A 60,948-nucleotide genomic window follows, 5' to 3' on the forward strand; every position below is an offset into this window, starting at 1 on the left:
TGCAAAAATATTAACATGGTCACGTTCACTTTTCTTAAAAATATTACAGATATTTAAAAACTTATTTTTGTAACTAATTATTTGTATATCTACGTTTTACACTCATTGCATATATGTACGTAACTACGACCTACTAAATCATAATTTACTATCATATAATTTTTCCCATATTTTTAAAATTCAATGCAACTATAGTCTATAGTATATAAAAAAGAGCTGATAAAATGTATTATTTTAAGTTCGGCAATTTTAAAGAGCACGCATATTATAGTCTTTTTTTAAAATTTATTCATTTCAAATATGTAATAACTTTAAATGTTGTTTTTGTTATTTTATTCGCCTAAACATTCCTTTAAATACGCAATTCAGTGACAAGTGTAGATAATTGAATAGCACTTATATTATTAATTTATACTTAGGGAAAGTCAATAATCGCGAAAATTTTCACTCGTGAGTATGGTTGAAACGATTTTGGTAATTTCATTCAACTATTATTTTTCAATAAATCAACAATTTCAGAATATTGCTCTTAGGAAAGTATCTAATGCTCCACCCTTTAATTCTAATTACACTTTACATAATGGCCTGTCAATTAAAACCGTGACAGAAGAACCTACACGCTTCTACAAAATCTTTCATGCCCGTCTATAAACACACCAAAACCCACTCATTAAAAACAAACCCAAACATTACCTGGCAACCCCAGTCGTCGTCTAAAAAGGAGCTGGTGCCGTGACTTGTTAGGGAACTAATCTGAGGGCAGGAAAAAAAAAGTATCCATAATATATGGTTAGATTCATACAACACCCAGTCAAGTGCCATTAGTGGGTGGCTTCTTATCAAGTACTCATGTACTATATAGCCTTTATCAAATATGCTTATTGTGCATCAACTGTACAGATTGTATATATTATATAATGTAAAATAAAAAAAAATAAAAAAGTTGCATAAAAACTATAATAATATACATGCGCGAGGTGCATACGTGCTGCCTATTTCTAAGTAAAGAAAGACGAGAGTCCTTGAAACCAGGATTCTGATTCTCATTGGACTTTTGAATGTAAAATGAAAAAGATGAATTCTTATTAATACGTGCACTACCCAAGATACCCACCACTAAACAGTAGGTTGTAACTATTATTATTACTATTGTAAGTTACAACAACTTGTAGGTAACTAATAGTATGCTATTAAAGTATAGGAGTTATTTATAGGTATAGACACTATTTTTACGACTATTAAGAAAAATGTAACACTTTCATTTTTAAAGATAATTACGAGCGGTCTACAACTACTATACTGTCAGTACCTTTTTTGACTGTTGTGTTACGAATTGTTCAAAATAGTCATATTCCTAGCAGGTGTTTCTCATACTTGCGATCATTTATAATATATTATGCAATGGTATGATAATATAAATCAATTTTTTTAAATCAAAATTAATTTGCATTAACTTAAATCACAAATTGTGTACCTAAACATAATTAGGTAAGTTTACTTAATTTCAGCCAATGATGTTTCTAAAACAGTTTTAATTGTATATATGCCACAAAACTACAAAAGTGTATATATAAGCTGTTTGAAAAAGGTTATTATGGAATTCGGGCTATTATAATATAACTAATAGGTATCATCTTATTATATAAAGTGCAACATTTTAACTTCGGTTTTTTTTTCAAAATTGAGTGTCTGCGACCTTCATGGTTTTGGCGTATTTTTTTTAAAGCACGGTAAACGTGTTTATCGATAGAATTTCACAACTGGTGCAGGCACATCTCATAGTATACAAACCCCAGATCAAGGTGATTCAGTTACACTATACGCATGCCGTATGGACAAATTATTTCGCAGTTACCTACTTGTTGCATTTTACCGTTTTTGTATACCACGATGAATAGATGTGGGTACAAAAAATAATATGCTAAATACAAAAATTAAAACAATACGTATATATATCATACCATTTTATTCTTTTTTATTTCATACTTTAAATAAACATATTGAACTAGCACGAATACATACAATATGTTAATACATTATTTGTTCAGTCTTGGATAGTACATTCAATCTACTAAAATTAACGTAAAAAAAATGTTGATTTACAAATCAATCCCATGGGTTTTACCATATTATGTACTTTTTATTTGTGTAACAATCAATCACAAATCATAAATAATTAAATATATATCTTAATAACAAAAATATAAAACACACATCAACTTAAATTAAACGAACGTCTAATTGAAGCACATTGAGACGATGAACCAGCAGATCCGTATAAATACTATTGCCATAATTGTTTTTAATAGTAAGTGTGCTTTGCGTAATCTAAAAACAAAACACAAACCATAAAAATATTTATTGATATTTTATTAAGAATCAAACTAAGAAATATATTTCGGTAATACCTATGTATATTATGCTACATAAATAAAGTAGGTATAAACTGTGGATAAGGTTACTAAGTTGTTGACATTTCTAATGCAAGTTCTAATAAAATCTTCCTATTTTATAGAATAATAATGTCATAGATAAAAGATAAGTGTTTTTGCTATTAAAATATTTTACTAATGATCAAAGATTTAGTACGAACACAGTAAAAACAGAAATAACCGAATAAACAATAACTGATTAGCTACTTTAAGTTCTAGGCAATTGATGTTTCATTCATAAGTCACACAGTAATTATTGCCAATTGGTCAAAAAGTATAGTTTTAGGTAATAGGTAGGTACTTAAGTACTACTGTAATTACTATACAATTTAAAAACATTAAAGATTTACGCGTTACGACTTAATTTGTTTAAGAATTAACTTCAGTAAAAATTGCCGCATCATTCAAGATAAACGTATTTATAAACATATTTTAGGTATACAATTTTTATTATTTGATCAGCGCAATAATTTATTATTAGAATAATTACCATATAAATCAACTTACTTTTCCCATTTGATTCTTGCATTTTTGATTGTATGTATGTCATCTTTCACCAAGTACAAACGCAGACCGATAGCACAAGCTCGAGCGTAATAGTCCCAAGACATTTCTTTTATGTCGAAAAAGAATATCTTTTTGTCCAATTCTGACATTTCCTTCCACAATGTACTGGTGTTATTGTCATTGAATTCCCATTGATTATTTGCAAAGAAGGATAGTGCTGCGTTGGCTTTTTTCATTTTTTTATAGATGTTAGTAAGCCTGTAAATATAAGTTAAACACATTATAATATAATCAATGATATGTGAATATTTTCAACAAACGAATTTTGTTTTATTCTTACATTGGCTTCCTGCCGGTTATTTGGCACAAAAAGTCCAAAAAGTAACCGGGTATCGTGTGAAATAATAAGAACAATAAAGAATATAGATATGGATTGTTGGTGGGCATAAACGAGTAGTACCAAACTGCATTGATGGTAGGCCAGCTAGGAAGTCCGTATTTCTTGATGACGTCGAAGAAATTTTCTAAGCTAATTGGATTCTGCTTAGAGCTGACGTAATTAAAAATAGGTGGATTTGATTCACTTAAAAAAAAAAAAATATATTAAAAAATAAATTGATTTAATTTGCAAAATAAAATAAAGATTCGTTTGACCTTCAACCACACGTGAATAAAAAAATTATGCATTTTCAAAAAGCTCAAAACTCAACCAAATATAAATTCGATTATTTCCATTGCATTAATTTATTGCAAGTGTCTACAGTCTACATCACTAACCAAATAATCTTTTTCATACATTTTACTTTGGCTATTAGGATAAGAATTCATTTTTGTACGGGTATTGATTGGTGACGATATCAAATCTTATTTTCAAGTATGATAGACAAAATATTATTAAATACTATATTTTAAGTAAATAAAGAGTATAATAATTAAGTCTTGGTTGTCAGTCAATGCTAAGTGCTGACAGCATCCTTCGCTATACGATATTTATTGGGAACTTACATTGTTGGTATATTTTGGCCGACTTTATAAGCCGAGCATATCAGTGCATTAACAACCAAGTCTACTGGAACTAAGTCGACGACCTTGGTAACATCACAGTGATGTGTGTGAAGCACTCCGGCACCGACTCCCACAATCATACCAATGGGACCATAAACGTTATCGATCCAACCACGAACAGGTTCATTATATGTCGAAATAACTGCAATAAAGTAATAATGTTTGAAGTATAAAATTTGTAAAAACAAAATATATAATAATTACAAATTGTTAGTACACAATACTAACCGACTGATGGTCTGAATATGCCAAGTGGTAGCCCGACAGCCTCGTGTTTGGCTAAATCCTCGGCTAAAGCTTTCGTGAACGTGTACGTGTTTGGCCAACCAGCAGTCAAGCTAAAAATGTAAACATTTTTATTAAAAAAATTCAAATTTTAAACAGTGTACTGTTGTGTAAAACTAATAATAGTTTACGTACCTGGGTGTGATATCTTCTAACTTTTTATCGTTGTTGGCCGTAGTCACCAATGATATCACTCCATTGTAACTATACGGAGCTTCGTAAAATTTTTCTTCGATTTTACTATGCACGCAATTGGCATACGCAGTCGACACGTACATACAAGCCTGTAAACAAATTTATTTAAATTCAAAAAATTAAATTGATTGCATTTTAATTTTAATATATTAAGTTAAAACAAATTAATATTTTAACGGTTAAAACATTATAATATTAGAATAAGTAGGTGCCTAAAACCTATCAGTAAATTACAATATCAAGCCTCGTTGTTAAATATAACGAGAATATTACTATATTAGATATATATACATGGTATGTAATATTGTTAACAAGTAAATATCGGCATATAGAATAATAATAAGTGTAATTTAAAACATTTTTTTTTTATACAAACAATAATGAATTCTGAGAAAATAGAGATGCATAATAAATGATTAGTAAAATAATTAATAAATTGCGGTCTCGAAGCATAAATAGAATATAGATCGATAATAACAGTAATAATAGACAATGAATATTGTATTTAGTTACACTTGAAATCTTGAATGCATATTAAACTGCAATAATGTATTCACACATTGACATTTGAAAATATCAATAGGTGCCTACACACACTTTTGCACTCGTTTTTAGTATATAACTAGTACGTATGTACAACTATATTATAATATTTTTAACAAGTGACGTGTTTTTTTTTTTTTAATAAATATGCACAATATAGTCATATTTACAACAGGTACACGTCTTGATAAAATTACCAGTTTAAATAAAAATCTGGTAACATAAATTCATAGAGCAGGAACTAAAACCAGTCTCGATCATGCGGTGTATTACATTTTTCTAAGAGGTAAAAACTGCCTACGATATGGTACAACTTGCTATTCAGTGTCACAGCACGGCCTTCGGTGCAAAACATGACTGTACAACTAGATTTTGAAGTTGACCCTCCGAACAAGTTACATTTTTTATGGATATTCGTTCACGTACAAGTGCATTTTAGTAGATAAAACGAATAATCGCATAATCAAAAATGGTAAGAAATAACATATATATATTTTGAGCTATATATTATAGGTATACCTAATACTAAATTTTAACGCAAATACCCTATAGAGAAATTTGTTCCGACGCGTCACGTTAGGTACAGTCAAAATAATATGTTCACTACTTAATTGGGGTTGGGCTGCATATTGCGTATGAAATATATGGGTAGAGTCTATGCTCTGCAGCGTTCTTCACTTAGTTACATGATCGTCATCGTTAGGTACGTAATTGCACGAAAGTAGTTTTGGGTGTATTGTGAGGGTATTTTTAAGACCTGACTCGTTTACGAGGTTGAGTACCTTGAAGGCTCGAAATAAATTATTGACTATTGTTCGTACAATAAGTAAAATAAGTAAATTTGATAACTAATATAAGGTACATAACATGAAATGGCATGAGGAGGGAGGCCCACCAGTCTCTAACTTGAGGTAATATTAATTACATGACGTAAAAGTGCACGGTTCTGAAAATTGGCATTTGAAGGTGTCCGAGATGGTGAGTTTAGTAAAACATGAGGTAGTCAATAGATGGCAGTTTAAAAAATGTATAAATCACGGGCCGAGTATATCAACAGCCAAAACCTCTCGGTGCGTCACCTGCACGTTCCAATTACAACGAACCGTCGCGTCATTGTACAATATTTTTTTGCTTTTTTTAACATCCCGTAACTCGCCATTTATGCATTGTATTTTAATGATATTGACCCCTTTGAGCGTCTGAATAATAATGTCGTCTAATACGTTTTTAATTATTAACAAGTGTTCAAATTATTGTTACCTTAAGATTAGTCATTTCTTTAGCCAGGTTGATGATTTCCCTTGTACCAAGAACATTGATGTTGATCGCGGTGCGTATGTGTTCGTCGAACCTGATCGTAGCTGCTGCGTGGAATACGATATTAACATTTTCAGCCAATGTCTGTCTGTCACGGGGAGATATGCCTAATCCTGGCAAAGATGCATCGCCAGCGATCGCAGATATCTTGTGATAGAACTTCGGCCTCTCGTGTTTCAATCGCATGAATAACTAAAGTATCAACACGAAAACAATATGGTTTAAAATAAAATGTACAGTATAGTTACTTTTGTTTCCAAATGTATTAAGTAGATTATCGATAAAACAAGTTTTAGTGATTTACGAATACACTTTACACTGCTAAAAGTGATTATTTATAATATGTTATTAACATATTATTATTGTGACGACATATTTTCTTGTAATCATTAAAGTGCAATAATATTTAATATAATATATGAACGAAACAATAAGAGTCATCCGATGAATTATTAATTATTAATTTTGTCGTTTCTACATGAAAAAAATAAAATTAAACTACTGCGACATCGATGTGTGTGTACAATAATAACGAAATATCAGTGACCCCGTTAGAAAAAAATCTATATGCATTGTAAGTGCTCACTTCTTTGAGTCACGTATTTTATTACAACTGATGTATCCATAAATAATATTATGGTATGTTAATATCATAAAATGTGTCTGCAGTATATTTCGAAAAATAAAATAAAATGTTTAAAATATAGTTCTTAGCCATTTTGATGACAGCATGCGTCGTTTTTTTTCAAAATAACAATTTAACATTTTCTGAAAATTAATACAAGAAGTGCCTAAATGTCTTGCAATGTATTGCTAATTTCACAATGGATAGCTCAACATTTGTTACCTAACAAAAGAGTTGTGTTTTAGCACGGATAAAGTTGGTTTTTACTAACCATCAAACACCTTGAAATAAAGTACCTATTTTTCCTTTGATTCATAAGCTCTTTACTATCAGAAGTCTCAAGGAAGTTAGTACCTAAAACAAAACCAGTCTGTCTCTGTAATTTACGGAAACAACTGTTTTATGGTGTTTACAAAGAAAAAACTAGTTTATATAAATGTTTAATGTCCTAAATAGTGTAAATTCTTCGTTTTTAAAATCACATTAGTACTTCCTATTTGAACGTAATCCCTTAAATTGTAGTAAACATAAAATTAATATACACTTACACATATTTTTAAAAATACAATTTTTCAACAATATGAACTTGAATATCAATGCTTATAACAAGCATTTGTAGAAAATTAAAATTATTTTTTTAATTCATTCTAACATAAATTAGTACCTAATTTCCATTGGATGAGATACACTTTCTTGTTTAAAAAAAAGTGTGACCATAAACTTTTTTTTTGTAACTTGTCAAATAGATACCTGTTATAAATTCATATAATCATTTATTTTAATTAAACAGACATAACCATATTATATATGCAAATTTAGTTATTGTTTCTTACCGAAAACTATTATGTATCATCAAACGTATATTGATATTTACATTACTCTTAATTTACTATACTAAAGGTATCTATTATTTATTCAATAAAACACTTATTACAATAATAAATGTAGACGCACGGTGATTAGAATATAATAGATGTTTCGACAATTTATTTTCTATGATCGTTTAATGTTTCATTTTTAGGGTTTATTATATTAATTGTTAAACTCGAGTTTTGAGTTTAAAAAGTAATATTCAATTTCGAATTAATTATTTGTATCATCTATATAGTTAGTATTATTATTCATAACGGTTATAAATTTACTAATCCGGTTGTCGATACCTACATATATTTTTAAAATTTTTAATATAGATATAATTAATATAATTAATATTTTGTACTATTCATACTTAGTGTTTAAATATTTTAAGTTTCATAATTTAAAATTAACCCCAGTAACTATGCTCGATTAATCTAAAAAGGTATTTTTAATTAAAAACGTGATCAACAAAATGGTCTTACCCTATCTTCAAATATGGCATCGATACGTTCATTAACATCCTTGCCTTTCTTATTCCTAATCAACAAATAGATATGCTTGAGATTCGGGCAGGATCTACTGAGCTTTTCGATGAGCATCTTTCCCATAAATCCAGTGCCACCGGTGATGAAAATAGAGGCATCTCTATAGAACTCCTGCACGTCTGATCTCGGCAGCTTATCGGTTTCCTCTAAGGTCGAAGGATTGTCAAAACTCAGTTCGCCTACCAGTTCCAACGGGTTCAACGGAAAATCATCTGTCACAATGTCCTTTATAATTTCGTCATAAGATTTTTTGGATTTCTTGAATTCGTTTTTTCGATGTAGATCTAACGCCATTTTTTCTGTATGGGTATAAGCAAATTTGGTTTTTTTTTTTAATATTATGATGATTAAGTGATTTCACGTTTTCATCCAACTCTAACAGTATGTTAATAAAATGTTCTTAAACGATTCACTAAAAAAATTTAAGTAACCGAACTTTGAGTAAAAAAAATTTTTATAATAAAAAAAAACTCAACTACGATATACTCGCGATAAAAAAAAAATATCACACTGCACAACCGTAAAGGTCTGAGCACTTGTGTATACTTTCGACTACGAGTTACGTCTGAAAACAATTCTCGCGTGCTCGTCTACATATTATTTATTTTTGGCCTTGAGTTCCGCGCCAATGTTCTTATTGGAGATCGTTGGCCGTGGGACGACTTCCTAATCCTAACATTCATTACAACTGGCTTACTCGGCCAAGGTAATGTTAAGTATGATTTCGGATATTTTTTTCCGAGATCACAAACGCAAAACCGACCATTAATACACTGCAGTGGTAGGTGGGTGTGTTATTGTCACTTATCAATATTTGTCATGATTATTTTTATACCACAGTTCACTTTATATACGCAGTTAACAATTATTTAAGTAATTTTTCAAAATCAAATAAAAAATAATAACCTACATAGATTAATTAATGATAAATATTAAATAAACAACACATTTTGATTTCTTTCATCATTTGAATAGGTACATATATTATATATAAATATATATATAATTCATATAAATAAATAGAAATTATTTTTAGTAAATGCAATATAACAAAATAAATATATACCTATATAATATTTATAATTATAATTTCCTAATTTGTATAGTTGAGATAAATACTGAAAACGATGGACTTATACTTTACTTATGTGCTTTGAATTATATTACAAAATCCAAATTCGTATTTTCAGTTCCTATACATATACTTCTAATTTGTTTTTCGATGAAAAATATCTTACACAAAAATTTAAATCATCAAAATAAATAAATGCATAATGACTGACTAAAGATTATCGACCAAATTTTAAAAATTCGAAATTTGAAATTAAATAAGTCGGGGAAGTCGCTCTGCTGTAACGCTCTGATGACTGTCTACATTGAATAGGTCATTGCAACGGATGTGTTCAATTTGAATTCGATTATAAATTATGTTTTCGAAAAACTATTCTAAGAGTCAGCAGTGTCAGACTCATAATTAATCATTTTATATATAATTTATTTATTTTTCTACTAATTATACAAAAGGTTAGGTACTTAAAGTACAATATTGCAAAATCGTATATAATATAATATATTATACTAAACTTAAATTTTTATTGTTGTTTACAATATGTTATTTTCTAAATTTATTGTACCCCACTATTTGTTGTATTAAAATAGCTGTATGGCGTTATTTTGAATAAATATGAAATATTATTGTTATACATTTTTAACTTATAAGTCAATACCAAAGTAGGTACTGTAAAATTGTATGAATAAGTTCATGGTTACCTATACGATAATATTTTTTATAATCAGAACAAAATAACTAATATAGTTTTTTTTTTCATACAAATATTTTAACTTCAAATAATTTTCAAAAAAAATTGTTCTCAGATATTTTTAAATTATTAGATTTCAATTAGAATTAATAATCTTGTACTAAATTATCAAGCCTAAGCTATAACTACAAAATAGTTTGGACGTTTCAATATAATGATCTACACTCTAAAGTGTTTTAATATTCAACGTAATTATAAATTATAATGTAAACAATTGTAACCCCAGTGGCCCAGTTAATAACTAAGTAGTTGATGCAATAAAAATAAACACAAGATTTTTCCTCTACAAGGAAAATCTATGTATCATAAATATGTTAATAAGTAACCTCGACAAAGAAAACCTCATAAGAAATTGGTCAAAAACAAAAAACATGTACTCGCCACAAAAACATATTATTTGTGTAAATTAAAGGTCTTTTAATTGTAAATAAATATAATGTTATTTTAGTACATAATCTGTGATGGAAAGACCATTAAATCAATGGAACAAAATAGAGGGAAAAAAGACAATCATAAATCTTCTCATTAATAAAACTTCAACAAAAATACGGATTTAATTTAATTTTATTTTCTTTGTTACATCCTATAAATTTCAGAATTATTAACTTTTCTATTAAATATTATTAATTTATTTATATATACCTATTATAAAAAACAAACTGTGGCAAAGGAGTGCAAAGTTGCATAATAAATTACTTTGCAAGTATTTAAGCAGTGCTAAATTTATTATGCCATAGAGAGTGTGAACAAATTAAGTTTTGTCTCGAAATAAGTTGTGTACAATAAATACTCCAAAATTGCATGAATGCTTAAAATAAATGATTTTAGAAACTTTCCAGTAGTTAAGCAAAAAAATTGCAAATACCTTTGACAAGTTGAATTAAAATCAAATAGGTATGTGATAAATAAAAACATCTCAAGTTGTATTTTCCAGTGAAAATACATCAAACCATGAATTTGAATATTTAGAATTCGCAATATAAAATACATTTTTGAAAACATTCACTCAGTCTTAAATTGCATTACAATGGAATTTTCAAAACGTCCAATAAGTATAAATTATAGTTTACCGACCTCTTTAAGAGTATATACAACAGTATTGATGTGGGGCCGGGGAAATATTTCTTCACCATAAATAAAATACATACTGGAAATTATCAAACAAATAAATTCAAATAAATACAAAAAAAAAATATACACATGGTCGAAAATTTTAAATTCCGAACATAAATAAGGAGTTCAGGAATTAAGTATGTTAGGAATTTAAAAAAAATTAATTAATAAAAAAATTGTTATTTCATTATAGGTAATGATTACGTATTTCACATAACATTAGTAGTTTTATATATAATTAGGGCTAAGATAAATATGCAATTAAAAATATGATGAAATATGCATTCAGTAAGTTTATTAAAAATATGCAATACAGACAAATATTTTTAAATAAACACTTAGAATACAAAAACATTTTTACAATGTTCTATTTTCTAAAAAAATACTACTCTAAATAAATATGTTACAACACGCCAAAAAAATATGATAAAAAGGACACTATACTTATTAGTAGATTACAAAAACATTTTTAAAAAGTTCTAAAATCTAAAAAAGTATTGTTCTAAAATTATAAACGCTATTTAAATGGTTATAACTTGTGATGAATCAATTACATGATGTTTTGATTTTTCAAAACTTCTTTTAGACCTTAATAATATTATGTTCTTATGTTTACTAAAACTCTGTCCGTCATCATATACAGTGCCGGATTAAGGGGGAGCTAAGTGGGCTATAGCCCAGGCCCCCCCTCAAAAAAAAAAATAATTTAAGCTTGCAGCTTTTCTACAGCTAAAGATATATAATTAGAAAAATATCATATACATATATGACGTAATTTTCACGTATCTAAATTTTGTTACTTCCCGAATAGATAGTTAGATTTAGGATATTCTCATCCAGATTATTGCCATTTAAAACTACGCATGACGTATCAAAATTTACATAAACATAGATTTTAGTCCTGAATTTTTTCTAACACATTTTATAATATTTGGGTATTTTCGTATACCTAGTGATAAAGTGTTATGTGACAAAATATACTTATTTAAATCGTGTATTTTCCGCAATTTTGGAGTTAGTATATTATGCAGTAAATAATATACATTTTACTCAATAGATATGTAAAAATACTCAACAAAAATAAAACACTATCGAATATTTATCTCAACGTCAGCCTGCTGACTCGTGAACGTTACTGACATGAGCAGTAATTAGGAATTTCAAAAAAAACACACCAAGGCCTATAAATCCTAGGCCTGCATATAATAGGTACATGGCGGAAATATATGTATTTCAATATTTTATATAGTAGGTACTACACGTCTATACCTACTCTATATTATAAATTTAAGTAGGTACCTATATCACACGAGATATTATAGTCAATAGATTTAGTCGCAGATCTCACCATCACGTCTGTTAAACCGGGTCCGCGTGACGATTATAATAATATTATGGAAAACGATAATGTTTCAACCGTAATACCAAGTATAAAGAGAGTATATAAATAAGAGATGATCGATATGATAGTTGCTGGCCACAATGTCATGATACATGAACAGCTTCTGTGGCGTGGATATGATTTCTAAAAGGAGATCAAAAAAATAAAATAACATGGCTAAATGGGAAGTGAAAATGATAAAGGAATTTATTTCATTTTATTTTTATAATTTGTACTAATTTTTAAAATGGGGTAAATTGACTTTTACTGTTTCATTTCTTAGGTACCTACTCAAAAATAATCTTATTAAAATTGACTCATGATAATATTATTACAATTATATAATATTTTAATTTATAGAAGAATATCACAAAAAATTAACGATTTAATCATATGGAAACCTCATATTATTATTATTATATTATAGTATTGTATTCAATAGTTATAATAGTTATTATCAAGGCTGGGCATTAACGAGTTAAAAAGTTCATTTTATTTTAATTTTTTAACTTAACTAGTTACTTTTGGCTTTTTATTAACTTAACTGTTAACTTATTAAATTTCTTTCTTAATTAACGTGAATTTAACGAGTTAATTTTCCATTTTAAGAAGTAAGTTAAGTTAATTTATTTTGTTTTTAATTTTATAAATTTTCACTATTTCAGTCTTTTTCGTTTTTATGTCAAAAAATATGTATCGTAAATTGTTTAAAGTTACAAATTTATATCATTCGAATCCAACTTATATGGAAATACTGTATGAAGTATTAACACTATATCCTATAATTAAGTTTTGGGTTGGAAAAAAATTAAGTAAGCTAGCGTTGTATAAACAAATTAACTTTTTTTAACTTAATAAAAAGTTAACAAAAAGTGTGTATTAACTTTTAACTTAACTGAGCTAACCTATAGTTAAATTAACTTTTTGTTATTGGTGCATATTAACTTAACTTAACTGAGTTAAAAAAAATCATTAACTTGCCCAGCCTTGGTTATTATTGCCTTATTCAGGTGTCAGAACCTACTCACCTAACTACAGACCTATCTCGTCATTCCACAGAGTCCATATCGAGTCTTTATATTATATAATATATAATAATATATTTAAAACGTATTTACGATTCCATAATCAACACAAACATAATATTGTTATTAGACATTTTGTTTACCAGGAATACATATTATTTAGCTTCGTTATATTGTCAGTAAACAAGTTAAATAAATATAAATATTAAATTAACTTCTTTGGCTTAGTTAAACATAATATATATGCATTGTATAAGCGTGTATGCCTGATGCCATAGACCGTAAGGGCTTGATGCAATGTTGCCGTTAATGTTTACCAGGCCGTGAACTGTTAAGGTTTATATAATATCTGACCTATATAAAAACTATGTGTGCTTAGGTAAACATAGTTCGTATATATTGAACATTTAGGTAAAATGAAGAAATTGTCATCAAAAACAAAGAAAAGCATTATCAATATCGAAGCGTTTTAAATGTTTCCCAAACATACATAGATTTTAGACATGCTAATTAATTTTTTAACATTTGTTCATTATTAAATGTTTTGTTAAAAATTATATAAAATAACTAGTTGATTCCGTGCACTTCGTTTACCGTTAAATGAACCAACTCTATACGACTCAAACTTTGTTCAATTCGTTATTTAATATTCGATGTATGATGTTCAAAATGTTTCTTAACTTTTCTGTTACCTGGAATAAAAATTCTGATTCGCAGCAGTATATTATCAGGTAGGCAATCTACCTGCGGTAGATCGCGGACCCCGTGCTGTTTGTACGTAACTTTATAATTTAACTCTAAAGTATCAAAGTTATACCAAGTATGTCGCGACTAATTGTGAATGCCGAGTCTATCGACCAATATTTCCTCCTCGTCCACGAAGCCGTGGCATTGTTTTATGTACGTAACTTATATGTGAATATAATACGCTCAATGTTTACGTAATTGCGATACATATAATATCAAAACACAGCGTACAAAAAAATTAAATGCATTGAATGAATTATACACTGATTTCACGACAACCAATAATTATTATTATAATAGCTTTAAAACCCATGGCAACCATTTATATACAAAAATTTCCACCGAAAACTCTAAATCCCCGTTTGAGCACATCCCCTGATTGGACCTAGGGGGATGATTTGTGAATCTAAACCATCCGGGGCGTCACCCTAATGCATACGCAAAAAATCATTCAAACCGATCCAACCGTTTAGGAGAAGTTCAATCACAACACGCGTACTGTACAGTAGAATTATAGTACAGTAGAATTATATATATATAAAGATGAAGTTAAATTAAGAATAATAAATTTAATTATCTATTATACAAATATAATTATCTATTTTATATTTAATTATAAATGTATATACATTGAATGGTTTTGCCTTAATTATCTTAACTAACTGAACCTTTTAATAATTCGCCTTTTTTTACAAATTACTAAAAAATATCATACATTTGTGTAACGCGTAAGGAATGGATTGCGAAAAAAATTTAATCGTACGTATCTACTTGTATTTCAGTTGAATTTTAGTAAATTTTGTTATTACTATTAAGATATTATGTACCTATCTATAAAAGTGCTCCGTAAAAAAACAATATTTAATCATTAATTATCTATGCTTAATGTCAGGAACCGATATTATACTAACAATAATAAACTATCACTATACAATTTTAATAAGAATTACCTACTAATTAATACTTTAAACGAGTTTAAACTAAATGTTTTAGTATTGTATAAGTACCTAGTATTTAAAATAATATACGATATTAATAAAATATCAAGCAAAAACATTCTACAATGCACTTACAATAAGAAAAATAAAATTAGTAAATAAAATTGACCATCCTTCTACACGCCGTCCAGTCTTGTATACTTGTACCCCCCAGGGGCCCCCTCCCACCATATTACCTATTGTATACATTTATTGCAGATTGTATATATTCTTGTTTTCTAATAAAAAAAAAAATTTAATTAAATTTAATATTATATTGTAAGTTATTATTATTGACGATAGGATCAACGTTTAATGCACTTTTAACATAAATATGTTTTTAAACTTACTGGATACAGATATTTTTGTTATCAAACCGACGCGCGACGTCACGTACCTAACGCTTTGCTTATACCCATAGAAACGAATAAAATGTAAAAGTTACCTAATTCTCGCACTAGGTATATGATTAAGAAGTAACATAACTGCCCGAAAGACTATAATTTAGTCATTCTACATGATACTTCATCCATTCATACTTTTTATTCATAATATTCTACTCATATAAATATTATAGATCATTTTTAACTCAACATATTGTACGTCATTAAAGACTGTATTAAAATTAATCAATTTTTAATTATATTTATTTTTGATTACAGAAGTTTAGTATAAAGATTTGATAGAGTAATAAATTAAAATATTTGTATAGTAAATTGAGTAAATTGACTACGAATTTATGTTTTAGATAAATCTTAATTTGATTTATAAAGGCCTTTATTGTACGATTAGGAAGAGTATTGGGGCTAAGACCTCTCAGATCATATGAATATCTTTAAAAGTTTAAAGAATAAATCCTCACATTTTTTTTTTTTTTAATCAATATTGTCACAAATTGACAAAATACAACATTTTATCAATTTTTCTTTATATTGTACACGCGTTTTGGTAGGTAGGTACCACGTAGATTATACCTACAGGCTACAGTTTATTTTATATTTTAGAATAATATACGAGCTTGTAATTTTGACTTGAAGACAGGTTATGTCACATTTCCCACACATATTGACGGTGGTGTACTGATGTACGATACTGTATATAATGTCCATACAGCGGACAGGGGAACTTTTATCAGTTATTTAGGTACTTTTTTTTAATTATGGTATTGTTATATGATACAGCCACATGGTTTTGCGGGAGCAGATCTCCGTGGTTCACATTTGGTTAATATTATGGTAGGACTAAATCTCGATATAACTGAGCCATCATGAATGGCCTTGAAAAACATTGTAATTTGTAACAAACATCATTAATTGTCTTATCCAAACTATTATTTCCTTGATCCATTTGTAATTTGTTATTTTAGTAGGTAGTAATAAAATAATAACTTACGTCTACTACTTTAGCCATAAATTGTGTAACGTGTTTTCTTGTTAACTCCATCATATTATATAATAACGATATAGTGTACACGATAAGAAGTCGAAATAATAATTTGATTTTTCAACTTCAGTATCTTGGTCGATGGAAAAGTGAATCTAGTTGGTGCATTCGGGAGATCAAAATTTAAAATTCTCAGTAACTTTCAAAAGCGCCAGGAAAAACAAAAATAAAATAAAGAAAAACAGGAATTTTTTAAGCAAAATGTCGACCAAACCTTTTTTGGTTTTTGGTGTAACTCTGAAAAAATGACCGTGGATACATGCAATTTTCACTGAATGTTTATACTAGCAATTTCTATACGCTATACATTTTTCAAAATATTTTGACTTGTTTTGAGCTATCTACGAACATTTTCAGTTTCCAATTGTTTTGGTTTTTTTTTCTATAAATGTTAATAACATTATATTCGTTGGGTCAAAAAGTTTGACAATTTAATTCAAGTCTTAGTTACAAACTAAAAGTTACAATGGCAGTTGAAAAATATTAAAAATTTCTATAAGAATTTAAAGTTTGAATTTTGACAAAATATGTAACGTAAATGTGCAAACTATTTTGAACTAGAATTTCAAAAAAAAAAATTTTAATCAGTATTCATCATAAGTAAATACCGGATTTTGTATAAAATACATGCTGATATTTTCAACATCATATACATGTAGTCAATGAGTGTCCATAAATCATTACTTGTAATGATTGATTAAATATCAAAATTGTATATTAAGTACTGCATATTTTTACATATTCCGACATTAGTGCATGGTCTGTATATTTTTGCATATTTAAAAAAAGCATACAAATATACATCTAATAACGGTCCAAAAAGGTATTGATAAAAAAAAAAAAGATTATAAAATAGGTACGCGTTTATACCTATATCAAATATTTTACGTTTCAATGAATTGTAGTACTTATTAAAATGTTATTTACTCGTTTGCAATGTACAAAATAATTAAAAGTTTAATTACAATTAAACAAATTACCTACATTTTTGTACTGCATATCTCATATCTGTGCAGTATCAAATTTTAATAAATTTAATAAATAACTAACACTGCAAAATTAGAATAAAATATAAAATTCAATACAAATTTCAATTTTATTGTGTATGTTTTGTATATTTTTTCCTTGCATATTTTGTAAATTTGTAAATCCTCCCTCCCCTCCCCAAAAAAAAAATTTTAATGATAACTATGTTATCAATAATACATTTTTTTTTCAGATAAAATTCGTCAAAAAAGAATTATAACTTCTCCCGAAAAAAAAAATTCTGGATACGCTACTATACTACACTTAGCTATTATAGGGGGAAAATAATTGTTTTGATTAAGTTTCTCAGTTTACAATATCTATTCTATTGTTAAAACAAGATTTAAGGTGAAACTAAAAAATATTTTTAAAAATATCGATGAATTTTTTCATTAGGAATTAGCGTTTACAGATGTAAATTTTGCATTATAAGTTCTTTTCCACTAGTCTATGTTTTATAGTGAGAAGATTGAATATAATATAATCTCTACAGACATGTTGTTTGGCGTATACTGTCATTGGCCGGTGTTTGACGTATAATTTTTTTGACGTTAATATTATGGTTTAAATTTACCTCGTAGTCGAAAATTGGTCTTCGTTGAATATTTTTTTTGTCATTTAAAATGCTAAAAACAACTCAACAACGGTATACATGTGTTACTATTTCGAATCAGTATAATTTTTCAGATCAAAAATGTTTTAATTATTGAGTGATCTGAGAAGGAATTAAGTTTTGGTGTCATAAATGTTGTTTTCACCTAAAGGTCGATGATAAATATGAAATAGTAACACGCTCAATTCGTCAATATTATATTTCAATCTAATATTATTCCCCTTAAGTTATAGGTGTCAGTCGTGGACGCTCGTGGTGCACATTAAGTAGTCGGTGTCCGGGCGCACGTTCTAGTGAGTTGTATACTAATTTTACGTTCCCGGCCATTACAAAATATATATATTGCAATACAATGATTTAATTTTTAATTAAAAATTATTTATTTGCTTAAAATTATTTGCAGTGATAATATATTATTAAAAAAAAAATATATAACCAATAATATTTTACATATTTTTTACAGATGCACACATAAAAAGAAAATTTATATTTAAATTTGAATATTTAAAAAATATAATTAACACCTAATAATAACATTAATCAAATAAATTAGGTGTACCTACATTATTATCAAAATTGTAGTTTTTTTTTTTAATTCATTGCTGTGAAGTTCGTAATTTATTGTCAATTATTTCATCTCTGTCTAAAAATTGAATGATATATCTTCTTAAATGAATCCGCAAATTTAAGGATCCAGATATTGTTGGGTTATTGAATACCTAAGTTTGGCTTTTTTTTATTGTAATTTACTCGTTTACTCGTAACTTGTGTGCATGGAAATATAAGAACATATCTATTTGAATTCTATGAACGATGTGTCGAATAATCCACACTTCAATATCATTACAATGTTCAAAGTTTGCATGTCTTATAGATGTACATATTATTATATTAAGGGGCCTCGCTATGGCATTGATTTAAGGAGAATCATTTAGGCAATTTCTGATCTTGTCGTCGCCACCCGAGATCTATGTATTAGCCATTATTAGTGTGTGTGGCGTCCATGCGGGTCAATTGTAGCGGTAGTCGGTACGGAGGGCTATCGCACGAACTCGCATGCACATGTCAGTAAGTAATATTGTGATCATGAAAAAATGATTATTTTTCACTCAATCATACGACTCTAATATTCCAACAATACGTAGCAACGGTTACCTCGATTTGCATTCTGACTAAATAATTATTTTTTCCACAACATGTACGAGGGATCGATCGAGGCACATTTTTAAAATTGTATTTAGTTAATTAAATATTTAAGTTGGAAATTCTGAATTTATTTTGAATTTTTTCCAATTTTTATTGCAATTTAAATTACAAAAATTAAAAATTTGGCTCAAACGTTCTCTTGTATATATTACGGACAATCCGAATATTTTTTCAGAATTAAAATCGTGATAATTGTCGACACGTATCGTTGGAATTAGAAACAGTAGTTTTAAACAAAAAAAATACGTGAGGTCCCTTAAGTATTTGCGTAATATTTTTGTTGTTGTGAAAGTACTTGATGTGAAGTCCTATTGAGTTTTAATACTCAATTTAAATATATATTATACCCAGTACATTATATAATATAATAGTATGCATGTAATTTTGTTTATGATATTATTTAAGTTAAAAACATAATCATAGTTCGATTGACACAGAAATATTATGAAAGTAATTACCTGTTTTATCAAGTGTGTGACAGCATATTGATTAATTTTAAGTATGGGTTTATAGTATGAACACGTTTTACTGGTTAGATTTTATTACTGTTCGTGAAACGTTTAAAGTTGAGAGCTGAAATTGTTGAGAGACCTTAGAATACTCGTATTTCTCTGTCGGAAATGTCTGTGCGTGTCCACAGGACGCATTTACTCTAACAATATAATTATAACACATTTTGCACAAATTTATATTTATAAGCTAAAGTATGAATTATAAATAGGTAGAATCATTGGCGCAAGTCACAGGGGCGCTAAATGTGCTTAGCACCCTGAATTTAAACTCGAGCACCCTGTATCTCGTGATTATCTTAAATAACAATTAAAAATATTCAATACGTCATGTCACTATCATGGGTCAAAATAGACTAGCAAACGTTTAAATTATCCTCATAAAAAGAGATATGGGTAGATAGTCCTTAATAAGTGTCCACTGTAATTGCATTTTTCTAGTATAATTACAGTGGAACTTCCATATGATAAACTTATAATTAACAAAACGTTTAACTAATATTTTTGAGAGCCAAACCAAATTAGAATCAAATGTATTTTGTTTTGTTTTATGAAATTTTCTAAAATACTATTTATTTTGCCCATGAGAACACGAGACCTCGTAATAAAGAAGTTTCACAATAGGTACATAATATTATTATATAATTTAAAAACATATAATTTTATTTGCAGAAATTGTAATAATTATGGTTGTGAATTTAATGTAGTGAAAACCCTAAGAAGATGCATTTCAAATTTTCACTTTAAAATTCACTAAGCAAATATCCTGAAAAATGAATTAAATATATAAAACGTATACAAATCTATCAAGCTGTATTAAGAAAAAAACTATATTTTTAACAAATTACGAAAATGTATCAGATTAAAATTAAAAAATATGAGTAAAAGGTTTTTAATAAATGAGATTTGTAAAAATATCGAAAAAAGTAATAAAGAATGAAAAAATTACCAATAAATTATAAAAAAAGACCTTAAATTAAAAAAATTCTAAATTGAGTTGGTTTGCAACTAATTCAAATTTATATTAAAAAAGTTATGTCTTACAATCAGCTAAAAAGAATGCATTTTTCTACAAATTCACAACCCTTACAATAAAGATTTAAACCTTTAATTTATTTTATTTTATTAATAGAGATAACAATTAATGTAACGAATATTAAAAAGAGCACCAATATATAAGGAGTATGAGGGGCATATTCTCTCACAGCTTTGCTTTCTCTAAAATTTCTTGGGTGCCCCCTTAATATTTTTGAGTGAGTAGATGGGTACATTTTATCATATATATAAAATGATCAAATAAACTTTTACATGAGTAGGTACTCACTGTATCAAATATGATACTAGAAACAACCCTAAATGTTTAATAATGAAGCATATTTTTTAAACTAAAATAAGTGTCATTAGACATAAAATTAGATACAAGTCGTATGTGCTTATAAAATACACATAATAAACAATATACAATGAACAATACAAACAATTTTTAAAAAAACATGTAAATAAAGTAAAAACTTATAATTTTTACATAGATAAACAATTATAAAATAAAATAAAATACGTAATAACCTGGTAAAAATACAAAATATTTTGAGAAGTTACATTGTTCCAATATAAAGACATACATAGTTCTGTGAAATTATACGCTTGAATATAGCATTATGTTTAAGTGTTGTATTCATATTATATTATATAAAATGACTATAGGTATAATATAGGTACAATATATAAGTGTATGTGTGTGTAGTAAAATTAGGTAACTTTCGCAAATTAATAGATCATAATTCAATCGATAGTTAATATAATACGTTTTATAAAATATTTAAACAATATTATATTACTAAAAATATTTTATAACGTATAATTTTCTATTACACAAAATACCTACCGACGTTTAAACATAGTAGACATCATATTATAATGATTTTAAAATATTGGATATGTTTTGACGACAATAGGTATAACATTTAAAAAAAATTATGACATAATTTAACGCAATAATATTGATTAAGAAATATATATACGCGTTGAAAATAAATTGAATACAAATAAAATAAACCTAATACCTAATTTATAACTATTATTTAGATATGTATACATATTCTATATTACATTTAAAATTGTGAAAAAACAAATAAACAAACAAACTCAAGGTAGATTATAATATCATTAAACATTCTGATTTTATAACTAGGTAATTAAAAAAAAAAAATTAACTAGCTAATAATTGTAGGTATACAAATAAAGAATACGACAACCAATATTTAAGTGAAACGGCGACTTTTTAAGAAACAGAATTACGTACGTTTATTAAGCTAAAAATATTTCATTGTCACAACTAACGGATCATATAAGCGTAGGTAAGTACCTAATATTAGTAATAACTAATAAGTAATAACATAGGTATATGGAGCTCAATATTGTTGAAATATTCAACAATATAAGAGTAAACAAATTAGGAATTGCATTTGAGGGAATATGTTCCTCGAAAACCACATAAAACAGTTGTACATATTTTTATAGTTACGAGTACTTTCAATAGGTAATTGTTGGTAACAAGTCCAATATAATCAGTCATGTAATCATGTTGTAATCAGCAAGAATTTCTTTACATGAAACCAGTCAATTTGAGAATTAGGGAAGTAATAGTCCATGCACAGTACAGTAAGAAGGCGTACACGAATACTTGTAAAGCAGTGTGTGCAATGTATAATCTGAAAACAATAAAACAATTCAATTATATAGATGACAAATTACAATAATGAAATTAATTATTCATAAATTATGAATAACGTCAATAGGTAACAATATAATGTGTTAAGAAATGTGTGTCCTTTTTTACGGTATTGTAGGTACTATAATTGTATCGAATACTCAAATTGAATTAATATAAATTGTATTTATCACATCTATAACTCATATTAGTCATAAACTCAATACACATTGGCTATTTCTGTTACATTTAGGCAATAATAAAACCGTTGGTATTATTTTCAATGTTTATGTTGGTGTGGAAATATTTAGAAAGCTATTTTACATAGATCATTTCAGGCCTTCTGATTTTGAAATGCAAGTACGTAAATTAGGGTAGGTAGGTACTAATGACAGTAATTACATTAAGTGACGCTTTTCGAAATAAATTGTATAGCTTACTTTTCCCATTTTTTCCTCGCCGCAGGCAATGTATGGATATCATCTTTTACCAGGTAAACTCTTAAGCCAAGACAATGTGCCTGACTAAAGTACTCCCAGGATAACTGATTTATGTCAAAATTGAATATATCTTGATCTTGACTATCAAGAGATTTCCATAACGCCAGTACTCGATCGTTAGTGAACGTCCATTCTTTGTCAGAGAAATAGGCTAATATATCACGTACTTTGTCAATTTTCTTGTAAATTTTCATCAATCTATTTGGAGAAAAAAAAAGCGAATGTTATTATTTAATTGTTGTGATATCTGTTATATTTACATAAAAGATCTTATTTTCACATTTTAAATGTATAATAATAAAATTAATATTTTTTTTTTCTCAAAATTCTTATATTGGCCATATTATTATGTTATATAAATCAACAAAAAGCTAATTAGATGGTAGAAATAAATATAAAACAACTGAGTGAAGGTACTATACCTTGTCGTGGAATATTAGTTATAAATTATAATATAATGATTAAGATGCTAATATAGTGATCTATATTTTTTTTATTTTTTTTTAATAAATAACCTGGTTACGACTCACGAGACACCATTGTAGTTTTAGCCTGGACCAAATATAATAATAGAATTTATTATATTACATTTACAATACATTAGGTACTTACATTGGTTTTTGTCCAGCGATAACAGCTAATGTGTCCAGTAAATATCCGGGTACGATATGGCAAAAAAAGTTTAATAATGCATAAAAGTATGGATTGTTGGTGGCCCAGAACGAGTAGTACCAGATTGCTCGGATCGTAGGCCAATAAATTCCATGACGTCTGTTCATCTCAATGAAATCATTCCACTTAATTGGTTTTTGCCCTGCACTTGAACACGTGAATATCGGTATTTCGTCGTCTTTACTGTAAATTAAAATATATAAAATTAATTGAACTTTATTTTTTGTGAAAGTTTGTCACAGCTAACTAATATGTATTGCGTAAAAAATAAAAATAGAATATCCTATTGGTAATTATTTTTATGCATTGATGTTACTGAAATAATTGATAATAATTTATTTAAAATCTTTGAGACTGATATTTTTTGAATTAGTTTAAAATTACGAAAATTAATTTAGTTAAAATGGATGATATTCTTTTATTGGTTTTTCCATAACATTTTATTAAATCTAAAAAATGGAAGTAAAAAAATATTGCCTAATAAAGGTAACAATATAAGACATGATTTTAGTCAATAAAAGCAACTTTTGAAACAATCCTTCTAAATATAGTCATGTATATATTATATTATAAAATAAAATAAAATAAAAACCCTTTTAAAACAGTAACACCAATACGTTCCTTGTCAGGGAGCTAAAATGCTAAAATGTATGATACAAAATATTTTAAATTAATTTACTTATTTGTTGCAGTTTCTTTGGTTGCACATATAAGTGCGTTAACAACCATGTCAACTGGAATCATATCAGTAACCATATTAGAATCACCAAAGTACGTATGAAGTACTCCTGTACCAGCTCCAACTACAAGTCCTGTAGGGCCGTAAACATTATCTATCCAACCCCTTACTGGTTCTCGGTAAGTAGCAATAACTGTAAAAATAATATAATGATACAACATCTACAATCTTTTGTGTAAAAACACATCAATAAGTTTCATTTTATGAACCTATACCTATACTTCAACCTCAAATTATATAAGGGTACACAACTTTACATATTTTATTAATGGCGTGTACATACCAACAGTGGGACGGAAAACTAATATTGGAAGATCTTGCGCTTCTCTTCGGATGGCGTCTTCCGCCAAAGATTTGGTAAAAGCATAAGTATTTGGTAAATCGCCAATGATTCTTAAAATGTATGTTGTTATTAAAAATATATCCAAATAAAAAAAAAATTAATAACCTTACTCTTTGGTCATGTCTTGAAGCGTTTGATCGTCGTTAGAAGAAATCAATTTTAAAACATCTTCATAGTCAGCAATAGGATCGTAAAATTTTTCCTCGACGTGCGATCGATTACAGTTTGAGTATGCTGTGGAAACGTGTGCCATCACCTATAAATAAATAAGAGTTATAATAAAAGTCATATCAAATGTCATCAAGGGAAACTCAGCATCTTCCATTTTGTTAGTTTATTATTGATTGTTCATAACACAATAGTATTTATGAGTGATTCTTTTTTACTTTCATCACCTAGTCGAAAGACATTATATCTAGTCCCAAATTAAAATCATAAAACTACTATGGTTTGCAACTTTTATTACATCTTGACCCACTATAGTATCTGACTTGCATAAATTATGACGAAATGTTGATAGGTACCTGGTACTTGCTACAATCGTTACAAAACAATAATTGTATTTCAAATTTAAAAAACAATGACTTTAAACAATAAAGACTATAGGTTTTTAGGTTAGGACTTATTTATTAAGCTAAAGATGATTCTAAATTATGATAAAATACTTTACCTACCTTTAAAACGATTTCAAAGATAGATTTACACCAAGTTATTTGTAATTTATGTCTATGAAGTAATTAAATTTTAAAAAGCATAATATAATTATTCTGTAATCCACAATATAACTGAGGCAAACCTTTTGGGGTACGTTTTTTTATAGAAAAATATTTCACTATATAACAGATAATTCTTTATCGACATTTAAATGCTATACGTTGTGAAAATCTGTAAAATATACGTACAAAAATACAGTATATCGTACAAACATGCAAGTTTAATGTTTAAGTAATGTTTAAGCTCGCGTTTTGAGTAAATATACTATAGCTACATATTAAGCTTATGTAAATTTGAAAACACTTTTACCTTTAAGTTGGTTATTTTTCTGGCCAAGCTTAGTAATTCTCTTGTCCCGGAAACATTTATGTTCATAGCTACACGGATATGTTCATCAAAGCGCACAGTAGCTGCTCCGTGGAAAATTATATTCACTTCATTAATCAATGTATTTCGACTGCTCACGCTTAATCCTAGACCCGGCAAACTGCAGTCACCGGCTACTCCAGATACCTTATGATAATACTTGGGTACCTCGTGTTTTAATCTTTTAAAAAGCTGAAACGTAATACATTTTATACATTATAGCAGGCAGGTAATTATTATTGCAATAATATATTTTTATTGCGCCAACATAAATTACGGAATAATATCTCGTTAAAATAGATCGTTAGATATTATACATATAGACCTACTTCTGATTTTCCATCATTTCTTTAGACATTATTACTTTATTATTATTTTGAATATTATAACATATTTTTTATCGTCATTATTACACTAATAAGCCTGAATAGTCTGGTGATTTCACCTAAACAATAAACATTGTTAATAAAATTAGAAAGTGACCAATAAAGTGCCAATAATATAGTAGTTACCTAGGTAATACCTAAGCCTATTACTTTATTGAGAATTTTTGATATTTGATATTTTCTCTCAGTTTAATTACAATACAATTTGAAATTTATAATACTGGATCCCAAAAACTTAACACTGGGTTAAACATACAACGTCCAGGCTATAACAATAATCTTAAAACTAGTTCATATTTTTTTCTAACATTTTCATTGAATATTAAGATTTTTTTTTACCTTTCTCTACTTATTATAGACTTTGCAAATTCAACTATTTCTCTGTATAGGTAAAATTATTGAAATATAAGTAGGTTCTAAAAAGTAATGTAATGGAGTCATTATTGCGAAATAGTTATTTTAACACGCGCTCTGTGGATCAGTATAATTATGGTAACTATTATGCAAAATATGTTTCAATCAAAATAAATTATTTTGATTCTTAATTATTCACGTAAATTTGCTTCCCATTCTCATTTGTGTGCGACTTAATCTGCTTCTGAATAAATCTAATGATATATAATGTTATATTACTTAATATTAAATTAATATAATTATTATTATTTTCATTATTTATAAACTACTTTCCGTTATGAATATTATGATAAAATAATTGAAAACTTCATGTTCTACCTAACACAGTAAACAATATTTACACATCATAAACGTCTTTTAAATGTGATATACGGGTCTAAAATATACTACAATAAATTAACCAAATTACGTTTTTAATTAGAATCTTACCAACCCAGAAGATGATACAATCGTGTTAATTATCAATTTTCATTTAATATATGCAAATGTATAATTTATCAAACTAACCCAATTAGATTAACTGTAAGTACTTCAGTTAAATCAAGTTGGGTTATTTTAAAATGTAAATGTATCTATATCATATTATGTAGAAGTAAATGACAATAGGTAACAATTAAGCCAAATAAATGTCTCGTGCCTAAGTTACGTCTCGTTATTTTGGGCACGAAACTCACGATGATCGAATATAAATTGTCATAAAAATGAGAACAATTATATATTTATTAAGAAATTACACCCATTAATTATTAATAGCACTGGACTTCTGTATAGATGTGCACTTAAATTATGATAGTTAAAAGAACATTGATCGAAATATTATATCAATGTAGATTGTAAGTATAATGAATAATTCTGCATTTGTTTATAAAAAAGTTAAAATGAAATGAGTTTGCTGAACTAGCAATATTACTTACTTATAATGAAACTCGAGATTTTCTAATGAAAGATATAGATATCTCGTTAGACATTTTCATTTAACCCAACACTTTCAGGTAATTTAAATTGAATTATTGCTACCAATGATTTTATTAAAAATTAAATTCTGTGCAAAACAGGATCCGCCCTGTACGAAACCTATATGTTGCGATACCAACCTCCATCATAATAATGGGTACCTACGTATTATATTATATTAATTTTGTTATATCATCGATAAGGTAGTGCCCATCAGTATTTAATTGATATTATATACAAATACAATCTCTCCCGAAGGGTATTAATGTTACTTAATATCTAATTGAAGATTTACATTTTTTATTTTAGTAGTTCGACTAAATATATTTGGGTGAAGTTTTTATATCAATGTTCTTTCTGGTGTTAATACTCACGTAATATCCTTTATGTAACAAGAATAGTTTACATTCAAAATGAATTAAAATGTATGTTCAGCATTTCAAAAACTTATTATTTCATAATTTTACAAATCGATTTAATTGACTTTCTGGTTTATAAGTAACAGGTGTCAGGTACTAATAATATATTGTAACAACAAAATTACAGATGATCCGGATTTCCCATGGTGAAAATTATCGAACATTAATTGTCTGGCCTAATAAAGAAAAATATTGGTTTTTTTTTGTAAAATCACTTTAATTATTTTTCTATTATAATATGCAGTATACGTCATATTGTTTTTATGGACAATGGATATATATTTTAGTTTAGAACCTTGTATGACTACATACTTTTTTTTAGTTGATTTTATATCTTGTCATTATACGAGTGATTGTCTACTATCTGGATATAATACAAGTTACAACATAATTTACGATACATTCCATAGACAAAAGATAAAACATAATACTAAAATAAGTTTCCAGTCTAATTCCCCTCTTTATCGTACATTTTTGTAATTTATTTTTGATAGCTGATTTGAAGTTAAGAATATTTTGAATTATTCTGAATATGCACTATACAATTAATAATTCCGTTCTTGCGTACCTATATGGGAATAATTAATAAATACGTTAAAAAACCTGAAAATGTATTGAATTTGCGAACATTTAAAAATGAAGAATAAATTAAAATACACCTACTTAATAATAATAATAATATGTAATATTACATCATATCAAAACTTAAGAGGCCACGCTAGAAAAGGCCTGTATTATAAATTATTTACATAATAATTATGTTTATGTGTTTATAATTATGTTGAATTATGTTTATTCATCGTATTTTTACTAATCGAAAATTCGAATAATTACCACCTTAAATTTTTACAAATGAATTGTATTTATTTTTCAATGTCATTTAATATATTAATACATTACAAAATACTTTTTGAGCATTAACACTATATTATCTTCAATAGTATTAACAGTCAAAATACGTCACTGGTGTTACACTGAACCATACCATAATTGTCTATTTTTCCGTAGAATTATCGATACGTTTGTAATGATTAAAACAGATATTTAAAATGTAATTGATAGTCGTATGCGAGACATTAGGTAATCCCGATTTGAGTTCAAATATTAACCTTTGGGGAAACACACGCCACACGGTCGTGTGCATATTTATCGAATAACAAAGGAATCCCATGGAATCCCGAAAAGCACCGTACAAAATCATAATATTCTGCCCAAATCGTTTACCTACTGTGTGCAGATTTATTATTTAACATAAATCATTATAGACAACAATCCATACAACGGTCTGCTATTAATACTGCCTTATAAGCTATTAACTATAAATTCGAGGGATACATGCAAAAACCAAACAATTCTATTTTTCAAAACTTTTCAGAAAAAAAAAATTTAATTTATTGAGCTATTTTGTGTTTGGACCAGAACTTAGTATTCATTAATAATAATTATATTCATCATAATATTCTCTTGGAGCTATCTGGTTTTTACCGGAAAATTAAAACCTGACAGGTCTAAGCATTCGTTATATTTCCTGTCCTGTAACAGGTAGTTGGATCTGTCTCGTTCTTGCAAAGATAATATTATTATACTCGTTGTTTTTTTTTCTAGTACTATAATTTAATAAATAACACAAATCACTCAATGTAGACTATACGTATAAAATATTATATGTATAAGTCATAAATAGGTAATATTATAACCTGTTTAGAGGACGTTACACACACATGTGTTGTCACCGTCTTACAAATGCCCGAAACTGTTTTGCGCAGGACAACTTTACTTTACTCCCTCTGTATATACAGTAGAATTACTAAAATTCCATAACGCATAGGGGAGAACTTTGTCTGTGCCGTAGATTTTTATTTTTTTTGATAGCACTAACCAATAGTTTTAAATAATTAAATTAAATAAAACAAAAAAATCTAATGTTCTCAAACTGATAACTATAAAATGATTAATTATGATATACAAATAATAAAAAAAACACTTCGACACAGATAGAGTTCTTCCCTGTGCGTTATGGAATTTTGGTAATAATTCTAATATAAATACAGAGGGATTTTGTCCCAAAACAGTTTTTTCTATGTTGTACATATTATATTGTACGACGGAGACAACACGTCATTAATAATATTGTTAACATATTTTGCGTACCTAGACAATAATATTTTTAATATTATAATACAGCATACGTATGTACATTGTTTTTTTTCAGATTATATTTTTTGGGCTACAAAAATGTATTAGATGTGTCGAGCAGTAGCACAGTTATACGATTATACAAACACAGATTCCATATGGGTACTTTAAACCGACAACTTTAAGAATTTTCAGTATTTGTTCACCGTTTACAAAATAATGTCTCATATTCTAGGTCAGAGTAAGTCCAACTCAAGGCGCTAAAAGTCATTTTTTTTGCCTCCCCCCCCTAGATGACATACTGTGTAGTAAATATATTTAATTACCTATTTTAAAAACAAAAATATCTTGGTGGTGGGAAAAATCACTGACTAATAATAATAATAACGATAACAAGTAATGTGTATATTATATAATGTGTTTATTACAAAAATATAAAATATGAGTACAACTATTTTTTTCCTTTTCGAGGCCCCCAGTGTTTACATGAATGAGTGAATTAGCCCACCAACTACAATAGTTTGAACTCCCCTGTAACATTAATCTATGAGTGAGGATTAGACATCATAGCAGTACATAATATTTAAAAAAAAATTAATTTCGTACAATACTGTTTTAAAGTCTACAGACGACTGACCTAAAATTAGATTTTATGAAATAGAAAGTGTATTTAAGTGTAAACACTTCCACCGAACACTAAAGAAATTCAAGGACGTCGAGAGAGCGCCTCTCGCAAATATTGTGATGTAATTCAATAAACTCGATCAGACAACTTATGGTATGCACGCACATGCACACGTTGTGTTATGAAATGTTGATTAATCTCAATGTTAGCTATACACCGGTTATAACTAATATTTTAAAAAACAACATTAACAGAATTAAAAATGAACATTTTCTCTAAAATTTTGCACATAAAAAATTTAAAAAAAGTCAAGCAAGTACTTGTTTAATGCAAAAACAGGATGTTTGTTTATACACACCGCAATGTCCACATGGATATTGTGGGTACTTATACTGACTTAACATACATCATTTACGAATTATAATATACTTAGCACAAGTATGACGTGTAACTGCATTACGAATAAACCTATAATACATTTTTTAAAGTATACGTCCGTAGATGACATATACAATTGTTGAATTGTATACATAGGTACTTTTACACCCTTGTTTAAAACACCATAGACTTTAAATAATTAAAACATTAGTATGCGTTTAGTAATGAAGAACAATAGTCACTATACATATTATTTATAAATCCAAACCATTGTACCACAAAAAAATATACATTTCAAGAGATCCCTTAAAAACAATACATTCAATAAAATTATATTCACAAAAAAGTGTTCTAAATATTATTTTGAGTATCATCCAAATCCATAGAGTTGATTTTATCTTTATTTCACCCCCTCTGACGTGTAACGTGGGGACTGATTGAGGCTAGATACAATCTACGCATAACATAGATAAGCATTTATTTTCCCAATCTAAGAAGCAATAAATCGTAAAATGTTTCACATTTTAATTTAAAGACGCAGTAGTTGAAGAAACGCTTAATATTTCATTGTGATACAAATCGACAAATCGAGTTAAAAATACGTTTATGAAAAATTAAATTATAAAATAATAAATATTTTTATTTACCCTGTCTTCAAATATATCTTCCAACCGTTGATCTACGTTTTTCCCTTTCTTAGATCGTATCAGCAAATAAATATGTTTAATGTGAGGACATGTTCTGAGTAGTTTTTCCACTAAAACCTTGCCCATAAAACCTGTACCACCGGTTAAAAATACAACTCCATCCCGGAAAAACTCTTGTATCGGACTTCCGATTTCAGACTCCTCGATTTCTCGAGGTTCGTTGAAGCTCCGTTCACCCAAAAGCTCCAGAGGATCCAAGTAGTATTTAGAATTTATTATATCTTTGATAGGCACCAACGGTGCACTGTCTTGCTTTTTCTCGATGTACTTACGATGTAAATCGAGAGCCATATTGTGGAATTGTTGATTTATAACTGAAAAAAAAACAGTAGGAATAGTGTTTAATTAATAACGTTATTAACAACAAACAAACGTAACTTTAAATAATATATTTCGACATTATAGTATTTTGAGGTTTTCAAGTTATCAAGACTCGACTGTAAATTGAATTTAATATTATTTTACCTATATTTGTAGCTTAGACAATATAGATCAATATTATGTCATATTATTAATGATTCATCCATGTTCGAATTATTATAATGGATATAAATACCTAGGTATATATTATAATATATTAGCTAAATAATATATTTATGTTTACATGTATTGGATTAATTTTGGAAAGTTATGAGGCAGGTATAGGGTACTATTACAGTGATCTAAATCATATTATTAAACGTTACTTACACGAACGAAATATAATACACAATGATTATAATGTTTCATAAAACGATGAAAACTGTATTGGGTTTAGCACTTACACAGTTACACATGATAGCTATAATATGATTGGAATTTTTGAACCTAACTCACTGCGTTTTCTCACATGGTTACCTTGACCTGAAGACGCCTAAAATGTCCATTCAGCAATTAATGTACGTAGGTCGGTTACCTAGATATTATATGACAAAGTCAATATCAAGTCCCAAATGTAACTCGTTTTTATTGGATGCCTAACCCAACCTATATAGTTTATTAAATATTGCGCATTGCGTAATTAATATTCACAACAGTCCCAACACATCTGATTAGAGATACAATAAATACGTACCGCTTTTTACTATTTTGACCTACCTAGGTAGGTACCTACACTACCTAATAATCACATTTTGGTTTTAAGATTAGAATATTTAAGCAAACGTTTATTATAATAATTGTTTTGAACGCATAAATCATTATATTATTAGAATGTTACGTACATAATTGTTTATATAATAATATTCAAATATAATGTATAGGTACTCGCAGACCACAGTTCGCATAAAAAGAGACGAACCGTTTGGCGAAGAAACGTCCTAGCAACTTCAGCTGTTGCTTTCACATGTCACAACTTACTATGGCAGTGTAGCATCGTCTTAACATTTATTCTTATAGTAGGTATTGTATTATATTATATTTTATTTTATTTTATTTACATTTATCATACCACAAAATACGTACTGTATTATAATAATTATGTATGTCACTATGTTTAAAATAAAACAGAAAGTATCTTTTTATCGATTATCTAATGATAACGAAACGAGAATAAAATAATATAATATTATGATAGTATGAACAGCCCATAAAATGTTAACCAATTTAAATTTAAAAGATTCACGATCATACAGGAGAAATGACTCATAAACCTTATCCTAAACGAAGTTGCCATACATTATTTGTAATTTGAATATAGGAAAAAAAACCTGAAAAATATTTGGCAAAATATAATAGTAATAATTTATGTAAATGACGGTTTCAAATTTTTAATATAGTTGTAGTACGAAATAAATAAATGAAATTGCCGATGCCCAATTATATTATATAAGGTTATCTGCACTTATCAGATTTAAGTTATTAAGTAATACCGTTATCATAATCATGGAGGTACGTTTTTCCCCCCTAAAAATGAGAAATTATTTATTTATGCTACCTTTCAAATGTATTATATTATATATTATGTATTTATGTAGCATTAAAATATAATAGTAACTTATATTTATATCATTCCAAACGGCTTTGAACCTAATCAAAGATCATTTTTGTTATTTCATTTAAATATCTAAAAACATATATTCCTAATAGATATAATTTTGTGTACACAGCATCATTGTGTGTTGTTAATGAAGATTTAAGACTTATCGAACAAATTATAGGGTAGTTACTATAAATATTGTTGTGTTCATATAGTTAATCACAACGCAGTCATATTCTAATAATCAAATTAACAAAATAATTTTAAATTTAAATTTCAGCTAAGTTGTTGGACAAAAAATTTAAACTGGCATTTTTAAAAATTATTTAATTATTTATTTGATGTATAATAAATATGAGATAAGCATTTGATCGATTTTTTTGTTGACATACCTCATTCAAAATATTTTTATAAACATTGGAAAACAAATTACTTTTTTACTATTGTAAAATTTACAATAATATTGTATAATTTATGCAGTTGACATAATATTATTTATGATTGGCTTATTCTAATACATTTGTATAAATTAAAAATAACATAACACATTGTGGTTTAAAATATCATGTATTTATAATACCTACCTATTATCTACTTAAACTAATTCCCATATCAACAATATGTTCATACTTAACAAATAATTTCGTTTTTTTATTAAAACCATGTGAGTTAATTATTTTCCAGTTCAATAATTAATAATAAAATAAAATCGTAATAATAATAAAAAAAAATATTATTATGTTCTTACCTCTTTTAAAACAACGATCGACGATGAATAACAGGCACTCTGCAGATAGAAACTACTTGAACGAAGTACCGCGACGGAATGGCCGTGAGTCCAAACCCAAATCTCTGACACAGTAACTGGGTTGAGGAATTACTGGTGTTGTCATATGTACACACTTCAAGGCCTCATACCTATAACAAAACCGTACGTACACAAGACGCACATCCATCCTTCTCTCTCGGTCTTGCGTCTTGTGCCAAACAGAATCATTTGAGTACCTACATTATTACAATAATATTATTTTCAGTATAACGTCATCCAATTGGATGTCGCTTTTTTATTTTAATTAATTAAATTAAATTTCTAAAAAAAAAAATTTTAAAACAAAAAACAAAATTGTCTATAGGTAGTTAATTAATTAGGTATGAACAATTAAATCTTAACCTCTTAATTCATAAGGAACACTGAATGATATTATATTATTATGTGTGATAACACAGGACGATATTTGTACAGACAGCTGTAGGCAATCGTTGTTAAGATGTTTGGAAATAAAAAATATATTTTTTTAAATAGCATCATTATAAAACCAATTGTATACTTGATTTACTCAAAATAAATTTACCATTTTAGATTTTGAGCGGAGCGATTAATGTATTGATTTTACAATGATGTGTATTTTTTTTTATTATTATTTTTGTGTCTGTCGTCACCTTTTAGGACAGTAAAAATGCTTGGATTTTCTTCAACAGTATCTTTTCTGTTAGGAAAGTGAATCTAGTTGGTACTTTGGGGGATCAAAAGTAAAAATTTCCCAGTAGTTTTCAAAAACGCCGCGAAAAACAAAAGGAAAATTAAGAAAAACAGGAATTTTTACGCAAAATCTGTTTTTGAAAAAAACGATTTTAGTTTTGGTGCAACTCTTAAACAAATGACCAAATGAACAAATGTAAGTACATGACATTTTGACTGAATGTTTCTATTAGCATTTTCTATACACCATAACATTTTCCAATTATTTTTACTTATTTTGAGCTGTATAGGAACATTTTCGGTTTTGAATTTTATTAGTCTTCTTTTCTATGAATGTCAAAACTTTATTTGTAGGATAAAAAAAGCTTGACAATTTAATTGAAGGCTCTTAGTATATTGTTTCAAAGGCAGATGAAACAAATTAAAAATCCATGGTCACAATTTTATTTTATAAGCATTTAAAGTTCAAATATTGACAAAACATGTAAAAATGACGTAAATTTCCAAATTATTTTGAGTTAGAATTTCATAAAAAATTTTCTTTTTAAGTCTAAGTTTTTAAAATGTAATACAAAATTCCTAACAAGTTTGTCTATCTTTATCAACAAAAAAATGTCTACAAGAAAATCAAATTAAATTTTTATGAGCATTTGAAATTCATATTTTTATAACATTTAATATTCACTCGAGTTCTCATGTAACGATTTTCTTATTTTGTTGTTATTAAAAAACGAATGACTGTAGATCCTTGAAAATTTCACTGAATGTTTATATATTAGCATTTTCTATACAACAAACAATTTTGAAAATAATTTGACTCTTTTTGAGCTATTTACAAACATTGTCAGTTTTCAATTTTTTTAGTTTTTTTCTTTATAAATATCAATAAAATTTTACTTTTTGGGTAAAAAAGCGTGAAAATTTAATGCGAGGCTCCTGATATATTATTACAATAGCAGTTGAAAAATATTGAAAATACATAGGCACAATTTTTTTTTATAAGCATTTTAATTTCAAATGTTGTCAAGATTTATCACATTTAAAATTTAATAATTATTTTGTAGTTAAAAATGTACAAAATGTTCAACTTTTATAGCTAAGGATTGAAAACGTAAAACTAGGTTCCATGTAAATAGGTTTTATATAAATTACTTTATTCACAATAATATCATCAAATATACTTGGTAATATCATAGGCTGACGGACCGTTTTCGCTCAGAATCGTTTTTCTTATACAATGATATTATATCATCGAATTAAAATTTAACACCATCCATTACAGCGACATCCACTTACCCACTTTTTTGCCATTAGTACCACAGTAAAATTGTTAAATATTATTACTCTGTGCTGCCACCACAATAAAATAGACATTTATACCTTTATTCCTATAAGCCCAGTAAATTAACTCTAAGCTGAGGTGTTATTCGTGATCGATAGAACATTAAACAATTAAGTCAACATTTAGTGTATGATTATTTAAAATGTATTTTTTGTTTTATTTTAATGTTTTTAATTGTTCAGTGTTAATTCAGTTAAAATTGAATTATATTTATTATGTATATATATGTATATATTTTTTTTTAAATTAACTATCCTGCGGTAATTTAGGCCATCGGGTGGTTTTTAACTGTGGGGGAGGGTATTGTGTGTTTGTTAGTTTGCCAGGTTTTTTAGTGGGCACCCGTAGGTATCTGCTATGCCCGGGTGGGGGATGGTGGCACTTCTCTCCGGACACCGTGACTTGCCCGAAGAAAAATGCCGCGCGCAGCCGAGGTTTTGAACCGGCGTCGGCGACGCCTTAGTCCGCCCGGCCACTCTGTCTCCCATTTAATATATTGTAAACTCTTCTTATACTATATCTATGTTTAGATACTATGTAATCACCAAACTAAAATATTTAACATAAGTCTTGTTATACTGTACACAGTGTACACTATATATTACTATTGTAAATGGATTTATTCCGTAAATAAATAAACAAAAAAATAAAAAATAAAATATACCCACAAGTTAGTATTAAATTTGATTTATTAGTGAATATACTTTTTAGTTTTATTTATATTTTAGATTCCGAGTGTGGCAATAAATGTATTGGTTTCACAATGTTGTGTTTTATTATTTTTATTTTTGTTTTAACATGTACCTACCTATAAACAATAGTTGAAATAATGATTGGGTATTCAACTTCAGTGTCTTTTCTGGTGGGAAAGTGGTAATCTAGTAGGAAAGGTCAACATTTTAAACTCCTAGTAGATTACAAAAGCGTAAGGGAAAGTCGAAAAAATAAATTAGCATTAATCCACGAAAATTTCCAAATTATTTTGAGTTTCAACCCCCTCTAATTTCTAATTCTCATAGAAATATTCGTATTATATCTAAAATTTGAAAATCTAATACAAGATTTCTCATAAGGTTTTCTACCTTTGACAAATAAAAATACTTACTGGAAAGTCAAATTACTGGTAAATCCGTGAACACATGAAATTTTCAGCAAACGTTTATTCCATAATTTTCTATGCATGACAATAATTTTAAAATATTTTGACTATTCTTGAGCTATTTATAGACATTTTCAAATTTTTTTCTAAGTTTTTTTTTCTATAAATATCGATAAAAACATTTTTGCTCGCTCAAAAAGCTTGAACATTTAATATTTTAATACAATGTTCCTTGTAAGTTATTAAGAAAGCAGTTCAAATCAAAATATAAAAGATTCATAGCAACGTGTTTTTAAGCATAGTAAGTTCAATTTTTTACAATATACTTCAAAATCATGAAAATTTATTTTTATTTTTTATAAGTATTCTATACTTATTTTTTAGTTAAAAAAATGTTCATATTGTATGGAGAAGAATACTATAATACAACGAAAACTATAAAATAAATTAAAACTTTCAATACATTAAATATTACTCCCAAATGTAATTTGGTTCATAACATAAAACAAGTGTGTTAATAAATTATTACTAAACTATACTGAATGATATACTGAATAAAAACTCGTATCCATTTTGGGATTGAAAAAATTAGTTTTCTGAAAATTTTTGATTAGATTAACAAGCACGGTACTAGTTGTATTTATAAGCTAGAAACATATTTTAGTTTATTTAAAAATAATTATACAGTTTTTTGGCTCCTCTGAAAAGTAACATACTAAAGTAAAGACACGTGTTGTTAGCGTTAAACTATAGCGATAAACTATTGCCTACTCCAAAAAATATTACGATCAATGCTTCTGGTTCGATCTATATTCGCCGGAATATGACTATACAATAATTCTATAAAATACGGTAGGACATAACAGACCGTTAAATAAACACTTCAGTAGGTACCTAATTCTACCTAATGCAAACCGAATCTATCAGCACACCTTACTCAAATCAACTCCAGAAGCATTTAAAATTATTGACGAATCTGACAGTCAATTTTTGTAAAAGGTGTAATTAACTTTTCGGACCTGTGTACAGTCCTACAATAGAGTTAGTTGTGGTTGATATTTTTTTCGTTATACCGTCTAAAATACAAACTCCCAATCCCAAATCTTACAGAACAGTGTTATTTTTTATCAGTAAAATGTTGCCCCAGGGCACTTAATGTCTAAATGCACCACTGGTTATAGCCTTTATTTTGTGTAGTCATTTATCTAAATTTTACTTAAGAGGACGTCGTGCCCGAATGTCTCGTCGTCTCCGTCTTACACAGTACGAGTGTACGACATAGCAAGTTTTTGTTCACCAGTTTCTATGGAGTACCTATTGTTAGTTTTGATATTAGAGTGTATTGACCTATATACAATTTAAAGGGAAGATTATTATCTAGGGCACGACGTATTTTATTGATATTATTATTATTTTTAATGAAATTATGATAATTTTAAAATGTACTGTTTCAAAAGGTCATAACTTACTTAAAAATAATAATACATATCAATAAAAGCCTACGCCGTGCCTAGATAATAATCTTACCTTTAAATTTTATAATAGGTCAATTCACTCTAATATCAATCTAAAAGCACACTATTGAAACTGGTGAACGAACATTTGCTATGTCGGAAGTGTGTATGACGGAGACAACACAAGCGGGTACGACGTCCTCTTAATCATAATATTTTCTGAAACATTTACCTATTTAAGTCATCAATATTATTTTATACTGAATTGTATAATAATGTATAATAATAATTATTATGAACTATATAACTATATAACTATATAATCATTGTTCTGATGACAGTTATCTTGCATTGTTTACTCTAATATTATTATTATATAATATTAAACACTTTACTACTATTATTGAGAGAAAAATATTCATAAATATAGTAAATGATAATTTTTTTTAGTATTTTATGTTATTTTAGATTAATTTTAATAGCCTAAAATGTAATGGCAATTAATTTTAAATATTATGTTATTCAAAATATTGTATACAATTAATTTGGAAAAAATGTAGACTGAACTGCGTGTAGGTAGTATTAACGTACTCACGTAGGCACTAATAATATACAATCAAACATTTATATTGCCCCTACTTTGACAAATTTTTGAGGACGTCCTTGAATAATTGCCAATTATTAATATTTTGTGACTTTGTGTGTGTGCGTGTGTAAATATTTTCTATTTCTCTATAAAAATGTATTTTTTACGTCTGGCGTATTGATTAATGGTGTATGTAGTTACTCATCTGTGGAAAGATCATTCCAAAAATGTATTTTGACAATATGTGAGTTTTTGTTATACCTTAATTTTTTTTATAACCAATAGGTCTATCTATGACCTAAATTGAATAAAGTAATACTATATGTATATTTATTATATTGAACTATTCGCAAATATATAATAAATCACATTATACATAGTATGTATATTATTTTTTTCTTGAACATTATATTTATTATTTAAAATTAATTTTTTCGACATTTAAAATATTACTCAAGATAAAAATAAAAATACTATTATATAACTACATTACACCAAAAATTATATTACATAAATACATAAACTCACACGTCATAACTTCACGATCTATGCGTCACTTGTCAATTGATGTTATTATTATCAGTTAACATTCTTATAATAATTAATAGGTATATAGGTACATTTACAAAGGTGATATTTTTTTAAGTGTCAGAAATCTAAATAGTGAATATAATTTAATTATGAAAAATTCAATGGGATTTTTCGAAGGTACAATTCACAATTTAAACTTGTTAATATTAATCATATATTTTTTTCAGCGACATTGAATTGAGTCCCAATCATACTTTTGCGTTATCGGAGTTGATTCCGTCAAATATTTGCTAGGTTGTTCGAGTTGAGTCCCTCAGCCTATTAGCATTATTCAGGAATCACTACGTGGAGGTTGGCTGAGTAGTCTCTCAAAAACCTGTATAATTTTTTACACTGTTTTTTTTTTAAAATCGTAATAGGAATACAAATAAAAAAGTAAATTAATTTAAAAATTATTAAAATAATAATATAAATAATTATTAGGAAATAATAATTATGTGTAATAATATAATAATGATAACATTTAAATGGTAGCTGGTAAAAATGTAAATGCTACTGATTTCAAAAAGAAAAATCTGCAAATTTGTTCATTTGTATAATATTTGTTTATCTGCTTCCGTAAAACTTGTTCCTTTTCCAATGTTTTTTTACATGGTTTTGTTGCTTTGCTTATAATTTTATTCGCAGAAGAGTTAACTCAACTCAACGTTATCCTATTTTACAATTATTAATACAAGCTGTATACTTTTCGAACTCTTTCGAACTTATGATACGCCGAGACGATCCCATACATGGCACAATAACACATACTACATACACTATAAACAAATATTTCTTTAAAATATCCACAACAATTTTATATTACTTAAGTAAAAAAAATAACTAATTATATAAGAACAAACAATTGTTTGGTAGGTATGTTAAATTATTACAATACAATTAAATCTATAAAATCATATTCATTTAAAACGTTTCAAGTAAATTAGGTACCTATATATTATATAATATGAAATGCAACCAATGGTAAACAAATTAAAACGTAAATCAATTAATATTATATCTAACAATAATATCCTACTTCTAAGCAAATCTTAAAAGCTAGAAATTAGGAAATACAAGTTTGTATTTCACAGATATCATAAAAATGATTATGCAATAATAATTAAATCTTAGATCTTAAATTTAAACTCCCTAGGTACTTCAGTACTTTCGAACACTCGAAAAAATTTTATTCAAAGGCTCAGGGTTGTATGGATATAATATAAGTAAATAAAAATAAAACGATTACCGTTTACTTAGGCATCAACAAAGTGTAATCGTCTATACTCTATAATATATATTTATTTTATAGTTTTTATAGATAGGTACAGAAAATGTTTTTAAAAATATATATATACGACGAAATAATACGAATAAGACGTGTAGGTAGTCATTTAAAGTATAGTTAACAGTATTATTGGATAATAATAAATTGGTATAAGCTAATATATTTAACATTTATTACAAAAATAAACATTTTGGAACAGGGAACTTTTATTTTAGGTAGGTACCTAATAGTTTTTTTATCAAAAAATGTCTATTAACATCAATAAGGTTACCTACTTGAATTATACTATTTTAAATGTTTAAAATTTCTTTTAAAACGGTTTGGTTAATTTTCATTATTGTTTTTATTATACATTTTTTTTTTTTTGATGACTTTCATTAGTAATCATAAACGGCGTATACTATCATAATATTATATACACGAAGTTTAAACTATTTGTCAATAGGTATGATTCGATTTGGACAGTAAATATTATAATACTACCTATAGGTACTCTGACTTGAATTCAACAATTATCACTTATCACATAGGTTTATGTAACCTATATTTAATTAATTGGTAAAAATACATCCTGTGTGTATGTTTAAGTTTCCACGAATTGTTTTACATGAGCCCAGTCAATTTTAGTGGTACACACACAATCAACCAGAGACAACACAACACAATTCCGTACACAAATATTAACAGAATATTATGTGCTATGTATAATCTGAAAATAAGAATACAATAAATTAAACATAGTACAATAATAGATAATACGTCATTAAAACTATTCAATTTTTGACAGATAAAATCAGTCTAATATAATTAAACTATCTGTAAAACATTTAAATACCTAATAGGTACTAGTTTTAAAAATAAATAATAGTAGGAAATTAAAGATATTTTTCTTAAAGCTTAATTTATAAATTTAGTTTATACATTAGATATAAAATACAACCCAAAATAACAATAAAGTGGTATTTAAATGTAAGAAAAAAAGGATTAGTAATTTCATATAATACATTATATAATACCTATAATAATATATTCGTGCCTGATTGAACATTTGATTTGTAATTACATCATTAAAATTTAGGTATAATATATAATTTAGTCTATAGCTAACCGTTAATTAAGATTGATGAATCTTCTATTTTCTAATAAATAATAATTATTGTACTATTGTACTTGTTTCATACATGTATAACTTACTTTTCCCATTTTTTCCTGGCCGCAGGCAATGTGTGTATATCATCTTTTACGAGATAAACTCTTAAACCAAGACAGTTTGCCTGACAAAAATAATCCCATGACAGTTGATGTATGTCGAAATTGAATAATTCTTTATCTTGGCCGTCGAGAGTATCCCATAACGCTAGTAATCGATCATTAGGGAACGTCCATTCTTTGTCCGAGAAATATGCCAGTATATCGCGTACTTTATCAATCTTCTTATAAATATTCATCAATCTATTTAAAAATATAAAACACAGTACTGTCGTTGAGTTTTTTTTTCATATAAAACTATATATGTCATTTTAACTAATTACCACTAACTGGTAACCATAAAATAGTAATTCAAAAATCAGAATTAATAGTACTACTATAATATATTCTTTTGTCATAATATATTAATATCCATTTAAGTTTCTACACTCATTATTTCAAAAAGTTTCAATTTACAGTTTTTATTTTTTCACCTTTTTTAATGACAACTAGAGCTGTGCTAAGGCGCCAATGAAAGTTAGCACGGCACTGATGACAATACATACACATTTTTTATTTCATATTCCTAGGCAAAATATTTTTCAGGGTATTTTGATACATAAACATAAAATTACTAATAAGTAGGTAGTATCTAGTCAAGTTGTTCCATGGAAGTGCACAACTCCGCTCATGGCTCATCTAAAGGTTCGGTCATAACTAACTATACTCTTACAAAATTTGATATTTATGTATCAAAGTATTCCGAAAAACATATTGCTTTCGAACATGAAACTAAAAATGTGTGTTTGTTTTCAAAAAACAGAAAAACTATTGTAATAAAAAATTGTAACAATATCATTTATTTTCAAAAATGTTATTGTGCCATGACATACAATTAAGTAAAAATTATATTTAAAAGAAATTTAGGGCCGTATTCATAGTCGATGCTTAAGAATATAAGTATTGCTTAAGCTATACTCATGACTCAAATGAGACTCATAACCAAGACTTCGGCTTAAGAAACGATTGAGAAATTATTACTTAAATTGGTCGAGACCTACCTTAAGCATTGCTTTTAGTTATAATCGCAATTTTCGTATTTTTTTAAATTATTAAAATTAGCTTAAGCAATAGGTACTTATTTTTAAGCATTTACTATGAATGCGACCCTAAGACTTTTCAAAATATTGAGTTTAGGCACTTAAATACATCACCTTGTATTTATTATTTAATTAAACTATTACCAACATTGGTTTTTGTCCAGAAAAACGAGCCAATGTATCCAGTGTATACCCAGGCACAACGTGACAAAAAAAATTTAACATTGCGTATAAATATGGATTTTTAGTAACCCAAAACGAAGAATACCAAATCGCCCGAATTGTAGGCCACTGCATACCATAACGTTCATTTAACTCGATAAACTCTTTCCATTTAATTGGTTTTTGTATTGAACTTGAACATGTATATATTGGTATCTCATCATGTGCCCTGTGAACATTTAAGGTTTTTTTTTTAAATTTGTGTCTATGGAATTATCTTAGAACTAGCTGTAACCACCTCATAAAAGTATAAGCTAATAACGTTTTTCGTTGATGGTATAATTATTAATTAATGATCATTAACGTAAGACGAATAGAAAATATTTTTGCGTACAATATATTTAATTTATCAATAATAATATTGATAGGTATTATAATGTATTTTTTTAAGCCTGGTAAGATAAATACATAAACCGGATATTACATTGAATCTTTGCTTATCAATTAGCATTCCTATAAAATATGGGTATACTATTATTAAAAATAGGTAAGAAAGCAATGATAAGCCATCACAGATTCACATACGGATACAGAAATGCACAAACAACAGAACTTGGTTTACTATATAGATCTATATGCCTATAATATTGTTTCTCGAAAACATGTTCGTGACATCTAAAATTTTTTTTTTATTAACATCATAAATTGTTAAATGTTTACACACACTTAGAAAAACAATTGATTTGTACAAAACTCGTTACCCGAAGTGATAAGTTTGGTGTTTCGTTTAGTAAAACCTAAAACTTTTAGAACTCTACCAGTAATAATATCAATGTGATATGTAGCTAAAGGAGAGAGTGCATGAGTAGTAAATTCCAAGATCTTTAATAGTATAAATCCGCTATAAATGAAGGTCATTAAGCGCGTAAGGGTAATTGGGTAGTGTATATAGGGTATCTGGATCTGGAGAAAGAGATAACAGTGCCTCGTGTTGTGGGATGAGAATTTGATTACATATAATCATATAGACCCAACATAATTGTAGACAATGTAGGTACATTCAAATACCTAGTTTAACAATATGGGGGCAGAGGCCTTAAGAACAGGAGTGATGGAGTAGATTTTCCAAACTAATGGAATAATACCTTCGACCATACGATTTCTAAATAATATAAATAAAGGAAAGAATAATAAGATTATGTTGCAACTTATTGATATTATTAATTATATAGTATTAACAAATATTTGTATAATTATTAATATCTATGTATATAAAAATAAGTGTACATTTTGAATAAATATATGGAAAAGTTTAATGTAGATTTAAATGATTTGTTAGAAAAAAAAGGTTCAAATACTTCATTTTTGAAAAAGCTTAAATATGATCAACTAATTTCGCATATAATTCAACTAAAGAATAATTCAAAAATAAAGGAACCGAATGATTATAAACTTTTAAAAAAAAACGACGTGTTAAACGTTGCTAATGTTAACAAGTTAATTGCACCTGTATTTGAAAATAATGAAATTAAATATTATGTACACGATGAAGAGTTATTTGATATTATACACGATGTTCATTTATCAATTGGACACGGTGGCCGAAACAGAATGGAACACGAGGTAAATACAAAGTACAAAAATATCACTAGAGATATGATTATGCTATACTTAAATAGTTGCGAATCATGTCAAAAAAAAGGATGCACAGCAAAGAAAGGGTTGGTGGTAAAACCAATTATATCTTCTGAGATGAATTCTCGCTGTCAGATTGACCTAATAGATATGCAAGCACAATCGGATGGTGAGTATAAGTTTATATTGGTTTACCAGGACCACCTCACAAAATACGTACTACTTCGACCGTTAAAACACAAACGTGCTGAAGACGTAGCGTATGTATTATTAGATATTTTCACAACATTCGGAGCACTATCAATTTTACAGTCGGATAATGGTCGAGAATTTGCAAATAAAGTTGTAACTGAAATATGTGCGATGTTCTGCAACTTAAAATAGTTCATGGTAAACCTCGTCACTCACAGAGCCAGAGTTCATTTGAACGAGCTGACCAGGACATTGAAAATATGCTTGCTACTTGGTTGACAGATAACCGTACTAAAAAATGGAGTGAGGGGTTAAAATTAAAATCGGTTTAAGATCGGTAATTTATCTCGGCTAAAATCGGGACTAAGGAAAGTCGCCTTTCAACTTTGTATAGTAGAAACCAATTTGTAATTTGCAAGGAAAGATTTCTGAAAGTCGATGATGTGCCACAAACCAAGATTTCACTACGAGAGACAGCACGGAAATTTTCTAATTTGGGTGGTCAGGGCTACGACCGATGTACGTGTGTACAAAAATGTAAAACACGGAAGTGCAAGTGCAAAGCTGCGGAGTGACTATGCACATCAAAATGCCACGGGAGTAGTACATGCGATAATAAGTAATAAACTGATAACATTGAGTATAAATATTATCATTACTCAATGGTAATAAATAATAACTACTAATAATTAATGAAATATAATTAAATAGTAATAAAATATAATATTAGTATAGGTACCTCCTAGTTAATATTTATCATGTTTATAAAGTTAAAATATAATGAATAAAATGCTTTATAATTTACAATTACATAGTATTATCCATATTGCCCAATATATGAAGGTCATTTTACATAACGCCCGGACATTATATAAAATGCCTGGCCATTGTATAAAATGACCAAATTGTATACTTTGCCCGTAACATATATAACCCATAGCAACCATTAAAAAACAAAAATTTCTATCGTAAATCTCGAAATTCCTGTTTGAACACCTACCGGGCGTGATCACTTCCCTTTTTAAATTAGCCTATGACACTCACAAAGAATGTGGCTTTGTATTGGTGAAAGAATTTTAGGTTCAGTAGTTTCGGAGTTTATCCCGAACATACAAACAAACGCTATCATTTTATATATTAGTATAGATAAAAATGAATGTCTGTGTGTAGATTAGACGTCTGGGAAGAAGATACGCTAATTTAAAGTGTTAAATTTGTTTATTTTATTCATCGGATTTTAGTACGGTTGCGTGAGGCTTTTGTATTAATTGATTATATCAATCCTCCGTAGGTGGAATTAAGTAAAAATGACAAACTTGGCACAATTTTGATATTTTAGAGTTAAATCATACACTTACGTACAAACAGCACGGGGTCCGTGATCTACCGCAGGTAGATTGCCTACCTGATAATATACTGCTGCGAATCAGAATTTTTATTCCGGGCAACAGAAAAGTTAAGATAAATTTTGAACACTATACACCATACTCCGAATATTAAATAACGAATTGAATAAAGTTTGAGTCATATAGAATTGGTACATTTAACGGGCAACGAAGTGCCATCGGGATCAGCTAGTTATTAATAAAATAATAGTGACTATTAGCATACTCAAATGTTTACGCATTAAAAATTTAAACTTCTTTACGTGTTGCTCATAAATCATAGTAAACATACAACTGGATAATTCATTGTAATTTGTAGCCTATTAATAAGCAATTTAATTACAAAATTACTAGGTTTATTATAGTCGTATACTCGTATGAGATAATTTAGTGTATTGTTTTAGAAAACTTGCGTTATGTCATAGTTATATTTTCATAATTACAAGTTATAGCTAGGTACATCACATACATTACGTTTGCCCAATCTTAAGTTGCCATGAAATAAAACAAGTCATTCGCATCATTTAATATAACCTATTATTGTATTAGTCATATACCTCATCAACTTTTTGACATTGAATTGCATCTTCAATGAATATTATATCCATTTTTAATCTATTTTCCTTTCTCATCATCGTGATTTAAACTTAAAAAAACAAAGCCCCCCCCTTTTCCGGAAAACGTAATGTCAGTCTTACGTCCTTACGAGCACATCCGGTTTTACATATTATACTATTTATACTGTCACCATTGTTCTTGCTGTTTAAGATGTACGTGTGAATTGTATAAACTATACATTATTACAAATGTCTTTTTTGTTATGGACAAATCTACTATACATCAACAATTCTCAATTTCCGTTTTTTTTTCAAATATTATAAGAACTCATAAGACAAAACTTAAATCATGTCAAAATTTCTGGTAAAAATTGACATCAATCGTAATCAACGTATGATGTATAGGGTGATTCACTATTTAGAATAAAACAAGCATGTGCAACCCCTTTTTTCTTCAATATTTCAGTTATTCAAAATACTCAAATTTTGAACTAGGTACACCAACAATTTCAAAAAAATCATCCACTAATTAGTTTACATTAAAAATTATGGGGGGGGATTCTCATTTGAAAAAAAAAAGCTTGTATCTCCAATGTGACTCTTTAAGTAGGTATAGTACACAAAATCTCATACATTTGAAAATAAAGTCTTTAAGTATGTATTTAAAAATTCCAAAAATCAGAATTTATTCATTATTAAAAGAAAAAATGGGGGTGGACATGCTGGTGATTCATCCTTTATAGTGTATATAATATAACATGCATCAGTTATCGCCAAGTCTGTACCATATAACAGATAGTTGGTCACACAGGCATACGGAATTTCACAAAGCCTGGTCACCCAACCTAACCTCATAAGTTGTTATTATAGCTATTTAAAAATATTAATGATACATAGGCACACGGTTCTTTTTTTAAGCATTTAAAGTTTAAGATTTCGCCAAAATCCCGACAATTTACCAATAATGTTCTATAGTTAGATAATAATACCAATTCATCTATCTAACGATTTCGGTTATTCATATGAATATCAAACTTTCACAATTGCGGTTGTTATTATTTTCTATACACAACGAAATATTTAGACTAATTTTAAGATATTTATACCACGAATGCCTAACCTATATGTTGTACGGTACGACGGTAACATTGTTTTATAATTTAATAACATCGATGTAATATGATAGACATATATAATACTTTAATATTTATTATATAGTACCTATATGTTTTTTGCAAAATATAATTCAACCTACCGTATATATTAATATAAAAATAAATTACTATCTAATATAATTAATAGTTAATAAAAAATTTACTTTTGAATAAAGATTGACACACAGTCTCCACACAACTTTCGTTGTTCGTAAGCAATGATATATCGTTAAACTCTAATTTAATACTTCCATCACAATAACGATGTTCCCTCAAAATCTATTATACTTAAACAGCAGAACGAATTTCTTAGCTTTTTTTTTAGTATAACCTTTCCGTATATATTACGTAATGCATAGTAAAATACATTTTTTATCACAATGCACTTTCTCTCTTATAATTAATTATATCCGCATACAAATATATTATTATCCATACACATACGTTATAAATTAACTATTGCTGTTATAATTACTTACGATGAAAACTCAAAACAAAATATTATATAATGCACATTTGTATACTTATCTAAAATACCTAAATTACTTGATTTACTTAAATAATTTATGGTTTTTTAAACTGTAGAATCCGTTAGATTAAACAAACGGTGCGTTATTATCTTATTAAACGACAATTCGTCAAAAAAAAAACTATAACCATAGGCATTTTAATAAAACTTACACTTTTGCAGTTGCCGTTTCTTTAGCAGCACATATAAGAGCGTTTACAACAATGTCGACGGGAATTATATCGGTTACAATATTAGAATCGAGATAATATGTATGAAGTACTCCGGTACCAGCTCCAACTACGATTCCGGTTGGACCATATACATTATCTATCCAGCCTCTAACTGGTTCCCGGTAAGTACCAACCACTGTAAACAAATAACAATATTTTAAAAACTTTTAAACCTGTAATATTATAAAAGCAAATATTATGATTCAATAATACGTACCCACGGTGGGTCGGAAAACTAATATTGGAAGATCTTGAGCTTCTCTTCGAATGGCATCTTCTGCCAAGGATTTCGTAAAAGAATAAGTGTTTGGTAAATCGCCAAGGATTCTTAAAAGTTAAAAATAATATTGTTGTTACGATAAAATTATATTGATATTGTTACTATAATATTACTTTAGGTTATTATTCCTATAAAATAAATATATATGACAGTCTTACTTGCTAGTCATACCGTGAAGTGTTTGATCATCGGTAGAAGAAACCAATTTCAATACATCTTTATAGTCAGCAATAGGATCGTAAAATTTTTCGTCGATGTGCAATCGGTTGCAATTTGAAAATGCAGTGGAAATATGTGCTACGACCTATCGATTAAGAAACCATTATAGTGCATTGTTAATATTTGTTATTACAGTATATAATATAAACCTATAATTTAGATGCATTTATTTAAAGTAGCTATACAAAACCTGTTTGGAAACAAAATCGTACCTACTTATTTGCGTTAATTTACTATAGGTACATTTTTTATTACACAATACCGTTCATGTAAAATCATTTTTATTCTATTTCTTAGAAGAGCAATAAAACCAATCACAAAAAAATCATGATTATAATAATAATAGTTCTTACTGAAGTGGTTCTCAACTTTCATTACATTTTGTATGAAACTCAATTATGAATTATTGGGTAAGTATGTTATTTAAAGTTAAAACTTGTTAAAACTAATTTTTATGAAATTATTACGTTTGTAACACTTTGTGACCAATCAGCAAAATATTTATCAGCATTCCACCCATGGTTTTGGAAACGCTAACTTATAGAAATATATTTAAATATAGAATACACGACAAATTATTGATAAAATGAATAATAATAAAATGAATAATTCATTGTTGCAATAATTAATAGTCTAATATATTTAGTGTTATGAAACGTTTAACATACATTTCAACGAGTAAATTGTAAGTTGTTATGGAAGTTCCACATCGCATATAGAAATACACAAAAATTAAAACAAAGATTTCAACCAGTTATGTAAATTTATTAAAATCAATTTAATTTTACAAGTTTGGAGTGTTTATATAGTATAAATTATTGAACCATATAGGTACCTACTTGACCTATAATCTATAAAATACCAATTGTTATTATATATTATGTATTAATGTATACCATATTTTAATGTTACCTTTAAGTTGGTTATTGTCTTGGCCAAATTTATCAATTCTCTTGTCCCAGAAACATTTATGTCCATAGCCACTCGAATATGTTCATCAAAACGCACAGTAGCTGCTCCATGGAATATTATGTTCACTTCTTTAATCAGTGTATTTCGACTGCTTGCACTTAATCCTAGACCCGGCAAACTGCAGTCACCGGCTACTCCGGAAACTTTATGATAATACTTGGGAACTTCATATTTTAATCTTTTGAACAACTATATAACGATAAAAATTTTGATAGAATAATTACAGTAACGCTTACAAATTATTCATTTTTAGAAAATAATGAAAGTTACAAATTTAAATTAATTATTGGGAGATTTTATATAATATACAATTATACAAGTAGGTACCTGTTATTTATATAACTTTTTTGTCTCCAATCAAGAAAGACAGAATTAATCATTAATTTATATAGAGATTAAAAATCAAACGAAAAACGGCTTAACTTTTGGTGACACGGTGGGGTAATTATTTACCCCACGATATTTTTTATATGCTATAAATTATTTTGTGAATTTTCTAAGCAAATGTCTAGCAAATGTCTAAGTAATGCTATCTTTTAGTAACTTTCATATGTAACAATTAATATACTTCAATATAGAGTAAAAAAATAGTTTTATAATGTCTAATGTAATAATGAACACTTGGTACCTAAGTACCTAACCAATAAATGTGTACAAAAATATTATTATTATTTTAACCGAAAAAAAATACTTAAATACCTTGCGCGCGAAGCTATGTAATACCACGAGCGTCACTAAATTTATACTATATCGGTCATTATATTATTTTCACTTATAAAATAAATTACAAAACATGTAAAAAGTAGGTTAGTGAAAAAAAAATTATATAACAATATATATTTATATTTACCCTGTCTTCAAATATATCTTCCAATCGTTCATCGACGTTTTTCCCCTTCTTAGATCGGATCAGCAAATAAATGTGTTTTATGTGTGGACATGTTCTGAGTAGTTTTTCCACTAGAACCTTGCCCATAAAACCTGTACCGCCGGTTAAAAATACGACTCCATCCCTGAAAAACTCTTGTATTGGGCTTCCGATTTCGGACTCATCAACTTCTCGAGGTTCGTTGAAGCTCCGCTCACCCAACAGCTCCAGAGGATCCAAGTAATATTTAGAATTTATTATGTCTTTGACTGACACCTGTAACGGTGCACTGTCTTGCCTTCTTTCGATGTACTTACGATGTAAATCGAGAGCCATATTGTGAGCTATGGATTTAATAACTGTAAAAATAAAAATAGTAGGTACCTATATAATATGTATACTGTATGGTATTTAGGTATAAAAATAGACATTTTTGAACGTTTTAACTAACCATATAATTCAGAATAATTATTATTGAAACAACTATATCTAATACCAAAATAAAATCGTTTTCATTATCTTAAAAACGGTATTTTCTAAGGTTTTTTTCATTTAATATTTGAAATTAAAAAATATATTATTTATATACTTTATGATTTCAAATATAATCCATTATGTATATATTGATTTAATATCCATTATGTATATTCGTAGTAATGTCAACTTAATATTTTAATTGTAAATATTAAATGCAATTTACCAATGTAAAACTTATAAATAGGTAGAAGAAAAACCATCAAACGGTTATTTTACTTATGTAATATGCGTTATTAATTACATATGCATTGGCGTTTTCACGGACGACGCAGTATACGATATATTTGACAAGAGTTTTGATCATGAGTGGTTTTCCGGGTATTTTTTTAATATTTTAATTTTAATTAAATAAATTCTCAAAGCCTAACATGATATAAATCGTATATAATATACTATTATGTTTTTTATGCAATAATTTTGAATCGCCTGCATATTGTCTCCAGGTATATCACTCTTATGGTAATAATTAATAAGCAGGATTAAGATTTATATATAATATATATTATTATGTGTCTGCGAATAACGTTGTATGTTGTAACAAACAGCTGTGGTTGTTATATTTTTGCATATTTTGAATGAAATGCGTATTATTGCGTATTATTTCAAATGCGTAAAATATAAGATGCGTATTATATACGACAGGTATAACAATGTTGATTGATAAGAAAATAATAGAAATTAGAATATTATATATCCAAAAAATAACCAAGTATTTAATTTACTGTACCTAGGTATTATATATTTTAGGTACCTATGGTACCGGGGAGCTGTAATGCAAATCGCGGTTCTCTCTCCAGTCCTCGATAATACAGAAAAAAAAGGTACCTATAGTAATTTAATTTATATTTTGTCTCAATTGTCATATATTATATATAATATATAACTGTTATAACTGCAAAAGTAGATTAGATTTAATATTTTAGATCATATTACAACTATACACTACCTGCAGCAAAATTAGTAGGTTTGTGGTTTGAGTATTTGACAACATAGTCGTGTGTATTCTGAATGCGTTTCGCGTTTTTACTTTTTTGTGAAAACATTTTTAACATTTGGATTTGCATTTTAAGTGGAATATTTATTTGCATTTTTCATTATATTTTCATAAAACAATCATAGGTCTACTTCTACTTATAAGTAATAACTAATAATTATAGAAATACCTACTAGTAATCATATTATTGAAGGAGTAATCACGTAAATATGTATAGATAATATAATTATTGGCTTTTCAGGAAGCAGGTAGCATTTGTAATTTAAATGATAATATCAGTAAGATATTTTCAAGTTTAAGATATCATCAATTTCTAAACGCAATTTGGCTTTCTTTTTGTTTAATTACATTGATAAATATTATGACAGTGATCTAGGTATATTATTCAATTATTTGATGTAACACGAGTGTCACTTAATTTATAATGGCAATAAGCATATAATATTACAGTAATTGGTATACAATAGTGGCGAATAACACGTTGTTGTATATTTAATTAACAATATATAGAAAGTCAGAATTATAATAATTAATGTACAACTATTAATATTACTCAAGAAACACAACTATTTTGAACATAACCGTGAAATATAATTTAAGAAGCCGAACAAGATCCGTCTCTAATAAGAATTTAAGTATATCACATAATCGCTCTCGTTCCCGCAATACCTATAATATAGTCATAGTTTATGATAACACAGTAAAACCAATACATTCTTTAATTCACTGATGACCTTAAGTGTGAATTTCTATGACTAATATATATTATATTTATAACATACCTACGTGACTATTGTTCAATGCTGTATTTATTTAGATTAGTTAATTACCAAAATTATAATCGTTATCTGTGTTATGAAGAGGGGGGGGGGGAGAGCAGTTGCCCCGCAGACATATTATAGAGAATGTGACAAAGATTTGTTTTCCCCCATGTTATAAGCACTAATTTATTATTAATTACAACACATTCATTTTTATTTTTAAAGCATAATACATTATTTTTTTGTGTGATACGTTTTATGTAAATTACATAAAGATTTAGTTACGAGGTATTGTCATTAGTGTAACGAAATGTATAATAATTGTATTGCTGTATTGGTATACTTTAGTTGTATACTTATGAATAGTATAAGATTCAACAAATGCAGATACAGTGAGTACCTATTAACTTGATCATTTTTCAATAATTTAACATCATAGAATGTATAGTTTTATTATTGGTAAAATAGTTGAGATGTAGAAGAGCATCACTTCCTCTGCACCCCCCCCCCCCCATCCAACCCTCAATAAAGTACTCCAAGTTAAGCCACAGGTCTAATAAAATCGTAGCATTCAACTGGTTTATTTTTGTTTGCTAATCATTTAATACCAACCAAATTGGCCAGGGAAGTAGCTCTGCTACAATATAGAAGATTTGAATAATATATCTTTAGTCTCCTCTCCAAACCTTAATTGTTATGAGAAACCTTGTACATATTTCATTTTCAAGATTTTGGGCTTTGAAACAAAACAATTTTTCAACATAAATCAAAAATCAAATTATTAAAAGTAGAAAATTTCAAATATCTATATACCTACAATATACATACAACACGAGTCACAACAATTTTGAAAACAACAAAAAAACAAAATTGATTTTATCAAAAAGTGCAGGTGTAATGCACATTTTTTTTCTCGATTATTTTTAAAAGTGTGTGCTGGAAATTTCCACCTTTTTACCAAAGTAATAACTACTTCTAATTCACTACCAGAAACCACCATTAAACTTGAAGTTCAGCAAATGTTTATATATTCTGGATTTGATGAAAGATAAAAAAATCGCCCAGTTAATATTCATACCTAAAATTTAAAAATTTAATACAAGATTCTATACATTTTTCCTTACAAAAATAATAAAAAAAAACAAAAACAGTTTGAAAATGTACTATAAAATCCAACATAGGTTCTTGTTATTCCAATTTAAGATATTAAAAACAAACTCGATTTTACCTACCTATTTTATTTTCCCACAACCACTGACAATTTGAGGATATGCAAATTGCAAATTAGCAAATGCAATGTTTTTCTCAAACTTCAATTTAACCTATCTTATCACTAATAGCATTACCCCTATTTTTATTGAAATAACTGAGATGTAACTTAAATATTTCATTAAAATATTAGATAGGTACCCTCAAAAAAAAGAGATTACTTCGTTCGCCGTTATATTTGTTCATACCTATTCATACCCATTCCTAGGTAACTACTTAGTTTTATACAGAAAATACTCAAACAACAAAAAATTCTTCACACACACACAAAATATATTCATAAGTGGTAATTTGTATAATATACACATTAGTTAGTATTTAATTTATTAATATTTATAATATATTTTAGAGAATATAACAATATATATTATGTAACAGTTGAATATAGTAAATTAAAACATACATACAGCTCTGTTTCCGAAAATGTCAAAAATGTTGTTTTAATGAAGCATTTAAGGTCAAAATCTATATGAGACTAAATGTTGCCGTACACTCGTCTTATTTTCAATGGCAAAACATACCTTCATTTGGTTTATGCTACTTAACCCATCTGTAGCTGATGTATAAACTAAATTCAAAAAATACCTACTCCCAAAATATTTGAGAAAATATGACGCCCGGAGATGAATCCCTAGGTTTTTCCACCCTAGATCCGACCCTGAATTTAGGACCAGTTGCTCCTAAAAGCAATAAGTATTTTAGTGCCAGTAAAATTACGCTGTTTATATTTTACGATCAGTATATCATTTGCACTACTTATTTTTACCATCAATGTATCGATTTTTGAAAAACAAAAATTGTTACTGGCTTGCGGCCACATGCATTATATTCTATAATTATATCGAGACTCTTACGAAACACCATTATTTCATCATTATCATCTAAAGTATTAATTAGAGTGATTATTAGACGAACACAAGTTTTAATTATACTAACTTTCATATACTAACTATTGACAAACATTAAACATATTTTTTTATTAAATTTGAAAAAAGCTATTTATTTAAATACCGACTTTGAATAGTTTTTATTCATTACACATTTTTATAAATATATAGTATAATAATATATATAATAATATTATAATAGTAATTTATTTAATTGTAATAAATATTTATGTAGATTAGATTATAAATATATTATTGAGGTCCCGTGTTCATTGTATTCCAATAAAAATAATGTTATGTGCTATTGAATACAATAAATATTATTCAGCGCAATTGTTACATGGTAAGTTAATTTTAAGGACAATAAAATGGTACACTCCAGAATTTATCACTCCAGAATATGGTTAGTTTGAAACTTAGATTAAAAGGTTAAAAATGTATAACAATTAGAGATGAGTGTACTGTAAATTTACCAGGTGAATTTTTACTGGTCAAGAAATTTATCGTAAATTTTACCAATTTTTTTTTACCCAATAAATATTATGTGGCCCCTCTAATCAATGCAACCAAAAACACCTATCCCAAATTGTAAAGAGATATATTTTTCACGGAAACTGATAATAAATACCAATGCGATGATTATTACACTATAATCATATTTTCTATTTTCTTGACACTGCATGTCTATAAGTAATAGTTAAAACTTTAAAGTAAATAAATATAAACGTTTTTTTTTTTTAAAAAACTTATAAAAAATAAAGGAAATACTTCGTTAATTTTGATAGTTTAATTTAAATTATTTATTAATTGTATTATGAACAGTTAAATATTTATAATAAATACTAATACAAAACAATAGATCCATTTTTAGTTCTTTATTGTTATTATTAGAAAGAACTAAATTTGTCAAGAATACAACAATAGAAATAACAATAGTATTTACTAATAAAAAAGACGCATCTAAGATATTTTATTATTTAACCTTAGATTCTAATTAACCATTTTTACCACTTTATTGGTATATTTACCGATATTTTTTTTTCGTAAATTCTCCATATATAATAAAAACGCACTTAAAATAATAAAATAGTAAATAAACAAAATACATACCCAAAACAATTACTGAATTAGTTGATTACCGACCTATTTTATCTTATATTAATTTAACAGATGCAACTAGTGTTTAATTTAAATAAATATTTCACTATAAGATACATTATTTCTACTTTATAACATTTAATGAAAATAATTTGGTTCTTACCTCATTTATGTAAAACTATGAGTGAGTACTGTGTAAGCGTTTAGTACGAAACTTCTTTCGCGAGTTCGAATACCAAATGACAAGTATTCTACACAGAAATGGTACCTATTAGAAAAATAATAAAATCAGAGCCGTCCGTATTTTAGTGGGGATTTCAGGATCATTTCCCCCTCCTAATCGAAAACTTTCATAGTTCAATTATGTTTCATTGTGTCTAATTAATTCAATTTTAGTTTTTATATAAGTTAAAAGATATTTTAATAATTTATATTATATTCGAGAAACTATTTGATATTTTACTATATTTTTATAAATCCAATGGAAATAAGCTTATCCAAAAACGGTTTTATCATGTTAATGATTATTTCCAGTTTCCACCTATTTACTCAATAACTACTGAAATAATTTAAAAATATCACACATTTAATTGTTTAAAATACTATCATCTGTCATCTATGTTTATTTTGAATTTATTTTACGAAATAACTGAAACACGTGACTTTAAATATTTTAAAACTAAAATGATTGTAGACAAAATAAAACACACACACACACATTTATGTAAAATTAGTACGTTTTTCTGTTGTTTTAGCATAAACATGCGTATAAAAAGTGATATGATCATACACAACTCGAGTTTTATTTATTTATGTGTCCATTAAGTAAAAACATTATTTCCTTATACCATATCGTCAGATACACGTCGTATACACAACAAATATATTCAAATGAGTCATGATGGAATGGCCATAACCCTCTGGCCGCCATATTATTATACTTACCTACGTGATTTAGCACATCAAAAAATGTATGTTTTTGTATACATATCGTGGATAATCTTTTTTATCTACTTCGTGAAATGCATGTTCATATATTATAATTTATACTGCGTATTACTGTACCTATATACCTACTACCTACTGTTTAAAAAATAATTGAAATGTGTACATAATAGGTGTAAGCACATATTGAGGAGAACTTTACAAGACATATTTAGACATTTTCCAGAGTGGTAATAGGTATTAGTTAACTAAAAAGACACTCATAACCTATGTGCAATATATAATAATTAAATTCACCGTATGATGCCTATGGGTTAACGAGCATCTAAGCTTCTCTTGATAATGATTATTAACAATACTACCTATTTTTATTTATTATACTACCACCATCATTGTATTATTGATTCATATATTGATTGTTTTTGTTTACTTAATGTTTGTGTTAAATTGTTCACTTATGTATTGTAATCATAACATTGTATTACATATTAATATGCTGTTATATTGGGCACCAAGCCGGTTATAGCCTTATAAGTATCAATAATATTAACATATTATAGGTACCTAAGTACCTAACCTATGTTTTTCACAAAACTAATTAATATTAATATATTAATATCAAATATGTATATATTTAATAATCTATAGAGTCTATAAAATATCATTTTAATTATTATATATTTATAAATTATTTAAATGTATTGCTTCCTTTCACAAACACTAGAATAATCACGTGGTCGTGACTGTTACACACAATTTTAAATAAATAATATAGCACTATAATTACCTATGGATTTTTATTTATTATTTAACAATAAGTCGTTATAGTTTCGTAACCAAATTTCGCTCCATACTCAAAAAATAATTAATCGAATACATCATTACACCATTAAATTCATATAGGTACGATACATTTATAAATGCACGTATACACATTGACGTCCGTCTTACTTCTCGCATTTACGTGTGTAAGTATATAAAAGAAATTCAACAATGCAATAATATTGTCATGGTCACTATTCTTTCTTACGTTGTATAGGTCGCCGCACCGATGGTACATAATAATATATTGTTATTGCTTATATTAGTCCAATTTTAAAAATTGTATTTTTTATACTCATGTTATTTTGGATGAGAACAATTATTATAAACGTGATGGTGCAATCCTTAAAAGATTTAATATCAGACGTAAAAGAAAATATTATCTGCCCCACACCTACACCTATAGCATTATAAAAAACAAACAATCATCGAGTGGATTTTATATGTGATATCGTGTGAGTCTACCCGAGAGCCACAATGGTCTCTGCGACAACTGGTTTTCGTTTTTTTTCGTGATTAAATAGGGCACATTCACCGTCGGCCGTTTAGTCAATGAATATTTTTCGTTATTAATCTTATTGTGATTTTTGCTTTCATAATAATTAAAAAATGATTTTATCAGCAATTTTAGCTTTCCTTATTGATGTTTGGAAGAAGGTGCACATATTTCTACATATACATATGACTTGAAAATAGGTATTCCCTTTTTACTTAAAAATAACACTACGTTTCATATGTCTATGATTCGTCTGGAAGTCATATTTCTTATATCACCCTGGAAAAAGTCCACAACATATGTTGGTAAATTCTCTACAGTTATTTGTTTTTCAAACGTTCATTCGAAATTTTACGACATACACCATTCGACCAGATTATAATTATAGATTCTAGATAATCTAGATGAATCGTCGACGTCCTCTCCCTTAGGTTACTGGATCAATATTTATTATTGTTGGGCAAAATAAATAATTATTAATATTATTCTACACGTCAAAACAACAGTGCTTATTAAAATTGTTCTTTTTTCTTGAGCCAACATAATAGGTATTAGCTATAATATAGTATATATTATGAAATATGTTTTTTAAATTACTTATAAGAGAGATATATT

At 27.5% G+C, this 60,948-nt stretch overlaps 3 protein-coding genes across 4 annotated transcripts; all 3 read right to left on the reverse strand.

Moving 5' to 3' along the window:
- Positions 1 to 1,947: 1,947 nt before the first annotated feature.
- Positions 1,948 to 8,944, reverse strand: LOC132939181 (fatty acyl-CoA reductase wat-like). Its single transcript, XM_061006230.1, has 8 exons — positions 8,310 to 8,944; positions 6,288 to 6,536; positions 4,425 to 4,573; positions 4,233 to 4,342; positions 3,945 to 4,146; positions 3,280 to 3,522; positions 2,940 to 3,197; positions 1,948 to 2,328 (listed from the first exon to the last, which is right to left on the reverse strand). Exons 1-8 carry the CDS (start codon positions 8,664 to 8,666, stop codon positions 2,238 to 2,240), a joined length of 1,659 nt encoding a protein of 552 aa, XP_060862213.1. The 5' UTR covers positions 8,667 to 8,944; the 3' UTR covers positions 1,948 to 2,237.
- Positions 8,945 to 21,298: 12,354 nt separating this feature from the next.
- LOC132939086 (fatty acyl-CoA reductase wat-like) lies at positions 21,299 to 35,145 on the reverse strand. Its single transcript, XM_061006104.1, has 9 exons — positions 35,001 to 35,145; positions 32,236 to 32,609; positions 26,220 to 26,468; positions 25,307 to 25,452; positions 25,137 to 25,246; positions 24,794 to 24,986; positions 24,055 to 24,297; positions 23,383 to 23,640; positions 21,299 to 22,943 (listed from the first exon to the last, which is right to left on the reverse strand). The coding sequence occupies exons 2-9, from the start codon at positions 32,584 to 32,586 to the stop codon at positions 22,838 to 22,840; spliced, it is 1,656 nt and encodes a 551-aa protein (XP_060862087.1). The 5' UTR covers positions 32,587 to 32,609; positions 35,001 to 35,145; the 3' UTR covers positions 21,299 to 22,837.
- Positions 35,146 to 41,230: 6,085 nt separating this feature from the next.
- LOC132939376 (fatty acyl-CoA reductase wat-like) lies at positions 41,231 to 58,317 on the reverse strand. Of its 2 annotated transcripts, none has more exons than XM_061006506.1 (9): positions 58,234 to 58,317; positions 52,507 to 52,883; positions 51,597 to 51,845; positions 50,624 to 50,769; positions 50,403 to 50,512; positions 50,126 to 50,321; positions 44,508 to 44,750; positions 43,266 to 43,523; positions 41,231 to 42,780 (listed from the first exon to the last, which is right to left on the reverse strand). In XM_061006506.1, the coding sequence occupies exons 2-9, from the start codon at positions 52,858 to 52,860 to the stop codon at positions 42,675 to 42,677; spliced, it is 1,662 nt and encodes a 553-aa protein (XP_060862489.1). In that variant the 5' UTR covers positions 52,861 to 52,883; positions 58,234 to 58,317; the 3' UTR covers positions 41,231 to 42,674. The 2 variants fall into 2 exon arrangements, with proteins under 2 accessions (XP_060862489.1, XP_060862488.1); XM_061006505.1 differs by lacking the exon at positions 58,234 to 58,317 and adding an exon at positions 58,083 to 58,227.
- Between the last annotated feature and the right edge of the window lie 2,631 nt (positions 58,318 to 60,948).

The sequence above is a fragment of the Metopolophium dirhodum genome, chromosome 2 (genome assembly GCF_019925205.1).
Source record: "Metopolophium dirhodum isolate CAU chromosome 2, ASM1992520v1, whole genome shotgun sequence".
Classification (NCBI taxonomy): domain Eukaryota; kingdom Metazoa; phylum Arthropoda; class Insecta; order Hemiptera; family Aphididae; genus Metopolophium; species Metopolophium dirhodum.

Coding starts and splice junctions, on each gene's coding strand:
- LOC132939181 (XM_061006230.1), bottom strand. CDS start 8,666: ATGGCGTTAGATCTACATCGAAAAAACGAATTCAAGAAATCCAAAAAA. Junction 3,523..3,944: donor GGCCAAAATATACCAACAAT/GTAAGTTCCCAA, acceptor TTTTTTTTTAAG/TGAATCAAATCCACCTATTT. Junction 3,198..3,279: donor ATAACCGGCAGGAAGCCAAT/GTAAGAATAAAA, acceptor TTATATTTACAG/GCTTACTAACATCTATAAAA.
- LOC132939086 (XM_061006104.1), bottom strand. CDS start 32,586: ATGGCTCTCGATTTACATCGTAAGTACATCGAGAAAAAGCAAGACAGT. Junction 24,987..25,136: donor AGTTTTCCGTCCCACTGTTG/GTATGTACACGC, acceptor TTATTTTTACAG/TTATTGCTACTTACCGAGAA. Junction 24,298..24,793: donor AAAGAAACTGCAACAAATAA/GTAAATTAATTT, acceptor TTTAATTTACAG/TAAAGACGACGAAATACCGA.
- LOC132939376 (XM_061006506.1), bottom strand. CDS start 52,860: ATGGCTCTCGATTTACATCGTAAGTACATCGAAAGAAGGCAAGACAGT. Junction 51,846..52,506: donor AAGATATATTTGAAGACAGG/GTAAATATAAAT, acceptor ATCGTTATATAG/TTGTTCAAAAGATTAAAATA. Junction 50,770..51,596: donor AGACAATAACCAACTTAAAG/GTAACATTAAAA, acceptor CTTAATCGATAG/GTCGTAGCACATATTTCCAC.